Source organism: Lolium perenne, chromosome 3 (assembly GCF_019359855.2).
Source record: "Lolium perenne isolate Kyuss_39 chromosome 3, Kyuss_2.0, whole genome shotgun sequence".
Classification (NCBI taxonomy): Eukaryota; Viridiplantae; Streptophyta; class Magnoliopsida; order Poales; family Poaceae; genus Lolium; species Lolium perenne.
This window is the reverse complement of record NC_067246.2, coordinates 56,135,690-56,207,778: the sequence shown is the minus strand read 5'-3', so window position 1 is coordinate 56,207,778 and position 72,089 is coordinate 56,135,690. Positions and strand designations below refer to the sequence as shown.

The window sequence follows — 72,089 nt, the reverse complement described above, 5'->3', positions numbered from 1 at the left end:
GGGTGGGATGCTTCGGATGCAGGGAAGCATGAACGAGGCAGATGCATAAGATACCGCGCCTTAACATTTATACTAAAGTGTTATACCTTTTACATTTTTTGCATGGTAAGTACTAACTATTGCAATATTATATTATGTGTCTGACATGGTTAGATGTTGCTGAGTGCTAGTTATTGTGTTCCTTATCATAAAAATATAATTGATATGTCTAAACAAACTTATGTTGTGCTCAATTTCAACTGTATTTTCTATCAAAAGTTTTCTCTTGAGTTATTCTTTAAATAATTGCATAAATTTTAAGGTGCATAGATATTTATAGTATAGATCTCTAAAGTGTATGCGAATTAACAAAAATCTGAATGATGGTTTCTAGTATATAGTTATGTAATCATACTTTTTTAAATTTCTCATGGTTAAAAACGCGACCCGACCTGAGTTTAAGCGAGTCAAGCCACTAAACGATAGGAGAGCACCCAACGTTTAAGCGTATAGGCTGTGCACTTAAGCGTGCCTACGAGAGCACGCATGTGAGATGGGAGTTTGTCATATGCAAAACCAGGAATTTATTCCTAATGCTCATGATTAAATATGTCTTGCAAGTTACAATGAGTTCGATAATAAGTTGACAATGCATACATGGTTTGTACTTATAATGTTATAATAATCAACAATTAACATAAAATGGCTATGGATTGTAATACATTTGCATGCATAATTCTTTGGTATGTTTGCATTGTCCTCGTGAAAGTTTCTTCAATAAAAAATCTTATATGTAATTAAACATGATAGTCTAGTTCACATGTATTTCATTATAACCTAACTGAACTCACTTACATGGTGTGGACGAGTTGCACCGATGATTCATTCGGTTAAAGAAAGGAAGTCAATATGGATACTAAATTACTATTTTGTCTTCCCATTTCTTTACACTGGGTTGTGGTTTCCACCTGATAAGGCATCATTGTCAACCGGAGACACATGATCACACTAACACATGTAAGAGAGAGAGAGAGAGAGTAAGTAAGAAGATGAGTTTGTTTGTGTTGCGTACAATCACACGACTTTTTAGGCTCTTCTCTATTCATTTTATTACGAACTTACAAGCTAATCACATAGCACAATCGTAATGATCACTAACATCCCACGATTAAATTGTGCATCGGGTGGACTTCGCATGCAGTCGTAATATGCCCAATCCTTCTTCCATATCAGACCCAACGACTAAAACGACAACAACTATGTGGCTAAAAAATAATACCAACACTAACTGAAACTGACACCCTTGCAACAGTGCAGGTTTTATCTGCTAACTCTGAAACAAAGCGACGAATTCTAAAACTAACTAAAGAATGCACATAATTTATTCAACAATCATCCACCCAAGTTGGTCATCGTCAGATTCTGTGAGCCACGCATAGTGAACCCCTCTCTCATATGTCGCTAAGATGGATCTCTGAGCTGGTAGCTCCTAGTTGGACTTGCACATTTTCTCATTGTAGCCACTAGGCAAGCATAAAATTTTAGCCAGGGTGTGTTGCGTCTAATGGTTGTATGCAACACCCAAGATATAGATTCTACCTTATCCTTTGGTCTTCCGTGCAAGGCTCGTAGACATGTAATTCTTTCTTTTGCTACAATTGCATAATCTAATTCCGTTGTTGTGATGATGGCTGCAATTTCTGACGTGATAATGATATGGACGATGGAGATGTATCGAACTTACCGGTAGAATAAACTCTAAGCACATTCTAGCGTATGTCGCATCTTGGTCTTGTTAAAATAGTTGTTGTTCATCAAGCAAATATGGCAAGTGTACTTGCTCCAATACTTTGGCACACAAACTTCCGGATGTAGCATTCGTTCTACAAAGAGGAACACCATGTAGCACCGTGACGTGGCCGGTTCAATGTCGCGCAATGAAACACAACCTCGTGATTCAGCTGTGGCTTCTCCAATGGGCATGATAAGAGAAGGCATCTTACAATCGTCCTCTCAAACCGTACGCAGGAGGAGGATGAGGCCGTTGAAGTGGTTCACCCGAAAGGCTCAGTTGTATCGGAAGAGAGGATGACAGAACATGGGTACGTCATCGTCGTCTTCACGGCGTCGCGACAAAGATAGATTTCCTCGTAGAAAAAGACAGATCTACCCCTTCATGTTTTTTTCTGTTATTCTCGAATCATGGCACAAGGTAGGAATCCAAAGCACACACCCTAGCAAGCAAGCAAAAGAAAAACACACGAGAGGTTCTAGCTTTCTTTTGCGTGGGAGTATTTTTGCTTGAATTGGCATAGAGTCTCTGGCTAGGAGGTCCGGGCCTAAAACCGGCAAGCGGGCAAGCCTGGCTAGGCCCTGGGCCAGGGCGGGCCTCTTACCTTTTGAGCTCCCCGATCCCACCACCACTTGTCCCCGGCTGCTGCGCAGTGCCCACCTGTCCTGTTTCCATTCTGAGGCAGCTCGGCTCGGCGCTCGCTGATACGTCTCCAACGTATCCATAATTTCTGATGTTCCATGCTTGTTTTATGACAATACTTACATGTTTTGCTTGCACTTTATGATGATTTCATGCGTTTTCCGGAACTAACCTATTAACAAGATGCCACAGTGCCAGTTCCTGTTTTCAGCTGTTTTTGGTTCCAGAAAGGCTGTTCGGGCAATATTCTCGAAATTGGACGAAATCAACGCCAAACATCCTATTTTTCCCCGGAAGCATCCAGAACACCGAAGGAGAGTCGGAGGAGAGCCAGGGGCCACCAGGAGGGTGGGCCGCGCGGGCTAGACCCTGGCCGCGCCCCCCTATGGGGAGGCCACCCTGTCGACCCTCCTGCGCCACCTCTTCGCCTATATAATCCCTTTCGACCTAAAAACGCAGTACCAATTGACGAAACTCTAGATAGACTCCAGGGGCGCCGCCGCCATCGCGAAACTCCAATTCGGGGGACAGAACTCTCTGTTCCGGCACCCTGCCGGGACGGGGAAGTGCCCCCAGAAGCCATCTCCATCGACGCCACCGCCTCCATCATGCTCCGTGAGTAGTTCCCCCATGGACTACGAGTTCTAGCAGTAGCTAGTTGGTATTCTCTCCTCCATGTACTTCAATACAATGATCTCATGAGCTGCCTTACATGATTGAGATTCATCTGATGTAATCGGTGTTGTGTTTGTTGGGATCCGATGGATGATACATTATGATTAGTCTATCTATAAAGTTTGTGAAGTTATTGTTGCTGCAATCTTGTTATGCTTAATGCTTGTCACTAGGGCCCGAGTGGCATGATCTTAGATTTAAGCTCTATACTTATTGCTTAGATTGTATCTACAAGTTGTATGCACATGTCGCTGTCCGGAACCAAATGCCCCGAAGTGACAGAAATCGGGACAACCGGAGGGGATGGCGGTGATGTGAGGGACACATGTTTTCACGGAGTGTTAATGCTTTGCTCCGGTACTCTATTAAAAGGAGTACCTTAATATCCAGTAGATTCCCTTGAGGCCCGGCTGCCACCGGCTGGTAGGACAAAAGATGTTGTACAAGTTTCTCATTGCGAGCACGTATGACTATATATGGAAAACATGCCTACATGATTAATGAATTGATGTTCTTTCTTAATGCTTTATCAATCCTATCAATTGCCCAACTGTAATTTGTTCACCCAACACTTGTCACTTGTTATTGGAGAGTTGCCACTAGTGTAGATCGCTGGGAACCCCGGTCCATCTCTCATCATCATATACTTGTTCTACATGTCATTGGAAGTAGTATCAACTATTTTCTGGTGCCATTGCTCTCATATTGCTATTCTTTATTTGTATTCTTGTTATTATTGCTCTCATATTATTGCTACTTTCACATCACCCCTGTTACTAGTGCTTTTCCAGGTGCAGCTGAATTGACAACTCAGTTGTTAAGGCTTATAAGTATTCTTTACCTCCCCTTGTGTCGAATCAATAAATTTGGGTTTTACTTCCCTCGAAGACTATCGCGATCCCCTATACTTGTGGGTCATCAAGACTGTTTTCTGGCGCCGTTGCCGGGGAGGCATAGCTCTACTCATAAGTTCACCTGGGGAGTACACTCTACCTCTCTCTCTGTTTTTATTTTCTTTTATTTCGTTTCGCTTAGTTTACTTTTGTCTAGTTTATTTGTGCTTGGTTTATTTCTGTCTAGTATTATTTTGCTTAGTTTACTTTTGTCTAGTTTCTTTTTGTCTTGTTTTACTTTTCTCATATACCCAAAAATCCATAAAAATTTGAAAAACCTAAAAATTAAAAACTGCTGTTATGGGAGAACCTACAACCTACTTGGAGCTCATAGAATGTTATAATAATTATAGAGAATCAAGAACTGGTAAAATAATGAGTGCTATGATAGAAAAAATGAATACGATGGCTAAAATCTTGCTTAAACGCCATGATATGAACTGTTGCTCTCAACAGGATACTAAACATCTTAAATTTCAATGTGGCTTTAGTGAGGAATTTTTAATTAAGAACTATAATCGGAATTGCTATATTCATTATGGGTTCGAAGAGGTAGAACAATTTGTCTTATTTATGGGAGCCTCCGAGATAGAATCCTTCATGGTTAAAAATTATGAAACTTGTGTTGCTTGTAAGGACCTTAAAGATTATGTCTCTTGTATCCTTAATTCTTGCATAGAATGCTACAGTGGTAATCCTTATATCATTGATTATAAAGAGAGACTCATTAATGCACAAGAATGCACTCACAATTTGCAGGAACCGGTGGAAGAAGAAACTGATGAACCTAAAAGCTCATTGGATGAAAAAGAGGAGGAAATTGATGAACCTGAAAGCTCATTGGATGAAAAAGAAGAGAAGAGTGATGAACAAAAGGAGGAAGAGTGGATTAGCTACCCATGCCAACCTTCTAATGAGAGTAACTCTTTATCTCTTACACTATTTGATTGTCCTCCATGCTTACCGAAAGAGGTTGAATGTTATGTTCCTGTGGATTCTCTTGAAATATTCCCTATGAGTAAAACTTGTGAAAATAATTATGCTACTGTTATTTATGATAATCCATGCTACTTTGATAAATCTTATGATAATGCTTTGTTTGTGCCTGATGTCGAAATGCATGGTACTAAAGAATTTTGCTTAGCAAATGTTTATGATAAATCTTTAGATGATGGTCCTATGTTACTTGATACTATTAATTGTACTACTAATGAAAATGGGATTGGAGAGTTCTTGACTTTATCTATGAGTCCCATATCTCTTGAGATTGATCAATCATCTTGTCATATTATTGATAAAAGTGAGTTTGAAAGTTTTAATTCCACTATTTTTGAGCTTGATAAAAATTATGTGTTTGGAAATCATGAAAAGTATGCTGCATGTGATAGTTATATTGTTGAGTTTATTCATGAAGCTACTGAAAATTATTATGAGAGAGGAAAATATGGTTGTAGAAATTTGCATGGTACTAAAACACCTCTCTATGTGCTTAAAATTTTGAAGTTACTCTTGTTTTATCTTCTTATGCTTGTCACTTTGTTCTTCATGAATTTATTTGTGCACAAGATTCCTATGCATAGGAAGTGGGTGAGACTTAAATGTGTTTTGAATTTGCTTTTTGATGCTCTCTTTTGCCTCAATTCTTATTTCTTATGCGAACATCATTAAAACTGCTGAGCCCATCTTAATGGCTGTAAAGAAAGAACTTCTTGGGAGATAACCCATGTGTTATTTTGCTACAGTACTTTGTTTTATATTTGTGTATTGGAAGTTGTTTACTACTGTAGCAACCTCTCCTTATCTTAGTTTTGTGTTTTGTTGTGCCAAGTGAAGCCTCTAATCGAAGGTTGATACTAGATTTGGATTTCTGCGCAGAAACAGATTTCTATCTGTCACGAATCTGGGCTGTTTTCTCTGTAGGTAACTCAGAAAAATATGCCAATTTACGTGCGTGTTGCTCAGATATGTACGCAACTTTCATTAGTTTTGAGTTTTCTGATTTGAGCAACGGAAGTATTTATTAAAAATTCGTCTTTACTGGTTGTTCTGTTTTGGCAGATTCTGTCTCTGTTTTTTGCATTGTCTCTTGTGGACTTTAAGCGAGGTTTTCTAGACATGGAGAGCTGTAGCTAATCTTTTATTGAGTATTTTCAATGTGTCACTACATGACTAAAAGTGGATTCAAGTTTTTTGAGTACTAACCCCTCTAATGAAGTTTATGAGAAGTTTGGTGTGAAGGAAGTTTTCAAGGGTCAAGAGAGGAGGATGATATATGATCAAGAAGAGTGAAAAGTCTAAGCTTGGGGATGCCCCCGTGGTTCATCCCTGCATATTTCAAGAAGACTCAAGCGTCTAAGCTTGGGGATGCCCAAGGCATCCCCTTCTTCATCAACTTATCAGGTTTCTTCTGTTGAAACTATATTTTTATTCGGTCACATCATATGTGCTTTACTTGGAGCGTCTGTATGTTTTATTTTTGTTTGTGTTTGAATAAATCCGGATCCTAGCAATCCTTGATTGGGAGAGAGACACGCTCCGCTTTTTCATATGAACACTTGTTCTTCGTTTTACTTTTAATGTTCAATGATAAAAGTTGGAAGCTACAGTACTTATGGTTATTTGGTTGGAAACAGAAAATGCCTCATAATGTCTTGGATAATTTGATACTTGGCAATTGTTTTGAGCTCTCAAGTAGATCATGATTAAGTTTTTTTCATGTAGTTTAAACCTATTAGTGGAGAACTACTGTAGAGCTTGTTGAAATTGGTTTGCAAGATTGGTCTCTCTTAAGGTCTAGATATTTTCTGGTAAAAGTGTTTGAGCAACAAGGAAGACAGTGTAGAGTATTATAATGCTTGACATGTGTGTTTATGTAAGTTTTGCTGAACTGGTTCATACTTGTGTTTGCTTCAAACAACCTTGCTAGCCTAAACCTTGTACTGAGAGGGAATACTTCTCATGCATCCAAATACTTGAGCCAACCACTATGCCATTTGTGTCCACCAAACCTGCCTACTATGTGGTATTTCCTGCCATTTCCAAGTAAATTGCTTGAGTGCTACTGATACGTCTCCGACGTATCGATAATTTCTTATGTTCCATGCCACATTATTGATGATATCTACATGTTTTATGCACATTTTATGTCATATTTATGCATTTTCTGGAACTAACCTATTGACGAGATGCCGAAAGGCCAGTTGCTGTTTTCTGCTGTTTTTGGTTCCAGAAAGGCTGTTCGGGCAATATTCTCGGAATTGGACGAAATCAACGCCAAACCTCCTATTTTTCCCGGAAGGCTCCAGAACACCGAAGAAGAGTCGGAGAGGGGGCACAGGCCCACCAAACCCTAGGCCGGCGCGGCCAAGGGGGGGCCCGCGCCCCCCTATAGTGTGGCCACCCTGTCAGCCCTCCTGCGCCGCCTCTTCGCCTATAAAACTCCTTTCGACCTAAACGCATCACCAATTGACGAAACTCGGAAAGACTCCGGGCGCCGCCACCGTCGCGAAACTCCAATTCGGGGACAGAACTCTCTCATTCCGGCACCTGCCGGACGAGGGGTGCCCCGGAGCCATCTCCACCGCCATCTTCACCGCCATCTTCACCGCCATCGCTGCCTCCATGATGAGGAGGGAGTAATCCACCCCCGAGGCTGAGGGCTCCGCTGTAGCTATGTGGTTCATCTCTCTCCCATGTACGTCAATACAATAATCTCATGAGCTGCTTTACATGATTGAGATTCATATGAGTTTTGTATCACTATTTATCTATGTGCTACTCTAGTGATGTTATTAAAGTAGTCTTATTCCTCCTGCACGGTGTAATGGTGACAGTGTGTGCATCCGTGTTAGTACTTGGCGTAGGCTATAATTATGATCTCTTGTAGATTATGAAGTTAACTATTGCTATGATGGTATTGATGTGATCTATGCCTCCTTTCGTAGCGTGAAGGTGACAGTGTGCATGCTACGTTAGTACTTGGTTTAGTTGTGTTGATCTATCTTGCACTCTAAGGTTATTTAAACATGAATATCGAATATTGTGGAGCTTGTTAACTCCGGCATTGAGGGTTCTTGTAGCCCTACGCAATTAGTGGTGTTCATCATCCAACAAGAGAGTGTAGAGTCTAGCATCTATCTATTTATTCTATTATGTGATCAATGTTGACAGTGTCCACTAGTGAAAGTATGATCCCTAGGCCTTGTTCCTAAATACTGCTATCGCTGCTTGTTTACTGTTTTACTACGTTTCTACTGCCTGCAATATTACCACCATCAAACTACACGCCAGCAAGCACTTTTCTGGTGCCGTTACTACTGCTCATATATATTCATACCACCTGTATTTCACTATCTCTTCGCCGAACTAGTGCACCTATTAGGTGTGTTGGGGACACAAGAGACTTCTTGCTTTGTGGTTGCAGGGTTGCATGAGAGGGATATCTTTGACCTCTTCCTCCCTGAGATCGATAAACCTTGGGTGATCCACTTAAGGGAAACTTGCTGCTGTTCTACAAACCTCTGCTCTTGGAGGCCCAACACTGTCTACAAGAATAGAAGCACCCATAGACATCAAGCTATTTTCTGGCGCCGTTGCCGGGGAGGAAAGGTAAAAGGTACTCACACTCCGGATCTCGGCTACTAAGCTATTTTCCGGCGCCGTAAGTACTCGAAGCTATTTCCTTTAGATCCTGCAATTGCAACTTTTTGTTTCTTGTTTACACTAGTTAGGCATAATGGAAAACAACAAAAATATGAGAGATCTTTATGAACTTTATCTTGAATTAGGACATGATGTGTTTGAAGAGAGAATTAAAAAACCCATGGAACTTTATATGCATACTAATGGGAATGTTATTAATATGAATGCTTTGAACACTATTGTTGCTAATGCTATGGAAAATTCTAAGCTTGGGGAAGCTGGTTTTGATGAGCTTGATCTTTTTAGTCCCCCAAGAATTGAGGAGAAAATTTACTTTGATGATACTTTGCCTCCTATTTATGATGATTATAATGATAGTAGTCTTTTGTTACCACCTGTTATGGAGGATGAATTTGATTATGATTACAATATGCCTCCTATATTTGATGATGAGAATAATAATGATAGCTACTTTGTTGAATTTGCTCCCACTACAACTAATAAAATTGATTATGCTTATGTGGAGAGTAATGATACTTTTATGCATGTGAATAAGAATGCTTTATGTGATACTTATATTGTTGAGTTTGTTCATGATGCCTCTGAAAGTTATTATGAGAGAGGGAAACATGGTTATATGCATCTTAATAATATTAAGTTTCCCCTCTTTATGTTGAGAATTTTGAAGTTACTCGTGTTTTATCCTCTTATGCTTGTCACCTTGTTCTTCATGAATTCATTTGTGTACAAGATTCCTCTTCATAGGAAGCATGTTAGACTTAAATTTGATTTGAATTTGCCTCTTGAAGCTCTCTTTTTGCTTCAAATACTATTTCCTGCGAGTGGATCATTAAAACTGCTGAGCCCATCTTAATGGCTATAAAGAAAGAACTTCTTGGGAGATAACCCATGTGTTATTTTGCTACAGTACTTTGTTTTATATTTGTGTCTTGGAAGTTGTTTACTACTGTAAAAACCTCTCCTTATCTTAGTTTTGTGTTTTGTTGTGCCAAGTAAAGTCTTTGATAGCAAGGTTCATACTAGATTTGGATTACTGCGCAGAAACAGATTTCTTTGCTGTCACGAATCTGGGCAAAATTCTCTGTAGGTAACTCAGAAAATTATGCCAATTTACGTGAGTGATCCTAAGATATGTACGCAACTTTCATTCAATTTGAGAATTTTCATTTGAGCAAGTCTGGTGCCTCAATAAAATTTGTCTTTACGGACTGTTCTGTTTTGACAGATTCTGCCTTTTATTTCGCATTGCTTCTTTTGCTATGTGGGATGGATTTCTTTGTTCCATTAACTTCCAGTAGCTTTGAGCAATGTCTAGAAGTGTTAAGAATGATTGTGTCACCTCTGAACATGTGAGTTTTTGATTATGCACTAACCCTCTAATGAGTTGTTTTGAGTTTGGTGTGGAGGAAGTTTTCAAGGGTCAAGAGAGGAGGATGATATACTACGATCAAGAAGAGTGAAAAGCTCTAAGCTTGGGGATGCCCCGGTGGTTCACCCCTGCATATATCAAGAAGACTCAAGCGTCAAAGCTTGGGGATGCCCAAGGCATCCCCTTCTTCATCGACAACATTATCAGGTTCCTCCCCTGAAACTATATTTTTATTCCATCACAGCTTATGTACTTTGCTTGGAGCGTTAGTTTGTTTTTGTTTTTGTTTTGTTTGAATAAAATGGATCCTAGCATTCACTTTGTGGGAGAGAGACACGCTCCGCTGTAGCATATGGACAAGTATGTCCTTAGGCTTTACTCATAGTATTCATGGCGAAGTTTCTTCTTCGTTAAATTGTTATATGGTTGGAATTGGAAAATGATACATGTAGTAATTGCTAAAATGTCTTGGATAATGTGATACTTGGCAATTGTTGTGCTCATGTTTAAGCTCTTGCATCATATACTTTGCACCTATTAATGAAGAAATACATAGAGCATGCTAAAATTTGGTTTGCATATTTGGTCTCTCTAAGGTCTAGATAATTTCTAGTATTGAGTTTGAACAACAAGGAAGACGGTGTAGAGTCTTATAATGTTTTCAATATGTCTTTTATGTGAGTTTTGCTGCACCAGTTCATCCTTGTGTTTGTTTCAAATAAACCTTGCTAGCCTAAACCTTGTATCGAGAGGGAATACTTCTCATGCATCCAAATACTTGAGCCAACCACTATGCCATTTGTGTCCACCATACCTACCTACTACATGGTATTTCTCCGCCATTCCAAAGTAAATTGCTTGAGTGCTACCTTTAAACAATTCAAAATTTATTACCTCTGATTTGTGTCAATGTTTTATAGCTCATGAGGAAGTATGTGGTTTTTATCTTTCAATCTTGTTGGGCAACTTTCACCAATGGACTAGTGGCTTCATCCGCTTATCCAATAATTTTGCAAAAAGAGCTGGCAATGGGATTCCCAGTCCCAAATTAATTAACAAAAAAATAGACACTCCTCCATGGTATGTGATTGTTGGACGGCACCCGAAGGATTCGGTTAGCCATGGCTTGTGTAAGCAAAGGTTGGGAGCAGTGTCATCATAATAAAACTAAAATAAAAAGGCACTCCTTCATGGTATGAGATTGTTGGCAGGCACCCGAGGATTCGGTTAGCCATGATTTGTGAAAGAAAGGTTGGAAGGAGTGCCACCCAAAAATAAAATGGGAGCCGCTCTTTGAAGGTTTGTCTGGCAAGGGGGTTAGAGTACCCGCTACCATTCGTTGACAACAACATACACCTCTCAAAACTTTATTTTTATGCTCTCTATATGTTTTCAAAACCAAAGCTCTAGCACAAATATAGCAATCGATGCTTTCCTCTTTGAAGGGCCATTCTTTTACTTTTATTGTTGAGTCAGTTCACCTATTTCTCTCCACCTCAAGAAGCAAACACTTGTGTGAACTGTGCATTGATTCCTACATACTTGCATATTGCATTTGTTATATTACTCTATGTTGACAACTATCCATGAGATATACATGTTATAAGTTGAAAGCAACCGCTGAAACTTAATCTTCCATTGTGTTGCTTCAATACCTTTACTTTGAATTATTGCTTTATGAGTTAACTCTTATGCAAGACTTATTGATGCTTGTCTTGAAGTACTATTCATGAAAAGTCTTTGCTATATGATTCATTTGTTTACTCATGTCATTACCATTGTTTTGATCGCTGCATTCACTACATATGCTTACAAATAGTATGATCAAGGTTATGATGGCATGTCACTCCAGAAATTATCTTTGTTTATCGTTTACACCTGGACGAGCAGAAACTAAGCTTGGGGATGCTGATACGTCTCCGACGTATCGATAATTTCTTATGTTCCATGCCACATTATTGATGATATCTACATGTTTTATGCACATTTTATGTCATATTTATGCATTTTCTGGAACTAACCTATTGACGAGATCTTTGAAAGGCCGATTCTTTGTTTTCTGCTGTTTTTGGTTCCAGAAAGGCTGTTCGGGCAATATTCTCGGAATTGGACGAAATCAACGCCAAACCTCCTATTTTTCCCGGAAGGCTCCAGAACACCGAAGAAGAGTCGGAGAGGGGGCACATGCCCACCAAACCCTAGGCCGGCGCGGCCAAGGGGGGCCCGCGCCCCCCTATAGTGTGGCCACCCTGTCAGCCCTCCTACGCCGCCTCTTCGCCTATAAAACTCCTTTCGACCTAAAAACGCAGCACCAATTGTGAAACTCCGAGAGAAAAAGACTCCGGGCGCCGCCACCGTCACGAAACTCCAATTCGGGGGACAGAACTCTCTGTTCCGGCACCCTGCCGGGACGGGGAATTGCCCCCGGAGCCATCTCCACCGCCGTCTTCACCGCCATCTTCACCGCCATCGCTGCCTCCATGATGAGGAGGGAGTAATCCACCCCCGAGGCTGAGGGCTCCGCTGTAGCTATGTGGTTCATCTCTCTCCCATGTACCTCAATACAATAATCTCATGAGCTGCTTTACATGATTGAGATTCATATGAGTTTTGTATCACTATTTATCTATGTGCTATGATACGTCTCCGACGTATCGATAATTTCTTATGTTCCATGCCACATTATTGATGTTATCTACATGTTTTATGCACACTTTATGTCATATTCGTGCATTTTCTGGAACTAACCTATTAACAAGATGCCGAAGTGCCGATTCTTTGTTTTGCTGATTTTGGTTTCAGAAATCCTAGTAAGGAAATGTTCTTGGAATTGGACGAAATCAAAGCCCAGGGGCCTATTTTCTCACGAAGCTTCCAGAAGTCCGAAGGAGAGACGAAGAGGGGCCACGGAGGGGCCACACCCTAGGGCGGCGCGGCCCCCCCTTGGCCGCGCGGCCCTGTGGTGTGGGGCCCCCGTGCCGCCTCTTGACCTGCCCTTCCGCCTACAAATAGCCTCCGTGACGAAACCCCCAGTACCGAGAGCCACGATACGGAAAACCTTCCAGAGACGCCGCCGTCGCCGATCCCATCTCGGGGGATCAAGGAGATCGCCTCCGGCACCCTGCCGGAGAGGGGAATCATCTCCCGGAGGACTCTACGCCGCCATGGTCGCCTCCGGTGTGATGTGTGAGTAGTCTACCCCTGGACTATGGGTCCATAGCAGTAGCTAGATGGTTGTCTTCTCCCCATTGTGCTTCATTGTCGGATCTTGTGAGCTGCCTAACATGATCAAGATCATCTATCTGTAATTCTATATGTTGCGTTTGTTGGGATCCGATGAATAGAGAATACTTGTTATGTTGATTATCAAAGTTATGCTTATGTGTTGTTTATGATCTTGCATGCTCTCTGTTACTAGTAGATGCTCTGGCCAAGTAGATGCTTGTAACTCCAAGAGGGAGTACTTATGCTCGATAGTGGGTTCATGCCTGCATTGACACAGGACGGTGACGAGAAAGTTCTAAGGTTGTGTTGTCTTGTTGCCACTAGGGATAAAACATTAGTGCTATGTTCAAGGATGTAGTCACTAGTTACATTACGCACCATACTTAATGCAATTGTCTGTTGTTAGCAACTTAATACTGGAGGGGGTTCGGATGATAACCTGAAGGTGGACTTTTTAAGCATAGATGCAGTTGGATGACGGTCTATGTACTTTGTCGTAATGCCCAATTAAATCTCACTATACTCATCATGATATGTATGTGCATGGTCATGCTCTCTTTATTTGTCAATTGCCCAACTGTAATTTGTTCACCCAACATGCTGTTTGTCTTATGGGAGAGACACCTCTAGTGAACTGTGGACCCCGGTCCAATTCTCTTTACTGAAATACAATCTACTGCAATACTTGTTCTACTGTTTTCTGCAAACAATCATCTTCCACACAATACGGTTAATCCTTTGTTACAGCAAGCCGGTGAGATTGACAACCTCACTGTTTCATTGGGGCAAAGTACTTTGGTTGTGTTGTGCAGGTTCCACGTTGGCGCCGGAATCCCTGGTGTTGCGCCGCACTACATCCCGCCGCCATCAACCTTCAACGTGCTTCTTGGCTCCTCCTGGTTCGATAAACCTTGGTTTCTTTCTGAGGGAAAACTTGCTGCTGTGCGCATCATACCTTCCTCTTGGGGTTGCCCAACGAACGTGTGAAATACACGCCATCAAGCACATTTTCTGGCGCCGTTGCCGGGGAGATCAAGACACGCTGCAAGGGGAGTCTCCACTTCTCAATCTCTTTACTTTGTTTTTGTCTTGCTTAGTTTTATTTACTACTTTGTTTGCTGCACTAAATCAAAATACAAAAAAAAAATTAGTTGCTAGTTTTACTTTATTTGCTATCTTGTTTACTATATCAAAAACACAAAAAAAATTAGTTTACTTGCATTTACTTTACTTTATTCATCACGTTTCCTTTTAATTTTACCACAAAAGACATACCGGTAGGACGTGGGTCTATAGTTGGGAGAAATAATATAGAAGAATTCTTCAACCATGTTAGTACTATTGAAAATTTTGAAGATAGACACTTGGTAGACCTTGCGCCTACTTATGAAATTGCTGCTGCACATTTAGTTTGCCTGTTGGAAACTAAATTTGTTAATCTTAATCCTATAATCCAACACATGTTTTTCACACTTGGTGATATGGAAGAAGGGGAAAAGAAAGATTTTGTATTAGAAACCCTTCTTAGAGAATTTGGTGGTCTAGCAAGAGAAGCTAGAAAGGTGTTTGCTAAATTTAATATGCTTGGTTCTCCTACTAATTTTGTTAGTCTCCTTGAAAAGATGGATATGGATAGAATAAGATACACTAATAATATTGATGATGGAGGGGAGATCAAAGCACCAATACCATGTAAGCTCCTAGCTATGAATGACGCACTAGAAAATAACTATGCTTGGCTTGTTCCTGAAAATTTGTTTGATGAGAGTAGCACGCCTAAGACTAATGAAAAGGGAGATGCTAAAACTTATGTATCTAATATACTATGCCTGGTTGAGAAAAGCCCACACCCCGCTGTAGAAGTACCACCCTTCGATAATACTTGATACACACTTTCTGCGCCTAGCTGAAAGGCGTTAAAGAAAAGCGCTTATGGGAGACAACCCATGTTTTTACCTACAGTACTTTGTTTTTATTTTGTGTCTTGGAAGTTGTTTACTACTGTAGCAACCTCTCCTTATCTTAGTTTTTTGTTTTGTTGTGCCAAGTTAAGCCGTTGATAGAAAAGTAAGTACTAGATTTGGATTACTGCACAGTTCCAGATTTCTTTTCTGTCACGAATCTGGGTCCACCTCCCTGTAGGTAGCTCAGAAAATTAAGCCAATTTACGTGCATGATCCTCAGATATGTACGCAACTTTCATTCAATTTGAGCATTTTCATTTGAGCAAGTCTGGTGCCATTTTAAAATTCGTCAATACGAACTGTTCTGTTTTGACAGATTCTGCCTTTTATTTCGCATTGCCTCTTTTGCTATGTTGGATGAATTTCTTTGATCCACTAATGTCCAGTAGCATTATGCAATGTCCAGAAGTGTTAAGAATGATTGTGTCACCTCTGAATATGTCAATTTATATTGTGCACTAACCCTCTAATGAGTTGTTTCGAGTTTAGTGTGGAGGAAGTTTTCAAGGATCAAGAGAGGAGTATGATGCAACATGATCAAGGAGAGTGAAAGCTCTAAGCTTGGGGATGCCCCGGTGGTTCACCCCTGCATATATCAAGAAGACTCAAGCGTCTAAGCTTGGGGATGCCCAAGGCATCCCCTTCTTCATCGACAACATTATCAGGTTCCTCCCCTGAAACTATATTTTTATTCCATCACATCTTATGTGCTTTTTCTTGGAGCGTCGGTTTGTTTTTGTTTTTGTTTTGTTTGAATAAAATGGATCCTAGCATTCACTTTATGGGAGAGAGACACGCTCCGCTGTAGCATATGGACAAGTATGTCCTTGGTTTCTACTCATAGTATTCATGGCGAAGTTTCTCCTTCGTTAAATTGTTATATGGTTGGAATTGGAAAATGATACATGTAGTAATTGCTATTAATGTTTTGGGTAATGTGATACTTGGCAATTGTTGTGCTCATGATTAAGCTTTTGCATCATATGCTTTGCACCCATTAATGAAGAAATACATAGAGCATGCTAAAATTTGGTTTGCATATTTGGTTTCTCTAAGGTCTAGATAATTTCTAGTATTGAGTTTGAACAACAAGGAAGACGGTGTAGAGTCTTATAATGTTTTCAATATGTCTTTTATGTGAGTTTTGCTGCACCGGTTCATCCTTGTGTTTGTTTCAAATAAGCCTTGCTAGCCTAAACCTTGTATCGAGAGGGAATACTTCTCATGCATCCAAATACTTGAGCCAACCACTATGCCATTTGTGTCCACCATACCTACCTATACTGCATGGTATTTTCCCGCCATTCCAAAGTAAATTGCTTGAGTGCTACCTTTAAAATTCCATCATTCACCTTTGCAATATATAGCTCATGGGACAAATAGCTTAAAAACTATTGTGGTATTGAATATGTAATTATGCACTCTATCTCTTATTAAGTTGCTTGTTGCGCGATAACCATGTTCACTGGGGACGCCATCAACTATTCATTGTTGAATTTCATGTGAGTTGCTATGCATGTCCGTCTTGTCTGAAGTAAGAGAGATCTACCACCATATGGTTAAGCATGCATATGTTAGAGAAGAACATTGGGCCGCTAACTAAAGCCATGCTCCATGGTGGAAGTTTCAGTTTTGGACAACAATCCTCAAATCTCAAATGAGAAAATTATTAATTGTTGTTATATGCTTATGCATAAAAGAGGAGTCCATTATCTGTTGTCTATGTTGTCCCGGTATGGATGTCTAAGTTGAAGAATAATCAATAGCGAGAAATCCAATGCGAGCTTTCTCCTTAGACCTTTGTACAGGCGGCATAGAGGTACCCCTTTGTGACACTTGGTAAAAACAATGCATTGTGATGATCCGGTAGTCCAAGCTAATTAGGACAAGGTGCGGGCACTATTAGTACACTATGCATGAGGCTTGCAACTTATAAGATATAATTTACATGATGCATATGCTTTATTACTACCGTTGACAAAATTGTTTCATGTTTTCAAAATCAAAGCTCTAGCACAAATTTAGCAATCGATGCTTTTCCTCTATGGAGGACCATTCTTTTACTTTCAATGTTGAGTCAGTTCACCTATTTCTCTCCACCTCAAGAAGCAAACACTTGTGTGAACTGTGCATTGATTCCTACATATTTGCTTATTGCACTTATTATATTACTCTATGTTGACAATATCCATGAGATATACATGTTACAAGTTGAAAGCAATCGCTGAAACTTAATCTTCTTTTGTGTTGCTTCAATGCCTTTACTTTGAATTATTGCTTTATGAGTTAACTCTTATGCAAGACTTATTGATGCTTGTCTTGAAGTGCTATTCATGAAAAGTCTTTGCTTTATGATTCACTTGTTTACTCATGTCATATACATTGTTTTGATCGCTGCATTCACTACATATGCTTTACAAATAGTATGATCAAGATTATGATGGCATGTCACTCCAGAAATTATCTGTGTTATCGTTTTACCTGCTCGGGACGACGAGCAGAACTAAGCTTGGGGATGCTGATACTTCTCCGACGTATCGATAATTTTTTATGTTCCATGCCACATTATTGATGTTATCTACATGTTTTATGCACACTTTATGTCATATTCGTGCATTTTCTGGAACTAACCTATTAACAAGATGCCGAAGTGCCAGTTGCTGTTTTCTGCTGTTTTTGGTTTCAGAAATCCTAGTAAGGAAATATTCTCGGAATTGGACGAAATCAAAGCCCAGGGGCCTATTTTCTCACGAAGCTTCCAGAAGTCCAAAGGAGAGACGAAGAGGGGCCACGGAGGGGCCACGCCCTAGGGCGGCGCGGCCCCCCCTTGGCCACGCGGCCCTGTGGTGTGGGGCCCCCGTGCCGCCTCTTGACCTGCCCTTCCGCCTACAAATAGCCTCCGTGACGAAACCCCCAGTACCGAGAGCCACGATACGGAAAACCTTACTGAGACGCCGCCACCGCCGATCCCATCTCGGGGGATCCAGGAGATCGCCTCCGGCACCCTGCCGGAGAGGGGAATCATCTCCCGGAGGACTCTACGCCGCCATGGTCGCCTCCGGTGTGATGTGTGAGTAGTCTACCCCTGGACTATGGGTCCATAGCAGTAGCTAGATGGTTGTCTTCTCCCCATTGTGCTTCATTGTCGGATCTTGTGAGCTGCCTAACATGATCAAGATCATCTATCTGTAATTCTATATGTTGCGTTTGTTGGGATCCGATGAATAGAGAATACTTGTTATGTTGATTATCAAAGTTATGCTTATGTGTTGTTTATGATCTTGCATGCTCTCCGTTACTAGTAGATGCTCTGGCCAAGTAGATGCTTGTAACTCCAAGAGGGAGTACTTATGCTCGATAGTGGGTTCATGCCTGCATTGACACCACAGGACGATGTGAGAAAGTTCTAAGGTTGTGTTGTGCTGTTGCCACTAGGGATAAAACATTAGTGCTATGTTCAAGGATGTAGTCACTAGTTACATTACGCACCATACTTAATGCAATTGTCTGTTGTTAGCAACTTAATACTGGAGGGGGTTCGGATGATAACCTGAAGGTGGACTTTTTAGGCATAGATGCAGTTGGATGACGGTCTATGTACTTTGTCGTAATGCCCAATTAAATCTCACTATACTCATCATGATATGTATGTGCATGGTCATGCTCTCTTTATTTGTCAATTGCCCAACTGTAATTTGTTCACCCAACATGCTGTTTGTCTTATGGGAGAGACACCTCTAGTGAACTGTGGACCCCGGTCCAATTCTCTTTACTGAAATACAATCTCTTTGCAATACTTGTTCTCTTGTTTTACGCAAACAATCATCTTCCACACAATACGGTTAATCCTTTGTTACAGCAAGCCGGTGAGATTGACAACCTCACTGTTTCGTTGGGGCAAAGTACTTTGGTTGTGTTGTGCAGGTTCCACGTTGGCGCCGGAATCCCTGGTGTTGCGCCGCACTACATCCCGCCGCCATCAACCTTCAACGTGCTTCTTGGCTCCTCCTGGTTCGATAAACCTTGGTTTCTTTCTGAGGGAAAACTTGCTGCTGTGCGCATCATACCTTCCTCTTGGGGTTGCCCAACGAACGTGTGAAATACACGCCATCATGCTACTCTAGTGATGTTATTAAAGTAGTCTTATTCCTCCTGCACGGTGTAATGGTGACAGTGTGTGCATCCGTGTTAGTACTTGGCGTAGGCTATAATTATGATCTCTTGTAGATTATGAAGTTAACTATTGCTATGATGGTATTGATGTGATCTATGCCTCCTTTCGTAGCGTGAAGGTGACATTGTGCATGCTACGTTAGTACTTGGTTTAGTTGTGTTGATCTATCTTGCACTCTAAGGTTATTTAAACATGAATATCGAATATTGTGGACCTTGTTAACTCCGGCATTGAGGGTTCTTGTAGCCCTACGCAATTAGTGGTGTTCATCATCCAACAAGAGAGTGTAGAGTCTAGCATCTATCTATTTATTCTGTTATGTGATCAATGTTGAGAGTGTCCACTAGTGAAAGTATGATCCCTAGGCCTTGTTCCTAAATACTGCTATCGCTGCTTGTTTACTGTTTTACTGCGTTTCTACTGCCTGCAATATTACCACCATCAAACTACACGCCAGCAAGCACTTTTCTGGTGCCGTTACTACTGCTCATATATATTCATACCACCTGTATTTCACTATCTCTTCGCCGAACTAGTGCACCTATTAGGTGTGTTGGGGACACAAGAGACTTCTTGCTTTGTGGTTGGAGGGTTGCATGAGAGGGATATCTTTGACCTCTTCCTCCCTGAGATCGATAAACCTTGGGTGATCCACTTAAGGGAAACTTGCTGCTGTTCTACAAACCTCTGCTCTTGGAGGCCCAACACTGTCTACAAGAATAGAAGCACCCGTAGACATCAGCTACCTTTAAACAATTCAAAATGCTTCTCAATTTGTGTTAATGTTTTATAGCTCATGAGGAAGTATGTGGTGTTTATCTTTCAATCTTGTTGGGCAACTTTCACCAATGGACTAGTGGCTTCATCCGCTTATCCAATAATTTTGCAAAAAGAGCTGGCAATGGGATTCCCAGTCCCAAATTAATTAACAAAAATAGACACTCCTCCATGGTATGTGATTGTTGGACGGCACCCGAAGGATTCGGTTAGCCATGGCTTGAGAAAGCAAAGGTGGGGAGGAGTGTCATCATAATAAAACTAAAATAAAAAGGCACTCCTTCATGGTATGAGATTGTTGGCAGGCACCCGAGGATTCGGTTAGCCATGGTTTGTGAAAGAAAGGTTGGAAGGAGTGCCACCCAAAAATAAAATAAAATGGGAGCCGCTCTTTGAAGGTTTGTCTGGCAAGGGGGTTAGAGTGCCCACTACCATTCGTTGACAACAACAAACACCTCTCAAAACTTTACTTTTATGCTCTCTTTATGTTTTCAAAACCAAAGCTCTAGCACAAATATATCAATCAATGCTTCCCTCTGCGAAGGGCCTTTCTTTTACTTTATGTTGAGTCAGTTTACCTACTTCCTTCCATCTTAGAAGCAAACACTTGTGTTAACTGTGCATTGATTCTTACATACTTGCATATTTGCATTCATCATATTACTTTATGTTGACAATTATCCATGAGATATGCATGTTGAAAGTTGAAAGCAACCGCTGAAACTTATATCTTCCTTTGTGTTGCTTCGATGCTTTTACTTTGAATCTATTGCTTTATGAGTTAATTCTTATGCAAGACTTTTGATGCTTGTCTTGAAAGTACTCTTCATGAAAAGTTTTGCTATATGTTATCTATTTGTTAGCAACTATAGATCATTGCCTTGAGTCACTTCATTCATTTCATATGCTTTGTAATAGTATGATCAAGGTTATGTAAGTAGCATGTCACTACAGAAATTATTCTTTTTATCGTTTACCTGCTCGGGACGAGCAGGAACTAAGATTGGGGATGCTGATACGTCTCCAACGTATCCATAATTTCTGATGTTCCATGCTTGTTTTATGACAATACTTACATGTTTTGCTTGCACTTTATGATGATTTCATGCGTTTTCCGGAACTAACCTATTAACAAGATGCCACAGTGCCAGTTCCTGTTTTCAGCTGTTTTTGGTTCCAGAAAGGCTGTTCGGGCAATATTCTCGGAATTGGACGAAATCAACGCCAAACATCCTATTTTTCCCGGAAGCATCCAGAACACCGAAGGAGAGTCGGAGGAGAGCCAGGGGGCCACCAGGAGGGTGGGCCGTGCGGGCCAGACCCTGGCCGCGCCCCCCTATGGGGAGGCCACCCTGTCGACCCTCCTGCGCCGCCTCTTCGCCTATATAATCCCTTTCGACCTAAAAATGCAATACCAATTGACGAAACTCCAGAAAGACTCCAGGGGCGTCGCCGCCATCGTGAAACTCCAATTCGGGGGACAGAACTCTCTGTTCCGGCACCCTGCCAGGACGGGGAAGTGCCCCCGGAAGCCATCTCCATCGACGCCACCACCTCCATCATGCTCCGTGAGTAGTTCCCCCATGGACTACGGGTTCTAGCAGTAGCTAGTTGGTATTCTCTCCTCCATGTACTTCAATACAATGATCTCATGAGCTGCCTTACATGATTGAGATTCATCTGATGTAATCGGTGTTGTGTTTGTTGGGATCCGATGGATGATACATTATGATTAGTCTATCTATAAAATTTGTGAAGTTATTGTTGCTGCAATCTTGTTATGCTTAATGCTTGTCACTAGGGCCCGAGTGGCATGATCTTAGATTTAAGCTCTATACTTATTGCTTAGATTGTATCTACAAGTTGTATGCACATGTCGCTGTCCGGAACCAAAGGCCCCGAAGTGACAGAAATCGGGACAACCGGAGGGGATGGCTGTGATGTGAGGGACACATGTTTTCACGGAGTGTTAATGCTTTGCTCCGGTACTCTATTAAAAGGAGTACCTTAATATCCAGTAGATTCCCTTGAGGCCCGGCTGCCACCGGCTGGTAGGACAAAAGATGTTGTACAAGTTTCTCATTGCGAGCACGTATGACTATATATGGAAAACATGCCTACATGATTAATGAATTGATGTTCTTTCTTAATGCTTTATCAATCCTATCAATTGCCCAACTGTAATTTGTTCACCCAACACTTGTCACTTGTTATTGGAGAGTTGCCACTAGTGTAGATCGCTGGGAACCCCGGTCCATCTCTCGTCATCATATACTTGTTCTACATGTCATTGGAAGTAGTATCAACTATTTTCTGGTGCCATTGCTCTCATATTGCTATTACTGCTGCTGTGTTACTGTTATTATTGCTCTCATATTATTGCTACTTTCACATCACCCCTGTTACTAGTGCTTTTCCAGGTGCAGCTGAATTGACAACTCAGTTGTTAAGGCTTATAAGTATTCTTTACCTCCCCTTGTGTCGAATCAATAAATTTGGGTTTTACTTCCCTCGAAGACTATCGTGATCCCCTATACTTGTGGGTCATCACTCGCTCCTCCCCTCCCTTCCCGCATCGAGGCCTCCGCTTCTGACTTTTCAATCCGTCTACTTAACCACGCCAGCGGAGGCCGCCTCAACGACAGAGGAAGGCGAGAGGGTTCCCCAACCAACCCTTTCCTCCGTCCGATGCCACCGCCACCGCTGCAACCCGCCGTTCAATCTCTAGGGTTCGTTCCGTCTGTGCCCCTCCCCGATCTCTTTTCCCACCCCGCCCCGCCTTCGCATTGCTGCCTGATCTGATTCGCGATCGGTCATGGTTTTTTTCTTTTCTTTCTCGCCTATGGTTGGGAGAAGGAATGGCGACGTCGGGACCCTGCTACGCGCCGCCAGATCCAACGCTTACCAAGCCCTGGAAGGGCCTCATCGACGGCACCACCGGCTACCTCTACTTCTGGAACCCGGAGACTAAGGTCACCCAATACGACCGCCCCATGGGCCCACCACCCCCCTCCGCGCCCGCCCCCACCCCCGTCGTGCAGCCCCAGTACCACGACGAGAGGCCCAGGAACAAGGACCACCCACCGGAGGTAACCAAATGATCTCCCTTTTTGGGGTTTTTTTCTTCCCCTTTCCCCCGGTTGCTTCCGTAGCCAGTGGACTTGTGTGTGAAATGTGCGAGATTCCTTTTTTTTTTATTCGTGCCCTCTATCGATTTCTCAGCAGGCGCAGGCTGCGCCGAGCCGCTCGCAGAATGCGCCTCCTGACCAATTCGAGTGTGGTTATCTTATCATTGTTTATCATCATTTTAGGCAGTGGGTAATGTTCCTTTTTGCATTGCATTTTGCCTTGTCATGAACGTGGTTTAGGACATGAATGCTACGGACAAGGAAGCAGAAAGTTTAGCGTTTTGGCCTATATTTTGCGTTGTATTTGTCTCAGCATGTGCCTGAGCATCGTTTATAACAAGATTGTCGCTAAACGTGGAGTGAAAAGTTCATTCTTTTGGCATGTTTAACTGTCTCAACTCCTGAAGAGGGGATTGCATCTTTACTATTATATTCGAGTTGGTACGTCGTCAAACATGTTTGATGTTAAAGATTGGAGACATCTTGACCATCCAATCTTACTAAACATCTCCCACTTGCCATCCAGCCATCGGTTCAATCTACCATCCTCAAAATCTTCTAAGCTGATCACTTCCCAAAATTAATGATAGGCGCATAAAAACATCATGCCATATAAGGTAGTAAACAAGGAGTATTAATCCGGTATCACCACAATCAAAGGATTACCAGATCAGGAAATCGCCACAATCAATCACGTGACAGCAATGGTTTCGTTTGATGGTTTGTCACTCAATCTCACGATCATAGTATCCTCAATCACAGCCATCAATTAATTAGGAAATATATATATTCTTGCCTCGAAAAAAAATAGTGGTATCATCATTCACGCTATAAATTAAATACGGTGTCATCAATCACGGCTATTAGGTGGAAACAATCTCAAGCCATTTGCGTTCACCATAATGATAGTATCAATCAACCAGTCTACAAATTGGCAAACTAGGAAAGATACATTTCTTTCTTATCCCACGGTTTCATTTCTCTTTTATTTGATATGGATATGGATCCCATTATACTCGTAATCAGGATGCAATCTCTCGCGGACCATGCCTTCTCCCCTCTTGTAGCTTCACACGGATTTATCCCCCTCTCAAGCGGCCGCACACCTAATCCCCGACGTTCCTAGGCTCCACCAGCGCAGCCCCATCTTCAAGGCATCCGCACTCGGCGCCAACGCCGGTGTGGTGCGGCGTGCTCTTCCGCTGCTCCAAAGCCACATCAGTGATCGAGGTTCGAGGACGGAGGCTTCAACGCCGCCATTGCCAATAACAACAACAACGGGGGCTCCTTGTCCTTCTATGAGTCCTTCTCCGAGAGCAGCCACGCGTGGTCGGTGTCATACCATCATCCAAACAACGCTTTGGAACCTCCAGTACTCATCATCTGGTGCATGTGTGCAACAAGCAGCAAGCCATCGCGCACCAGGTCGATCGTCTCTTCCTCGTAAAATTCTCCTTCAAACACACCGGCAATTCTCTCTACCTCCTCCGAAGGTGCCAATTGTGGACCCTGCACCATGAGGAACTTCTAGCGTTGGTAATGCCATCTTCTTCCCAAGATGTCTTTGTCTGGTAATATTGTTAATTATCGTTGCCTCCTTCTATACAAACACCAACAACATATGTATGATGAAATACTCCTACGAGTTGTAGTTAAAAGCAAATCTGAGAACACTCTTTCATAATAGGTTAGGACCAATGTCAGGTTTGATCTACTTCGGTGGAGCTAAAAAAAGTGGTTATTTTTAGTTTGCAAGTTCTATTCTAATTTTTTAGTTTGACTTTGTCACGAAATGGTAGCTTCTTAGCGGGCTAATCTTGCATTAATCTTCTCTGAACTTTCAGATGATAATTTATTTAAAATAATTTTCCTTTGTATTGTTGTATTGCAGGTGTCAACCACACATCAGTATACATTCAAATCAACATTTGGCCACTGAATGTTTTTTACTTTATGCTACATAGGCTTAAGCTAACCTTCTCTGGTCAACACAGCAAAACAAACAAAAATGAGAGCGATATAAAAGTTTCCCATCAGATCAATTGTGTAGTGTCATATCTATTTATAACTATCTAAATATAGTTATCATTTGAATCAAGAAGCTTTCCTCCCAATCAAGGCTTATGTATCTTCTATCTGGTAAAAAGTATGTATCAATCAAGGTTTGCATCATGTCTGACCTAAATATATCATGTTTCCTATGTTGTAGGAAATAATCGAGGCCTCCGTGATAAGATCTCGTGGGATGGAAACTATTCTTGTTTTTGGACTGATAATAATATTCAGAGCAGTATTGTGAACTCTCTTAGTCCTGACATTGTCGCCATTGCCGGAAGAAGGTAGTCGAACCCCACTAAGTCAAGACACCTTGCAGGAAACTACGTATTTCAAGATATAAAGGTGATCTCACCATACATGCTCTTGAACAATTTTTTATTCTTAATTCTTGAAGTCTCTTTGTCTACTGAAGTCTCTTTGAGATAAGTACTAATTGCATATTTGAATATTTCATCATTATTCTAATAGTTATGTATGTTAAGATCCCACCGTGTCAATAAGGATTTTATTTTGCAGATCTAGGAGATTAGAACACTCTTATTTGTGGTAGTAATGCTTTAGAAATGATTCAATATCCTAATAAATGGGTCTCACAAATGTCATATGTGCGAATAGGTCGTTGACGCTTATAATTTTAGTGAGCTGAGGATTCAATTGATGTCGTTTACCTAAACAAAACAACATGCCTTGTCAGGCTGAGAATGTGATACATTTCATAATTTAGCAAGAGGAACCAAGCTGAGTATGATTTCCTTCTAAAAATCATATGTTATATGCAATATCATGGTTCTTTGGTATATTATTTAAGATTGAGTGCATTTTTAAATTGGATGGGTTCTGGCATTCATTTGAGAGTACATTTGGTTTTTTAGTACTTTTGGACTTTTTGTCTTATTCTATATTCAGCCTGGTCTAAAAAAATAGATAAAGGACTGAGGACCGTGTACATTTAGAGTAAGAAATGACTGAATGCAGAAATAGCTTACATATATGTGCACAGTATATTTGCTGGATTTTAAAGTCTCACCGGTAGTGCTCATGTTAGGGAAGCTTCCTGGAAAATGTCACATTCAGAAATGATAGATTCAAGTAAGTGTCAGAACAGTATTTACAGTACTGGGTACCATTCGATATTAACCCAACACCATATATGTTTATTTATATGTGTGATTTATTGGATAGCCCAAATTGTCCCATGCTCAATCTCCTGAGATATTAACATGGTAAATATTTCTTAACATTTTTTTCCTGCAATATGGAAGGTGCAAAATGATGGCCAAATATATTCTACTTTGTGTCACTAACATCCTTGACTTTACAGTGATCATTGCGACCTTTATTCCATGAATTACAAGTTCTTGTTCTCTCTGTATTTGACTGTTTGAGCATTGTTGTCACCATCTGCTATATTTTAAAGATTGTTTCATGTGCCATATTTCAATTGGAAAAATCCAGTTGAATCGATTGATTCTTGTATCAAAGTAGTTTGCCTTCTAGGTAGCTACAAATCACCAATCGTGCCACCGCTGACTCCAGGTAGGTCCCATGAGAGCGAAATCTCGCTCAACCACAACTCTTCACAACCCTGGGAGCTAAGAGCTCTTAGGGATAGAGTCATAAGAAGTTTACAAGCTATTTAACTACTACTTGTTTCCATTAGTAACTTGTTTTACATCCTTGCATATACGAGGTCTCATGCTTTAATTTATGATGTACTCCACCACTTTGCATTAGAAACTAGCAATCGTGAAAAAGATGGATTCCTCATTCACTTATCCGTCATACATTCAGTTTTATTATACTATGTTTGGGAGACTTCAAGCTGTTGCTTGTACAGGCAGGGCATATACACGTGTATCTTATATGTTTTTTAATATTTTAAGTAGGAGATGTGTTTTTCTTTTTCTTCTTTGCACTGCTTTATGATAATGAAGACATATTAAGATTTGCATAATTTCTAGCCCAAATGCATCGAAGCAGAATTTGACCTAATAGATGGTTAAGCGTTGTACATGAAGATTTATTTATATATTGTAAATTAAGATATGTTGGAAGCTGATTATTTAAAACTTGTCGATACATTCTTTTTGAAGGCTAGGTGAAACATGGAATATTTATCTTTGAGTCAACAGGGTAGCGCATTGATCCATTGGTTTCAAAGGAGAGGGTGAAGCATCTGATCTATTGCTTGTTTCAAGATCAAGACGAATGATGGTGTAACAGATCGATGGGGGCAACGATAGTGGGGGAATAATAGAGAAGAGTTTGGCACCTTTTCTTCTTGCTAGATTGTTTGGAGATGAGAAACAAAATTGTATGGCTTTGTGACGGTCAAGATAAAGGGGGTGAAGGTTGTTGATATTATTGCTTGTGCCTCGTGTTATCAGTATTAAGGAAAAAATCTCATTTTAATAAAGATATTGATTTTTATCTATATCCATGGAGTTCAAGGATAGAGGATCAAGGGAGGAGGAAACGACACTCAAGGGTAAGAGGGTGACAAATGAGACCCCTAGAGAGGGAAGGGGTGAATGTTGGTCACCATATAGCAATAATTCAGGGTAAACACATGGTTAATTTGGGATATAGTAAGACATCACACGTATATATAAAACCATCTAATATAAAACCATCAAATAAATATTTTTAGATTTTTATTTATTATTATTCCGTAGCAACGCACGGGCACTCAACTAGTTTCATTAACTACGTAGAAGGTGTGTTTGTCCTATCCATGTTTATTACGGTCATTTTAGGCAGTGGGTAATGTTTCTTTTTTTGCATTGTATTTTGCCTTGTCATGAACATGGTTTAGGACATGAATGCCACGGAAGTTTTAGCCTATAGCTTGGTGGTGTTACATTATATGTGCTTTTGCATTGTACTACCTCTGTTCGGTTTTAGGGATATAAGACAAGCGAACTAGATGTGGTTCTAATCAGAGTCAATTAAATACAGACGTAGCAAATATTTGTCGCATCATGTGCGTGAGCATCGTTTAGAACAAGAGCGCTGCTAACCGTGGAGCGAAAAGTTCTTTCTTTGGCATGTTTCGCTGTCTTGGATCCTGAAAAGGGGACTGCATTTCATTAACTGCGCAGTATCATGACACCGATGTTCCTGTTTTCAGCAGCGCCAGCACGCCATATGCTGACCACAAGGCGAGGAGCGATCCTTCTTTGGAGGTAACACATCTATCATGTTCTCCTACTTCTTATTGCGTTGCTCCATTAATGCACTAAGGGCGCCACGTAAACAACGATACATTTGGCACGCTCCTAGTTGATGTACATTTCTTGTTAACACCCTATCCTTTTCTTTTTCAGCAGCGCTATTAAGATGGAGCAAACCCTGCTCCTAGATATGTTGCTGATGTAGAGGTTTTGCTTCTGTTGGTGATGTTGCTGTTGATCCTGCCCTTGTCCTCCTGGCTAGCTATTGCTTGCAAGCTTTTCTAGCTTCCCATTGTTACTGGCTTTGTCTAGGGTTTGTTCTTGAGGATGAACAACTATGCTGTTTTGGTTGAACTGTCGATGGATCAGCTGGTTTCCTATAACTCTTCCTTTTATATGGCTGGGCAAAGCATGGCTTGGTCGACAGGAAGGTTTTGGCTGTGATGACTAGCTGTTGTTGTTGTGTGGTGTTGCGCATGCATGCATCCTAGTGAGATGTGTGCTTGCTTCTGTTGGGACTTGCTCCCTTCTATGGATCAGCTCAGTTGATTTGGTACTTATCTACCTTTTGAGCATTATTTCTAATAGCCAAGTGGCTTGGTTCAATGCCATGCTTGTGTTTTTGTTGATGTGCAGGTTCAAGAAGATCAAGATGATCCAGATGATCAAGTGAAAATGAACAGTATCTAGGATTTTAGTATAATTACTTGTAATTTTTCTTTTTCTTGTTTAATTCAATTTCACATTGTTGAAATATAATTGAATTATGTAATGACATTTATATGTGTGTGATTATCAATTAAGCTCAAGTTTCTCTCTATTGAGCTTGTATTGCTTTAATTCCCTTGTCTTATATTTTGAATTGTATTGATATAATATTATTGTTTGAATTACATAATGCCTTATTGTTTGAGTTGAATTTGAATTAAAACTCATTTCATTACTCAAGTTTCAAATCAAAATCAAATGATGATCAACCACTTTGCAAAACCCTAAATCAAAAGAGGTCATGTCAAAGTTTATCGCACTCTCGAAACCCTAAACCCTAGATGGTGTCGAGAGAGAAACTTGACCCCCCTTAGGTTTTTTATGCAATGAAGCACGAAATTTTCCCAGATTTTATGATGAGATGCACACCCCTTTCCTAAATCTACCCTGTAACTGTCTAGAATCCTGGGATGTTACAGTATGTTCCAAGGTTAATTTGGAAAATTTACTAGCTAGATGTGGGTACTTTAGTGCAAATGTAGATAGGATTTGGCAGCCACACATAATTTAGACCAGTCGGTTGGGATGCTTCGGATGCAAGGAAGCAGGAACGAGGTGGATACCGCGCCTTCAAATTTATACTAAAGTTTTATACCTTTTAGATTTTTTTTTGCATGCTAAGTACTAACTATTGCAATATTATATTATGTGTCTGACATGGTTAACCATAACGATGTTGTTGAATGCTAGTCATGGTGTTCTTTATCATACAAATATAATTTATATGTTTAAACAAACTTACGTCGTGCTCAGTTTGACCTGTATTTTCTATCAAAAGTTTTCTCTTGAGTTATTCTTTAAACAATTGCATAAATTTTAAGGTGTTTAGATATTTGTAGTATATATATCTAAAGTGTATGCGATTTAACAAAAATCTGAATGATGGTTTCTAGTATATGGTTATGTAATCATACTTTTTCAAATTTCTCATGGTTAAAAACGCGACTCGACTTAAGTTTAAGCGCGCCAAGCCACTAAACGATAGCAGTGCACCCAACGCTTAAACGTACATGCCGTGCACTTAAGTGTGCCTAGGCGAGCACTCATGTGAGAAGGGAGTTTGTCATATGCACTATTCAAAAAATCTGCCGAGATACCGATTTATCGTGAATCGGGTGGTAACCGATAAGATTTTAGCATCTCGGCTAATTTATCGCTACACCGATATTTTGGCCGATTTTCAGTCCGATGACCGATATTTTGGCCGATTTTCAATGAAATTTCGCTGAAATTCGGTCTGGTAGTCGTTATTTTTGTTCTATTGTCTTGTAGAACTATACATTAGCTCAAAATTTTCATTTTTATTGATTCAAATGCAAGAAATCAAGGTAATACTTATGTTCAATGCTTCAATATTATCTATGCATAGCATATTATATAAAATTTAGTGCTGAAAATTAGAATTTACAAAAAATTAAGCCGATAAATGGCCGATCGATAAAATCGATTAATCGTCCGATAAGCGATTAATCTCCATTTTAAGGCTGACCGATAAGTTAGCGATTCACGATTTCTTGAACATTGGTCATATGCAAAACTAGGAATTTATTCCCAATGCTCATGATTAAATATGTCTTGTAAGTTACAATGGGTTCAACAATAAGTTGACAATGCATACATGATTTGTACTTGCAATCTCTACTACTTAAAAAAGACTAAACGTATTCCTTACGTCAATTCCTTTGTCCGTTCGTCGTCGTCCATCCCACATCCCACCGACCGCACGACGACCACATGGGCCAGGCCCATCTTATCCCACCATCTCCTCACCACGTCGATTAAATCGTTCGTTCCCAGGCCAGTATGCTAGGGTTCCGCCCCGCCGCCGCTGCTCATTCCTATTGCTGTCCGCCGCATCCTGCAGATTGTATCCTTCACCGGCGGAGAAATCGCTGACCACGCCTTTTCTAGAACCAACCATGGACTCATGAGTCCCGTATGTGGACGTGCGGATGCACCTGCGGGCCACCTGCCCGCCGCGCACGCCTCGGACAGGAGCACCACCGCCCTCACTTCCCTCCGGTCCCTTGCCAGCGCTGGGCAACCGCATGTCGAGCCTTGGACTGGGTCGAGAACATCTCGCGCCGGCGATGGAACATGATGTCGCAGCCCCCAAGACACATACACGGGTCCGCTACTGAAGCGTACGAGCGCGGCTGCAACTCTCGAGCACGCGAGCGGGGGAATACGCAGGCGATCGCACCAGCTGGTGCCTCCTCCCTGCTTGTTGGCCGGCCGTGGGCGACCAGCGGCGTCGGCTTGCTCATCAAAATTGTATCCTGAGCACCTGTTGCCGACAAATCCTCCGCCCAAGACCTGCGCGGCTCCGCATCGGCAGCCTTGCTGCGTGCGATTTCGACGTCTCGCCTAGCCTAGCCGGCATTCACCTCCATCTTCGGGGAGAGGAGTCTGAGGGGTACTGTCCCGCCCCGATTTGCCTGCGTCGGGGAGATAGATGGGGTGGAGAAATGAGAGGAGTGAGTAGGAGCAGTGGTGATGGGCAGGGAAGCTGTCGCTGGTGGTCACATGATCCTCTTCGCCGTGACTTGCCCCTCTCCTTTGCATGTCGTCTTGGTTTTCAGACTTTCATACAGGATGCAATCCATTCGATCAAAAGACCACGACCCAGTCCAGCATCTTCCCAATTCATTTCCTTCTTCTTTCCATGTCCTCGTGAATCAAGTCTGCAATTGATCTGAAAAAAGTTCACCAGCCCATTCTCCTCAGATTTAAGGTTCTGAACTCACAACAATTTAGCATCTCCTTTCTATCAGTCTCACCAGGAAGGATCGGGTATATTGACGGCAGAGCTAGCTGCCATCGTTGCACAGAGGCTGTGGAATGGAGGATCTGCAACGGTCTGGTGGTGCACGGTAAATCTGCATATTCTTTTGAAGTATCTCCAGATTCACACTATTCTGCTCACATGTTATTGACTTTTTTTTTTACTGTTGGGTCTCAAAAGGAAAATACCCTTTTCTAAATGAGCAACCAAATACCACCTACCATATATTTTTTTACTCTATAAAGGCATATGTCCAGCTTAATTTCTTGAACATTAGAAATAAATGACTAGCTTCATTTTGTGTGGGACAATCAATTTTTTTCTACAACTGAAAGGGAAAGAAAAACAATTTTAGTGAGATGCATACATAGTTCATTTTGATGGTCTTCTTTTTGTCAGGTTACTATCGAGCTCTTCTGAGCGTGAACAGATGAAGACATATCTAGATGACTTGCTTCCCTGGATTCCAGTGGAGTTAAAATTTGATTAGCCGAGTTGTTCATACATTCCGGGTGGAAGAAAAATCCTAGAAGCCAAATTGTGCATCATCATAGATAATTCTGCATATTATTTTGAAGCATCTCCAGATTCACACTATTCTGCTCACATGATCGTCGCATTTTTGTGTACAAATGGCTATTTGCACTTTGATACGTCTCCAACGTATCGATAATTTTTTATGTTCCATGCCATATTATTGATGTTATCTACATGTTTTATGCACACTTTATGTCATATTCGTGCATTTTCTGGAACTAACCTATTAACAAGATGCCGAAGTGCCAGTTGCTGTTTTCTGCTGTTTTTGGTTTCAGAAATCCTAGTAAGGAAATATTCTCGAAATTGGACGAAATCAAAGCCCAGGGGCCTATTTTTCCACGAAGCTTCCAGAAGTCCGAAGGAGAGACGAAGAGGGGCCACGAGGGGGCCACACCCTAGGGCGGCGCGGCCCCCCCCCCCTTGGCCGCGCGGCCCTGTGGTGTGGGGCCCCCGTGCCGCCTCTTGACCTGCCCTTCCGCCTACAAATAGCCTCCGTGACGAAACCCCCAGTACCGAGAGCCACGATACGGAAAACCTTCCAGAGACGCCGCCAACGCCGATCCCATCTCGGGGGATCCAGGAGATCGCCTCCGGCACCCTGCCGGAGAGGGGAATCATCTCCCGGAGGACTCTACGCCGCCATGGTCGCCTCCGGTGTGATGTGTGAGTAGTCTACCCCTGGACTATGGGTCCATAGCAGTAGCTAGATGGTTGTCTTCTCCCCATTGTGCTATCATTGTCGGATCTTGTGAGCTGCCTAACATGATCAAGATCATCTATCTGTAATTCTATATGTTGCGTTTGTTGGGATCCGATGAATAGAGAATACTTGTTATGTTGATTATCAAAGTTATATCTATGTGTTGTTTATGATCTTGCATGCTCTCCGTTATTAGTAGATGCTCTGGCCAAGTTGATGCTAGTAACTCCAAGAGGGAGTATTTATGCTCGATAGTGGGTTCATGTCTCCGTGAATCTGGAGGGGTGACAAGAACCTCTAAGGTTATGGATGTGCTGTTGCCACTAGGGATAAAACATTAGTGCTATGTTCAAGGATGTAGTCACTAGTTACATTACGCACAATACTTAATGCAATTGTATGTTGTTAGCAACTTAATACTGGAGGGGGTTCGGATGATAACCTGAAGGTGGATTTTTTAGGCATAGATGCAGTTGGATGGCGGTCTATGTACTTTGTCGTAATGCCCAATTAAATCTCACTATACTCATCATGATATGTATGTGCATGGTCATGCTCTCTTTATTTGTCAATTGCCCAACTGTAATTTGTTCACCCAACATGCTGTTTCTCTTATGGGAGAGACACCTCTAGTGAACTGTGGACCCCGGTCCAATTCTCTTTACTGAAATACAATCTACTGCAATACTTGTTCTACTGTTTTCTGCAAACAATCATCTTCCACACAATACGGTTAATCCTTTGTTACAGCAAGCCGGTGAGATTGACAACCTCACTGTTTCGTTGGGGCAAAGTACTTTGGTTGTGTTGTGCAGGTTCCACGTTGGCACCGGAATCCCTGGTGTTGCGCCGCACTACATCTCGCCGCCATCAACCTTCAACGTGCTTCTTGACTCCTACTGGTTCGATAAACCTTGGTTTCTTACTGAGGGAAACTTGCTGCTGTACGCATCACACCTTCCACTTGGGGTTCCCAACGAGCGTGTGCTTTACGCGTCATCAAGCTAAATTTCTGGCGCCGTTCTTGCAGTGAGATCAAGACACGCTACAAGGGGAGTCTCCACTTCTCAATCTCTTTACTTTGTTTTTTTGTCTTGCTTAGTTTTATTTACTACTTTGTTTGCTGCACTAAATCAAAATACAAAAAAATTAGTTGCTAGTTTTACTTTATTTGCTATCTTGTTTGCTATATCAAAAACACAAAAAAAATTAGTTTACTTGCATTTACTTTATCTAGTTTGCTTTATTTACTGTTGCTAAAATGGCCAACGCTGAAAATACTAAGTTGTGTGACTTCACAACCACAAATAATAATGATTTCTTATGCACACCTATTGCTCCACCTGCTACTACAGCAGAATTCTTTGAAATTAAACCTGCTTTACTGAATCTTGTTATGCGAGAGCAATTTTCTGGTGTTAGTTCTGATGATGCTGCTGCCCATCTTAATAATTTTGTTGAACTATGTGAAATGCAAAAATATAAAGATGTAGATGGTGATATTATTAAACTAAAATTGTTCCCTTTCTCATTAAGAGGAAGAGCTAAAGATTGGTTGCTATCTCTGCCTAAGAATAGTATTGATTCATGGACTAAATGCAAGGATGCTTTTATTGGTAGATATTATCCCCCTGCTAAAATTATATCTTTGAGGAGTAGCATAATGAATTTTAAACAATTAGATACTGAACATGTTGCTCAAGCTTGGGAAAGAATGAAATCTTTGGTTAAAAATTGCCCAACCCATGGACTGACTACTTGGATGATCATCCAAACCTTCTATGCAGGACTAAATTTTTCTTCACGGAATTTATTGGATTCAGCTGCTGGAGGTATCTTTATGTCCATCACTCTTGGTGAAGCAACAAAGCTTCTTGATAATATGATGATCAACTACTCTGAATAGCACACGGAAAGAGCTCCACAAGGTAAGAAGGTAAATTATCGAAGAAACCTCTTCCTTGAGTGATAAGATTGATGCTATTATGTCTATGCTTGTGAATGATAGGACTAATATTGATCCTAATAATGTTCCGTTAGCTTCATTGGTTGCACAAGAAGAACATGTTGATATAAACTTCATTAAAAATAGTAATTTCAACAACAATGCTTACCGGAACAATTCTAGTAACAACTATAGGCCATATCCTTATAATAATAGCAACGGCTATGGTAATTCTTATGGGAATTCTTACAACAATAATAGGAGTTCACCCCCTGGACTTGAAGCCATGCTTAAAGAATTTATTAGTACACAAACTGCTTTTAACAAATCTGTTGAAGAAAAGCTTGGGAAAATTGATATACTTGCTTCTAAAGTCGATAGTCTTGCTGCTGATGTTGATCTTTTGAAATCAAAAGTTTTGCCTAATGAGAATCATCATAATAAAATTGTTACCACAGCAAATGCCATTCAAGTTAGAATTAATGAGAATATAAGATTAATGGCTGAACTGCGTGCTAGGTGGGATAGAGAAGAAAATGAAAAACTAGCTAAAGAGAAGAATGCAGCTAAAGTTTGGACTATTACCACCACTAGTAATGCTAATGCTACACATGTTGCTGCACCTCCTACTAATACTAATAAAAGAATTGGTGTTAGCAATGTTTCCACTTCTAATGCAAAGCGCGAAAAACTGCCTGAAACTGCTAAAACTGCTGAAACTGCCTGTGATAAAGCTGCTGAAATTTTTTCCAACATTGGGGATGATGATCCCATTGCTTTAGATTATAATGGTTTGAATTTTGATGATTGCCACATCTCTGAAGTTATAAAGTTCTTGCAAAAACTTGCTAAAAGTCCTAATGCTAGTGCTATAAATTTGGCTTTTACACATCATATTACAAATGCTCTCATAAAAGCTAGAGAAGAGAAACTAGAGCATGAAGCCTCTATTCCTAAAAAGCTAGAGGATGGTTGGGAGCCCATCATTAAGATGAAGGTTAAAGATTTTGATTGTAATGCTTTATGTGATCTTGGTGCAAGTATTTCTGTTATGCCTAAGAAAATTTATAATATGCTTGACTTGCCACCGATGCAAAATTGTTATTTGGATGTTAATCTTGCTGATCATTCTACAAAGAAACCTTTGGGTAAGGTTGATAATGTTCGTATTACCATTAACAATAACCTTGTTCCCGTTGATTTTGTTGTCTTGGATATTGAATGCAATGCATCTTGTCCCACTATATTGGGAAGACCTTTTCTTCGAACTGTGGGTGCTATCATTGATATGAAGGAAGGTAATATAAAATATCAATTTCCTCTCAAGAAAGGTATGGAACACTTCCCTAGAAAGAGAATGATGTACCCTTTTGATTCCATTATGAGAACAAATTATGATGTTGACACTTCGTCTCTTGATAATACTTGATACACACTTTCTGCGCCTAGCTGAAAGGCGTTAAAGAAAAGCGCTTATGGGAGACAACCCATGTTTTTACCTACAGAACTTTGTTTTTATTTTGTGTCTTGGAAGTTGTTTACTACTGTAGCAACCTCTCCTTATCTTAGTTTTGTGTTTTGTTGTGCCAAGTTAAGCCGTTGATAGAAAAGTAAGTACTAGATTTGGATTACTGCACAGTTCCAGATTTCTTTGCTGTCACGAATCTGAGTCCACCTCCCTGTAGGTAGCTCAGAAAATTAAGACAATTTACGTGCATGATCCTCAGATATGTACGCAACTTTCATTCAATTTGAGCATTTTCATTTGAGCAAGTCTGGTGCCATTTTAAAATTCGTCAATACGAACTGTTCTGTTTTGACAGATTCTGCCTTTTATTTCGCATTGCCTCTTTTGCTATGTTGGATGAATTTCTTTGATCCACTAATGTCCAGTAGCATTATGCAATGTCCAGAAGTGTTAAGAATGATTGTGTCACCTCTGAATATGTCAATTTATATTGTGCATTAACCCTCTAATGAGTTGTTTCGAGTTTGGTGTGGAGGAAGTTTTCAAGGATCAAGAGAGGAGTATGATGCAACATGATCAAGGAGAGTGAAAGCTCTAAGCTTGGGGATGCCCCGGTGGTTCAACCCTGCATATATCAAGAAGACTCAAGCGTCTAAGCTTGGGGATGCCCAAGGCATCCCCTTCTTCATCGACAACATTATCAGGTTCCTCCCCTGAAACTATATTTTTATTCCATCACATCTTATGTGCTTTTTCTTGGAGCGTCGGTTTGTTTTTGTTTTTTGTTTTGTTTGAATAAAATGGATCCTAGCATTCACTTTATGGGAGAGAGACACGCTCCGCTGTAGCATATGGACAAGTATGTCCTTGGTTTCTACTCATAGTATTCATGGCGAAGTTTCTCCTTCGTTAAATTGTTATATGGTTGGAATTGGAAAATGATACATGTAGTAATTGCTATTAATGTCTTGGGTAATGTGATACTTGGCAATTGTTGTGCTCATGATTAAGCTCTTGCATCATATGCTTTGCACCCATTAATGAAGAAATACATAGAGCATGCTAAAATTTGGTTTGCATATTTGGTTTCTCTAAGGTCTAGATAATTTCTAGTATTGAGTTTGAACAACAAGGAAGACGGTGTAGAGTCTTATAATGTTTTCAATATGTCTTTTATGTGAGTTTTGCTGCACCGGTTCATCCTTGTGTTTGTTTCAAATAAGCCATGCTAGCCTAAACCTTGTATCGAGAGGGAATACTTCTCATGCATCCAAAATACTTGAGCCAACCACTATGCCATTTGTGTCCACCATACCTACCTACTACATGGTATTTTCCGCCATTCCAAAGTAAATTGCTTGAGTGCTACCTTTAAAATTCCATCATTCACCTTTGCAATATATAGCTCATGGGACAAATAGCTTAAAAACTATTGTGGTATTGAATATGTAATTATGCACTTTATCTCTTATTAAGTTGCTTGTTGTGCGATAACCATGTTTATCGGGGACGCCATCAACTTTTCATTGTTGAATTTCATGTGAGTTGCTATGCATGTTCGTCTTGTCTGAAGTAAGGGCGATCTACACTGAGTTGAATGGTTTGAGCATGCATATTGTTAGAGAAGAACATTGGGCCGCTAACTAAAGCCATGATCCATGGTGGAAGTTTCAGTTTTGGACAAACATCCTCAAATCTCTAATGAGAAAAGAATTAATTGTTGTTGAATGCTTAAGCATTAAAAGAGGAGTCCATTATCTGTTGTCTATGTTGTCCCGGTATGGATGTCTAAGTTGAGAATAATCAAAAGCGAGAAATCCAAATGCGAGCTTTCTCCTTAGACCTTTGTACAGGCGACATAGAGGTACCTTTGTGATACTTGGTTAAAGCATATGTATTGCGGTGATAATCCAGGTAGTCCAAGCTAATTAGGACAAGGTGCGGGCACTATTAGTACACTATGCATGAGGCTTACAACTTATAAGATATAATTTACATGATGCATATGCTTTATTACTACCGTTGACAAAATTGTTTCATGTTTTCAAAATCAAAGCTCTAGCACAAATATAGCAATCGATGCTTTTCCTCTATGAGGACCATTCTTTTACTTTCAATGTTGAGTCAGTTCACCTATTTCTCTCCACCTCAAGAAGCAAACACTTGTGTGAACTGTGCATTGATTCCTACATATTTGCCTATTGCATTTATTATATTACTCTATGTTGACAATATCCATGAGATATACATGTTACAAGTTGAAAGCAACCGCTGAAACTTAATCTTCTTTTGTGTTGCTTCAATGCCTTTACTTTGAATTATTGCTTTATGAGTTAACTCTTATGCAAGACTTATTGATGCTTGTCTTGAAGTGCTATTCATGAAAAGTCTTTGCTTTATGATTCACTTGTTTACTCATGTCATATACATTGTTTTGATCGCTGCATTCACTACATATGCTTTACAAATAGTATGATCAAGATTATGATGGCATGTCACTCCAGAAATTATACGTGTTATCGTTTTACCTGCTCGGGACGAAAGCAGAACTAAGCAGGGATGCTGATACGTCTCCAACGTATCGATAATTTCTTATGTTCCATGCCACATTATTGATGTTATCTACATGTTTTATGCACACTTTATGTCATATTCGTGCATTTTACGGAACTAACCTATTAACAAGATGCCGAAGTGCCGATTCTTTGTTTTTCTGCTGTTTTTGGTTTCAGAAATCCTAGTAAGGAAATATTCTCGAAATTGGACGAAATCAAAGCCCGGGGGCCTATTTTTCCACGAAGCTTCCGGAAGTCCGAAGGAGAGACGAAGAGGGGCCACGAGGGGGCCACACCCTAGGCGGCGCGGCCCCCCTTGGCGGCGCGGCCCTATGGTGTGGGGCCCCGTGCCGCCTCTTGACCTGCCCTTCCGCCTATAAATAGCCTCCGTGACGAAACCCCCGGTACCGAGAGCCACGATACGGAAAACCTTCCAGAGACGCCGCCAACGCCGATCCCATCTCGGGGGATCCGAGGAGATCGCTTCTCCGGCACCCTGCCGGAGAGGGGAATCATCTCCCGGAGGACTCTACGCCGCCATGGTCGCCTCCGGTGTGATGTGTGAGTAGTCTACCCCTGGACTATGGGTCCATAGCAGTAGCTAGATGGTTGTCTTCTCCCCATTGTGCTATCATTGTCGGATCTTGTGAGCTGCCTAACATGATCAAGATCATCTATCTGTAATTCTATATGTTGCGTTTGTTGGGATCCGATGAATAGAGAATACTTGTTATGTTGATTATCAAAGTTATATCTATGTGTTGTTTATGATCTTGCATGCTCTCCGTTATTAGTAGATGCTCTGGCCAAGTTGATGCTAGTAACTCCAAGAGGGAGTATTTATGCTCGATAGTGGGTTCATGTCTCCGTGAATCTGGAGGGGTGACAAGAACCTCTAAGGTTATGGATGTGCTGTTGCCACTAGGGATAAAACATTAGTGCTATGTTCAAGGATGTAGTCACTAGTTACATTACGCACAATACTTAATGCAATTGTCTGTTGTTAGCAACTTAATACTGGAGGGGGTTCGGATGATAACCTGAAGGTGGATTTTTTAGGCATAGATGCAGTTGGATGGCGGTCTATGTACTTTGTCGTAATGCCCAATTAAATCTCACTATACTCATCATGATATGTATGTGCATGGTCATGCTCTCTTTATTTGTCAATTGCCCAACTGTAATTTGTTCACCCAACATGCTGTTTGTCTTATGGGAGAGACACCTCTAGTGAACTGTGGACCCCGGTCCAATTCTCTTTACTGAAATACAATCTACTGCAATACTTGTTCTACTGTTTTCTGCAAACAATCATCTTCCACACAATACGGTTAATCCTTTGTTACAGCAAGCCGGTGAGATTGACAACCTCACTGTTTCATTGGGGCAAAGTACTTTGGTTGTGTTGTGCAGGTTCCACGTTGGCGCCGGAATCCCTGGTGTTGCGCCGCACTACATCTCGCCGCCATCAACCTTCAACGTGCTTCTTGACTCCTACTGGTTCGATAAACCTTGGTTTCTTACTGAGGGAAACTTGCTGCTGTACGCATCACACCTTCCACTTGGGGTTCCCAACGAGCGTGTGCTTTACGCGTCATCACACTTGCGTTCAATAGCTATTATAATTTGTTCTATTCACGATATGATCTTCCTTAGCTAGATTTCCTTGTAGTTATTATTTCTGTACATGGACTAAATTCTTAGTTATAAGTGTTGTCCTTTTTGCTCTTTTGCTTATACAATGATGCCAATTTTGGGTAGGTACAGTAAACTTTCATGCCATTTATCCCTTGCACTCTTATGCTTATTTCAAGTGTGTTTTATGTTCCTTTGTAACATAATAAAAATTTGAGTCTGGGACACATCTGTGTTTGGTATGCCAAGGAAGACAACCCCACTTGATACACATCTGAGTCTTGTATGCCAAGGAAGACAACTGTGTTGACAAGCCGAAGTTTGCCCCCAGATCAGTGCCTCTCCCTGATGCCCACTTCGACGGAATCCTATCATCTTCATCTTTACTATGTGTCCTATACTTATATATGTTTTGAGGACATTTACTGTTTTGAGGATGCCGTGTGTAACACCCCAAATTTCAATAAAAAGAAAGTTAGAGAAATCCAGAAACCCAAAATTTCAAACCAACAAAAACTTTTCTTTTGCATATAGTACCATGCATAGGACTTGTGCATTTGAGTGATATGCCATGATGATTGCTTTTACTTGTATTTGATATGCTCTAAAACCCTAGTGTGATCCAATGAAGATCACCAACCAAATAAATCAAAGAGGAAGAAATTCCAATATTTGCAAAACCCTAAAAACCCTCACATATGCTCTATGGCATTTTTATAAATCTTGACCCTAGACCTATTTGGTCTTCACCATTAGTTGGATAATGTTATTAAACACTTATTACAACTTTTGGAACCAAGGTTGCACAATTCAAATGAAATCCAAACACAATTCCCCCTCACATAGGATAATGGTCCATTTTGACAATTATAGTCTGATCACCACTTTGAGCCCCTGCAATTCAATGTTCCCAAACCAATTCTTGCTAACTCTTTGCACCATTTCAAAGTCAACATCAAGGTGAACAACTTTGATGAAGATCACCCTGCCAAATTCACCTTGGATCAATAGCTATGCTCGTCCAAAGTCTTAACTTTTTAACAAGTGCAACAATCTCCACTTAGCCATTTTGGCCAATCTTTGAATTCAAATTTTTCCACCACCACCTCCAATCGCCTCTGGTCTTTTACAACTTATCTCAACACTCACATTTCAAAAACTTTCACCTTTTGAATTATTTCAAATTTGGACAATTTTGTAATTTCCAAAATATGGCACTATTTGCACACTATTGCAAATAGTGATTCTACTCTAACTAACCTACCCCAACCTATTCTAAATGGTCCCCTGGTTCCCTCTCTCACTAACCCCAGCATAGAAACCCTAGGGAGGGAGAGAGAACAAGCAAGACATGGCCATGCCGGCCCATGCCGGCCATGTTCTTCTCCCCCTCTCATCCTTGCTCGCCACCCCTGGCCCTGGCGCCCACACTCGCCACCGCACACTCCTACACCACCTAGCACCGGCCATCGTCGAGATAGACGCCGTAGCTCGCCGGAGATCGCGCGCCCAGAACGCGCCCTGGACGCCGCTCGCGTCGCGCGTGTGCACACCGCGGGCACCCACTGGCCACGCGCCGCGCCACCATCTCGCGTTCGCCCTGGCCCCGCTGACTAGCCGTTGAGCATCACCACGCCACCACGACACCGCCAGACATGGCCACGACAAGACCCTGGACCGCCGCTGCCGTAGACGGGGAAGAAGATCCCGCCACCGCCGCGGCCATCGTGGAAACAACGCGACCCAACCAAGCCTCCCCCGACCAAGCTGTCGCTGCTGTTAGACTCGCCAGGAACCGCAGAACAGCGCCACGCCCTCGCCTAGCTCACTAGCTCGCCGGAGACGCCGCGCCCATGTCGCCCGCATCACTGCCCCGCACCCCTTGCTCAATCCTATAAATAGAGCGTTCCCTGGACCAAACCAAGCACACCAGCTCACTCCCCACCTCTCACTGCTTCGCCACCACCGCTCCACCCACTCGATCGTTGCCGGAGCTGCTCCAATTTGAAGATCGGAGCCGCCCGTACCCGGAGGTCGCCGCCGTCGATTGGAGCTCTTCCAGGAGGAGCCGCCGGTACCAGGAGCTCCGCCGTCGTCCACAACTTCACCACGCACACTGCCATCCCTCGCTGGAGCACTGGTTAGCCCTCCGACCCCCTAGGTCCGCCGCCAGAACGTCGGGTTCTCGTCGGAGAAGACGATGAACCTCGACCGTCGGATTCACTTCTAATCCAACGCCTCACTTTAAAACGTACCGATTCGGGTTAGATGAGCCACTGACAGGCGAACCCCACCCTGTCAGGCAGCCCGCGCGGCACTGGACCGTGGTGGGCTGGCTCGGGCCGTTTTCAAACCGTTTGGCCCAATTAGCTTTTCCCGCCGGCCTGTTAAATTCAAAACCAGTTTAATTATTTCAAATAAATTCCAATACTGCCCAAACTTTGAAATTCAACCATTTCAAATTGGCTAAACCAAATTTAGTGAATTTTATATTGTTAGAAAGCCACTGAAATTCTCTACAACATGCCCCTGGCCTCATGGTCAATTTCTTTGTAGAATTAATGTGACAAAAATAACAAGGCAGGGACTTTTCCCTATTCAAATAATTCTCAAAAATCAACCAAAATAGATATTAAGTTAATTCCAACTCTAATAGCTCACATTTGACTTACACTAATTGTTTATGCAATAAAATGGTGTGGTCACTTTGCATGGTCATGCCATGGTTTAATGAATGGATATTTTGACTAGTTTAACTAGTTGATATTGTCCAAAAATATTAAAGTTAATTTGTGTGAAGTCTTACACTTCACTTAAACTTGTCTCACATGGATTCATGGGATGTTTGGACCCCTGGTTCCAAACTCCCTTATATGAATTTCTTGAGATTTAAATCAAAGGTAGTGTTATTTAAATGGTATGAGGTGATCCACCTCATTTAAATCATTTTCCCAAATGATGATGATGATGAACATTTGACTTGGGTCAATATGAGTTCATCCATGATTGTTGGAGAAATTAAATCTTAAGAAGATTTCAATGAGAGGAAATTATTTCTCAAGAACCCTATGGAAACTATCATTTACATATGGAATACAAATTCTATTTAAACCCCACAACCCATGCACCCTAGTTTATTTATTTTGTGTGCATAGAGTAGTTTGTGTGTTTATTTGCGATGTGTGGAATAGCCATTGAATTAGTGAGTAATTATACTCGTATTCCAATTTAGATGGTAGCACCGGAGAGTATGCCGAAGAAGAAGGTTGCTACCAGGAGGAAGAGGAGGAACAGTTTGAGAACTACCAAGGCAAGCTAAATTACTATGCAAGCTACTACCAATGCAAGCTATTATTCTTGCAAAGTGCAAAGCCCCTTGGGGCAAGGCCCCATGTTCTTACCTTTTCTTATATGAACCCATCCCAAGTTTTTACTTTACAAGTTGTTACTTGTTTTCTAAATGAGTTACTTTTATAGTTAACTTTGGTCAAAGTACAAGTTGAGTCCTAGAGTAGTGGGTTAGTCTTCCCAAAGCAAAGCAAGTTAGCACCCCTCATGAATTAGAGCTAGTGCTAAAGAATTAAAACTTGACTACTCTAGATGGGAACCATGTGAATTTTGAAAGGATTTTTAAACCTTGGAATGAAGATGCATTCCATTGAATGATTTTTGAAGGTGAATATGACCAAGAGAAGATGGTGATTTTTGATAAAACATGATGTTGGTTTGAATGCGATACCTTTCCAATTATCAAGTACCCCCACAATACCTGATTATGGGTAGGGCTTAACTGGAAGTTTATGCGTCTTAGTATGGGTTCCCTCTAAACAAGCGTCATCGGGGTTATGCCGAAAGCTGCCTCTACCACAAAAGAAACGATACGATATGATGCGAAATGAGGTGAATGTCCGGCCCAAGCCCTGTGCAGTTCCTGTGCCGATCATCTGTCTTCACTTTGGGAGGCCAAGCTCATGGGGAGAGGTGCTCATACTAGGATTCGTAAGTGAAAGGTTATGGTTGATGATCCGCGTACTGTGTTACGATGATTCGGGGAAATCCCGACAGATGAAATCAAATGTTGTGGCACAAGTGTGCAACCTCTGCAGAGTGTAAACCTATTCGAATAGCCGCGTCCACGGTTACGGACGGTTGGAAGGGCCATACAGTTTCCGATGTCATATCTTTGAAAATGATGTTGAAAGATGATGGTGAAATGACTTGTGGTGGATTGAATTGAAATCACCACTTGAATGGTGGGAATGACACTAATGTTCCCACTTGAGTTAGTTAGCACTTGAGTAAGCTTTTCTCAAAACTTTGTGAACTAAAACTAGCTTTATGCAAATAAACTAGAGCTTAGCCAACCTTACTAGAATGTTTAGCACTTACATTAGTATTAGTTTGCGAGTACTCAACATACTCACGGCTTTGTCCCTGGCTATTCAAATGGCCAGAGTATGAAGATGAACAAGGAGATGACCAGCAGGACGCCTACGACAACTAAGCGCCTTCCGACGTCAAGCGTTGGCCTGTGGACTAGAGAGTCCTTGTATCTTACGCTTCCGCTATGTTGAACTATGAACTTGTGTTTGTTCGTTGATCAATAGATCAACTATTCGTGTAATATGGATCATGTGATTCCAATTTGTAAGACTTATGGTTTGTAATGAATGATGACTGTGATACTTAACTATTATGCCTCGCAACAACAATATTCTTGGGATTGCGATGTATGACATAATAGGCATTCGGACTTAAAAATCCGGGTGTTGACAAGTTGGTATCAGAGCCATTGTTTGACCTTAGAAGACCTTAGTTAGAATGGGCGTTCTGAAAAATTTAACTTGGAAATCAAATGAAAGAAACTATTTGTGAAAATTTACTACACTCTTGTCTTTGAGACTTTGCCAAAATTGGATGAATCATGTTTTGAATCAACTTAAAATTTTGCCACACTTTGCACTCTCTAACTTACTCATCCAATTCTCTTTCAGATGGAGCCGAATGAACCCCTCAACACCAAGTTTTACCAACTTGGGAACGGAGGAAGCTTGATCTTCGAGCATGACCTCGACTCCCTGTCGGATCACCTTGGCCGCCCACACCCCGAGTTTCACGGGATTCAGGTGGACGACCAGCCGGGAGGGGAACTGAAGTGGGTTATCACCACTGACTTGAGGGGCAAGCTGGAGCCTCCCACCTCGGAGAGGATCCTTTTCTCTTTCAGGGAAAGCAACTGGCTCGACGGGCTTGCACGTGCTCTCCAGGAAGCACTTGCTCGTCTGTGCGGACAGAATGCGGAAGCACTTCGTGAGGAACGCTTTGCGCATCTCGCGAGGCGTAACTCTGACAGAAGACCCATGGATGTGCCACTGCACCCCCAGTTGAGGCACCATGTGGATCACTTGGACTTCATGCTCTACCAGACTCAGAGGGACCTCGACGCCTCTCGCGCTTACGCGAACCAGACCCATGCTCACATCACCGAGCAGGGTGAGGCGATCAAGCTACTCAACAACGACCGCAGGAACCTTCGCCAGCAGCGTGCCAAGAAGGACGCTACGATTCGCCGCCTTCGCGCCCGGATCGCGTCACTTGAGGCCACTGCCAAGGCCCAGGAGGATCAGATTCGTCAGCTGGAGGATGACGATGGAGGCATCGATATTCAGGGAGGAGACGCCTTTCTGAGCGATGACGACAACTTTGAGGAGGACGAGAACACCGAGGAGGAGGACTACGAGTTCCTAGAGGCAGGACTTGATGACTACGTTCCGATCGATATCGATGATGAGGAGTAGTTGCACTAGTTCACTTATAGTAGGTGTGAGTTGTATCCCGTCCTTTGTATCGTAGCATGAGAATGGTTCTTAAAACCATTGGAGTATGTGTGTAGTTTGTACTATGTGTTGCATGAATGAATGTTATGTTTGTCATGAAAAGATTACCAGTTTTTCAAATGCTTTTCAAACTTAACCAAAATGAACCATAGAATGTTCCCTCTCATCTCATAATCTGCTACATCTTCAGATGGCCCCTCCGAATCGCACCAACGACGCGATGCTGCAACTTCTGCAAACCCTGCTTGCCGACCGGGAAACTGAAAGAGCCGAGCGCCAAGCCAACCTCATCGCCTTGCAGAACATCGCCAACCAAGGCCATGGAAATCATGACCACCCCGGATCCAAGCTCAAGAACTTCCAAAACACCAATCCTCCGGTGTTTAGCAAGACCGAGGAGCCCCTCGACGCCGACGATTGGCTCCAGACTATGGAGAACAATCTGGAAGTAGCTGGAGTGGAAGCCAACGAGAAGGTGTTGTTCGCCACTCACTATCTCGCTGGACCAGCTCGCGCTTGGTGGACAAGCACCCGTGCCATGAACGGAGGTCAATTCATGACTTGGGAGGATTTCAAACTCAAGTTCAGCAAGTACCATGTACCCCCGGGTCTTATCAAGAAGATGAGGGATGAATTCCGTGAACTGAAACAAGGTCGCATGACGGTGGTTGAATACCGCGACAAGTTTCTCACCTTGTCAAGGTATGCCCCTGATGAGGCCCGACACCGTTGAGAAGAGGAAGGAGAGATTCCTGAACGGACTGCATGATGAGATGCAGACTGTCCTCGTCAACATCCCCTTCGCCGACCTCGAAGCCCTTGTTGACTCCGCCATCCAGATGGAGGGCAAGTTAAACCAAGCCAATGAGAACCGCAAGCGCCGCATGGCCAATCAGAGTGGATCAAGCCACCCCCAAAAGTTTCGCCCTAGCTCAAGCGGAGGTTTCACTCCGAGACACAACAAACCCCCGATGCAGAACTCTCGCCCCGGTTATCAGAACCGGAGTGGAGGAAACTCCAAGCCGGGAGGCTACAACAACAACTACAACCGCGCTCCACCCCGAGCCCCTAACAACACCAACCCCAACACCAACCCCAGAACCGGAAGCAATGCCATTCCCGTTGCGAACAAGAAGGACAAGAGCACTATCACTTGTTATGAGTGTGGTGTAGTGGGGCACTACTCCAACGAGTGTCCCAAGCGTCTTGCCAAGCTCGCCGGCAACACCGCTGCCCCTGCTCAGCAGCAACGCCGTGTCTCCACCGGCAAGAAGTTCGTCCCCAACAACCCAACAACCGCAACGGCCGTCTCTACCACATGAACGCCGAAGAAGCCCAGGAAGCACCAGATGTTGTGCTGGGTATGTTTTCTGTCAACCACACCCCTGCTAGAGTGTTGTTTGATTCTGGTGCATCTCATTCCTTTGTCACCGAAGATTTTACATCAACAAGTAAAATTCAACCCCTCAGTTTGAAGCATGTTATGATAGTTCAAATCCCCGGATCAACCACCAAAGCCAGAAAATTTTGCAAAAATGTGCCAATCAAAATCCATGATGTAGATTTCTTTGCAAATCTAATCATACTTGGAACCAAAGGTCTGGAAGTTGTCCTAGGAATGGACTGGATGTCCAAGCACAATGGATTGATAGACTGTGCCAAGAAAGCCATAACCATGACTAGCAGCACCGGTATCGTAGTTGAGCACGTTTCTGAAAAACTACCCAGGAAATTCACCTGCAACCAAAGTGTATCCAAGCCAACTCTGGATCAAATCAGGGTCGTTTGTCGCTACCCTGATGTGTTTCCAGATGATCTACCCGGTATGCCCCCGGATCGGGATATCGAGTTTATCATCGAGTTAATCCCCGGAACTGGACCCATCGCCCAGAGAGCCTACAGCATGAACGCAGCCGAACTTGTGGAGCTGAAGAAGCAAATAGATGACATGTTAGCCAAAGGTTTGATTAGACCAAGTGCATCCCCCTGAAGATCCCCCGTCTTGTTTGTCGACAAGAAGGATGGTGCAAATCGTTTATGCACGGACTATCGTAAGCTTAACGATGTCACCATCAAAAACAAATATCCCTTACCCAAGATCGAAGACTTGTTTGACCAACTCACCGGATCCCGAGTTTTCTCCAAGATTGACCTTAGAACTGGATACCACCAACTGAAGATCCGAGCCACTGACATTCCAAAAACTGCCTTCACCACCAGATATGGGTTGTATGAGTACAACGTCATGTCGTTTGGACTGACCAATGCCCCCGCTTATTTCATGAATCTCACGAATAAGATCTTCATGAACTTTTTGGACAAGTTTGTCGTTGTTTTCATCGACGACATTCTCGTCTACTCCAAGTCCGAAGAGGAACATGAACAGCATTTGGAGATTGTCCTTGAAACCCTTAGACAGCACCAGTTGTATGCTAAGTTTAGCAAGTGTGAGTTTTGGCTGGAAGAAGTGGGATTCCTCGGACACATCTTGTCTGCAGGAGGAATTGCCGTAGATCCTGCCAAGATCAAAACTGTTATGGAATGGAAAGCCCCAACCACACAAACCGAGGTCCGCTCTTTTCTTGGATTAGCCGGATACTACCGCAGATTTGTAGAAGGTTTTTCGAGCATCGCTCGACCAATGACCCAACTGCTGAAAAAGGACAGAAAGTTTGAGTGGACCGACAAATGCGAAGAGAGCTTTCAACAGCTCAAGAGTAGACTGACAACAGCCCCAATCCTGATCATGCCAGATATCGCAAAGCCCTTTGACGTATATTGCGACGCCTCCAAGACTGGACTTGGATGCGTGCTTATGCAAGAAGGAAAGGTTGTATCCTATCTTTCAAGACAACTCAAGCAACATGAACAGAATTACCCAACCCATGACCTCGAGCTTGCAGCCGTGGTCTTAGCCTTGAAGGTTTGGCGTCATTACCTCATGGGTAATCGATGCGAGATCTACTCCGACCACAAAAGCCTCAAATCTATTTTCACCCAGAAAGAGTTGAACATGAGACAACGCTGATAGATCGAATTGATCAAGGATTACGACATGGAGATTCACTACCACCCCGGCAAGGCCAATGTGGTAGCGGATGCTTTGAGTCGACTGCCGTGTCAGTTGAACTCCATGCTCGCAACCGAACAGCCCAGTTTGCACCAAGAGTTTGAACAGTTCAGACTTGAACTTGTGAGTGAAGGATTCCTAGCCAGCATAGAACTGCAACCCACCTTGGTTGGTCAGATCAAGGAAGCCCAGAAGGACAACGCTAGCATTGACGGAATCAAGAAACAGATAGCCGAAGGAAAAGCCCCCGGATTCACTGTAGACGAAGCCGGAGTGCTTTGGTACAAAGAACGTCTCTGCGTACCATCGGACTCTGACTTGAAACAAGTCATTCTGCAAGAAGCCCATGACACCCTTTATTCAATCCACCCCGGAGGTACCAAGATGTACCAGGACCTGAAAGAACAATTTTGGTGGCACGGAATGAAGAGAGAGATCGGTAGCTATATCGCTAAGTGTGACATCTGTCAGAGAGTCAAAGCAGAACACCAACGACCCGCCGGACTGTTGCAACCCCTTCAGATTCCGGAATGGAAATGGGACTCCGTAGGACTGGACTTTATCACCGGACTGCCCAAATCCAGCAAAGGCAATGATTCCATATGGGTAGTGGTCGATAGATTGACCAAAGTCGCCCATTTCATCGTCGTCAAAACCACCTATCAAGGCCCCAAGTTAGCTGAACTTTACATCTCCAGGATAGTCGCTCTACACGGAACCCCCAAATCGATAGTGTCAGATAGAGGATCCCAGTTCACCTCAAGGTTCTGGCAGAAAGTGCATGAAGGACTAGGCACTCGCCTAAATTTCAGCACCGCCTATCACCCTCAGACCGACGGACAGACTGAGAGAGTAAATCAGATACTGGAAGACATGCTTAGAGCGTGCGTACTGGAATACGGATCCAAGTGGGAAGACTGCCTACCTTACGCAGAATTCTCTTACAACAATAGTTACCAAGCCAGCCTACAGATGGCCCCCTTTGAAGCCTTGTACGGAAGGAAGTGCCGTACCCCCCTGAACTGGTCAGAAGTCGGAGAGAGCCAAGTTTTCGGCCCAGATGTTCTTCGTGAAGCCGAAGAGAAAGTCCACAAGATCCGCGAGTACCTCAAGACTGCGCAATCTAGACAGAAGAGCTACGCCGACAAGAGACGTCGGGAGATGACCTTTGAGATCGGAGATTTCGTCTATCTCAAAGTATCCCCCTTGAAAGGAATGCAAAGGTTCCAATTGAAAGGAAAGCTTGCACCTCGCTATGTTGGACCTTTCTAAGTCCTTAGCCGCCGAGGTGAAGTATCTTATCAACTAGAGTTGCCTGAAGAGATGTCGGCTGTGCACGACGTGTTTCACATCTCACTTCTCCGGAAATGCCTGGAAGTCCCAGAGAAAACCGAAGTGTTCAAGAACATCGATCACAGATCGGTAGATATCAACAAGGATCTGACTTATCGCGAAGTGCCGATTCGCATATTGGAAGAAGCTTACCGAACCACCCGCACCCGAAGCATCAAGTTTCTGAAGATCCAATGGAGCAATCATACCGAGGATGAAGCCACCTGGGAACGCGAAGACTTCATGAAGAAGGAGTACCCAGATCTCTTTAGTACCTAACTTTCTTTTCGATCTCGGGACGAGATCTTTTGTAAGGGGGAAGGGTTTGTAACACCCCAAATTTCAATAAAAAGAAAGTTAGAGAAATCCAGAAACCCAAAATTTCAAACCAACAAAAACTTTTCTTTTGCATATAGTACCATGCATAGGACTTGTGCATTTGAGTGATATGCCATGATGATTGCTTTTACTTGTATTTGATATGCTCTAAAACCCTAGTGTGATCCAATGAAGATCACCAACCAAATAAATCAAAGAGGAAGAAATTCCAATATTTGCAAAACCCTAAAAACCCTCACATATGCTCTATGGCATTTTTATAAATCTTGACCCTAGACCTATTTGGTCTTCACCATTAGTTGGATAATGTTATTAAACACTTATTACAACTTTTGGAACCAAGGTTGCACAATTCAAATGAAATCCAAACACAATTCCCCCTCACATAGGATAATGGTCCATTTTGACAATTATAGTCTGATCACCACTTTGAGCCCCTGCAATTCAATGTTCCCAAACCAATTCTTGCTAACTCTTTGCACCATTTCAAAGTCAACATCAAGGTGAACAACTTTGATGAAGATCACCCTGCCAAATTCACCTTGGATCAATAGCTATGCTCGTCCAAAGTCTTAACTTTTTAACAAGTGCAACAATCTCCACTTAGCCATTTTGGCCAATCTTTGAATTCAAATTTTTCCACCACCACCTCCAATCGCCTCTGGTCTTTTACAACTTATCTCAACACTCACATTTCAAAAACTTTCACCTTTTGAATTATTTCAAATTTGGACAATTTTGTAATTTCCAAAATATGGCACTATTTGCACACTATTGCAAATAGTGATTCTACTCTAACTAACCTACCCCAACCTATTCTAAATGGTCCCCTGGTTCCCTCTCTCACTAACCCCAGCATAGAAACCCTAGGGAGGGAGAGAGAACAAGCAAGACATGGCCATGCCGGCCCATGCCGGCCATGTTCTTCTCCCCCTCTCATCCTTGCTCGCCACCCCTGGCCCTGGCGCCCACACTCGCCACCGCACACTCCTACACCACCTAGCACCGGCCATCGTTGAGATAGACGCCGTAGCTCGCCGGAGATCGCGCGCCCAGAACGCGCCCTGGACGCCGCTCGCGTCGCGCGTGTGCACACCGCGGGCACCCACTGGCCACGCGCCGCGCCACCATCTCGCGTTCGCCCTGGCCCCGCTGACTAGCCGTTGAGCATCACCACGCCACCACGACATCGCCAGACATGGCCACGACAAGACCCTGGACCGCCGCCGCCGTAGACGGGGAAGAAGATCCCGCCACCGCCGCGGCCATCGTGGAAACAACGCGACCCAACCAAGCCTCCCCCGACCAAGCTGTCGCTGCCGTTAGACTCGCCAGGAACCGCAGAACAGCGCCACGCCCTCGCCTAGCTCACTAGCTCGCCGGAGACACCGCGCCCATGTCGCCCGCATCACTGCCCGCACCCCTTGCTCAATCCTATAAATAGAGCGTTCCCTGGACCAAACCAAGCACACCAGCTCACTCCCCACCTCTCACTGCTTCGCCACCACCGCTCCACCCACTCGATCGTTGCCGGAGCTGCTCCAATTTGAAGATCGGAGCCGCCCGTACCCGGAGGTCGCCGCCGTCGATTGGAGCTGTTCCAGGAGGAGCCGCTGGTACCAGGAGCTCCGCCGTCGTCCACAACTTCACCACGCACACTGCCATCCCTCGCTGGAGCACTGGTTAGCCCTCCGACCCCCTAGGTCCGCCGCCAGAGCATCGGGTTCTCGTCGGAGAAGACGATGAACCTCGACCGTCGGATTCACTTCTAATCCAACGCCTCACTTTAAAACGTACCGATTCGGGTTAGATGAGCCGCTGACAGGCGGACCCCACCCTGTCAGGCAGCCCGCGCGGCACTGGACCGTGGTGGGCTGGCTCGGGCCGTTTTCAAACCGTTTGGCCCAATTAGCTTTTCCCGCCGGCCTGTTAAATTCAAAACCAGTTTAATTATTTCAAATAAATTCCAATACTGCCCAAACTTTGAAATTCAACCATTTCAAATTGGCTAAACCAAATTTAGTGAATTTTATATTGTTAGAAAGCCACTGAAATTCTCTACAACATGCCCCTGGCCTCATGGTCAATTTCTTTGTAGAATTAATGTGACAAAAATAACAAGGCAGGGACTTTTCCCTATTCAAATAATTCTCAAAAATCAACCAAAATAGATATTAAGTTAATTCCAACTCTAATAGCTCAAATTTGACTTACACTAATTGTTTATGCAATAAAATGGTGTGGTCACTTTGCATGATCATGCCATGGTTTAATGAATGGATATTTTGACTAGTTTAACTAGTTGATATTGTCCAAAAATATTAAAGTTAATTTGTGTGAAGTCTTACACTTCACTTAAACTTGTCTCACATGGATTCATGGGATGTTTGGACCCCTGGTTCCAAACTCCCTTATATGAATTTCTTGAGATTTAAATCAAAGGTAGTGTTATTTAAATGGTATGAGGTGATCCACCTCATTTAAATCATTTTCCCAAATGATGATGATGATGAACATTTGACTTGGGTCAATATGAGTTCATCCATGATTGTTGGAGAAATTAAATCTTAAGAAGATTTCAATGAGAGGAAATTATTTCTCAAGAACCCTATGGAAACTATCATTTACATATGGAATACAAATTCTATTTAAACCCCACAACCCATGCACCCTAGTTTATTTATTTTGTGTGCATAGAGTAGTTTGTGTGTTTATTTGCGATGTGTGGAATAGCCATTGAATTAGTGAGTAATTATACTCGTATTCCAATTTAGACGGTAGCACCGGAGAGTACGCCGAAGAAGAAGGTTGCTACCAGGAGGAAGAGGAGGAACAGTTTGAGAACTACCAAGGCAAGCTAAATTACTATGCAAGCTACTACCAATGCAAGCTATTATTCTTGCAAAGTGCAAAGCCCCTTGGGGCAAGGCCCCATGTTCTTACCTTTTCTTATATGAACCCATCCCAAGTTTTTACTTTACAAGTTGTTACTTGTTTTCTAAATGAGTTACTTTTATAGTTAACTTTGGTCAAAGTACAAGTTGAGTCCTAGAGTAGTGGGTTAGTCTTCCCAAAGCAAAGCAAGTTAGCACCCCTCATGAATTAGAGCTAGTGCTAAAGAATTAAAACTTGACTACTCTAGATGGGAACCATGTGAATTTTGAAAGGATTTTTAAACCTTGGAATGAAGATGCATTCCATTGAATGATTTTTGAAGGTGAATATGACCAAGAGAAGATGATGATTTTTGATAAAACATGATGTTGGTTTGAATGCGATACCTTTCCAATTATCAAGTACCCCCACAATACCTGATTATGGGTAGGGCTTAACTGGAAGTTTATGCGTCTTAGTATGGGTTCCCTCTAAACAAGCGTCATCGGGGTTATGCCGAAAGCTGCCTCTACCACAAAAGAAACGATACGATATGATGCGAAATGAGGTGAATGTCCGGCCCAAGCCCTGTGCAGTTTCCAGGCCGACTGTCTGTCTTCACTGGGAGGCCAAGCTCATGGGGAGAGGTGCTCATACTAGGATTCGTAAGTGAAAGGTTATGGTTGATGATCCGCGTACTGTGTTACGATGATTCGGGGAAATCCCGACGGATGAAATCAAATGTTGTGGCACAAGTGTGCAACCTCTGCAGAGTGTAAATCTATTCGAATAGCCGCGTCCACGATTACGGACGGTTGGAAGGGCCATACAGTTTTCGATGTCATATCTTTGAAAATGATGTTGAAAGATGATGGTGAAATGACTTGTGGTGGATTGAATTGAAATCACCACTTGAATGGTGGGAATGACACTAATGTTCCCACTTGAGTTAGTTAGCACTTGAGTAAGCTTTTCTCAAAACTTTGTGAACTAAAACTAGCTTTATGCAAATAAACTAGAGCTTAGCCAACCTTACTAGAATGTTTAGCACTTACATTAGTATTAGTTTGCGAGTACTCAACGTACTCACGGCTTTGTCCCTGGCTATTCAAATGGCCAGAGTATGAAGATGAACAAGGAGATGACCAGCAGGACGCCTACGACAACTAAGCGCCTTCCGACGTCAAGCGTTGGCCTGTGGACTAGAGAGTCCTTGTATCTTACGCTTCCGCTATGTTGAACTATGAACTTGTGTTTGTTCGTTGATCAATAGATCAACTATTCGTGTAATATGGATCATGTGATTCCAATTTGTAAGACTTATGGTTTGTAATGAATGATGACTATGATACTTAACTATTATGCCTCGCAACAACAATATTCCTGGGATTGCGATGTATGACATAATAGGCATTCGGACTTAAAAATCCGGGTGTTGACACCGTGGCCATGGGTTTGTGTGATGGCCACTAGCGGGTTGCCATGTGTGAAGGAGACGCGGAGGTCTTTCACCTCTTACTTGTGTTAGGTAATTTTTTACCCTTCTGAAGTTTAAGAGGTGCTACAAAATATAGTGAGAGCATTCATGTCCACATTGAAACCAGTGAAAGGTGCGATTTTGGTGTGAAGCTAAGATAGCTTGTTTAAAATCCTTAGATCTGGTGGAGATGGTTGTGCTTGTGTTAGATGGTATATAACCTGAATGCATGATTTTTCCCTATTTGGTAGAAATTTCTTGCATTTTCCTAGAGCTTGTAATTTGTACTCATGTTCATTTCACATAATTCGGTGCTTGTGTTAAAATTTGTGTCTGATTATGATCTTAATATCCAGATAACAAACCAATAATCAATGTGGCTGCTACCTGTGATGAGCATGATGGCTTAGCCGTACGGCGCGATGATCAGACCGTTTCACTACAACAAGACATTTAATTCTCATGCTTCTTTTATTGTTGCTTTATTTCTTGGCTCTGTCGACTGCTTTATTTCTTGGCCGTTGGTGCGATTTTGTCTGAGCTTTTCAACTTGTCTGCACTATTCCGTGGTGAAACGTATATATTGACCAATATTTTTTTGTAGCATAAACCTTTACGTTTTTTGAGCTTATTGCTTTGTTCAAGTTTATTTACCTTTACATTTAAGTTGTCAACCTCTATCCTAAATTTAAATGTGATCATTGTTTTTTAGCAATGAATATGATGTATCATGACATTGTAGGCATATACAACATATTTGCTCAGGGGTCTCGATGCTACTATGTTAGGGTTTTTCTTTCATGGTGAGAAATGTGTACAGGTGTTAGTCCCTCTGATCCATAATACATTTCGTGGTTTCAGTTAAAATTTGAACTAAAACACGACAAATATTATGGAGGGGTAGTTTTTCTTTTTAATGACATGTCATTAAGTTTACATGTATCCTTTTTTTAGCTGAGTTTACATGTATCCTTGACAAAAATGATTATGTTGCACATTCTTACATTGAAGTGCGCGTTGTTTTAGGTCACTCACGAGTTGCTGGAGGAGATGTTGGCGACTCTGGTTCCGTTGGATAAAGACCAGGGTTGTGCTATACTGATATTTAGCTAGGCGACCATGGATGGGGTGACCATAGTACTGGTGTTAGCTGCAAGTGCTATACATCAGATCTTGTTCACGATAGAAGTGTGGACATGTGTTGACATGTGTTTTTATATTTCTTTCTAATGTTATTCTCTTTCTGTTATGAAATTTTATCATCTCAGGACTCCAGCTTATTTTGTTTTGGCGTTGATATTCCTGTGAACTATTAATAGATTTCGAAATGTAAAGTTAATTAATTGATGTATATCTGAGTCTGCTTCCAGAAGTACAAGATTATATGCTTTACTAGAAATAGTAGACATTTAGTTCATGTGCATTTTTCAATCACAGATTTCCTATGCAGATTTTCTTTTGATGATTAATCATCACTAAGGGTTTTCTGTTGCAAATGTTACATGATCGCTAAAGAATTTCCACAACGTATACTGTTTTATGCAGGTGCCAGTGTCACAAGTACACCCACCACCGTTTTAGTGGGAAGTAGTTTTCACATCAACAATTGTGTTGTATGGACATACAAAGTTAATTGGTTGGTAATTCAGCGATTGTATGTCCAGTCAAGAGAACATGAAGCTGTAGCTTTTTTGTGTAGTAAATTAATGATTGGCCCATGTTGTTTCAGTTTTTATAGGAGATTAGGAGCCAGGGTTCTTTGGTAGAGTCCACCGCAACAGAGCTCCTAAGGGGGCGAACGCATTTCGGACGCCGTCACGTCCGTTTGCGTCAGTCAAAATGGTCAAAATCGTCCGCGCGTCCGTTTGCGTCGGGGTGGCTTCAGCGGCACGACGCATAATTTTTTTCATTCATAAAATTATAATTTACAATAATAAAAAACATAAAAAAGCCATAAAGGCGTGGTAAAAGTAGGGACTGCTGGTCGTCGATGCTGACGAGGTCGATGAACTCCGGCGTCGGCCATGAAAACTGGTACGCCGACAGTGGAGGAGGTAGGGCAGGCTGCGGCAACTGCGGCCGGCCGTCGCCTGCGCAGGAGGCTGTGGTGAAGGTGGCCAGGGATCCCAGGCCGGAGCGCGGTCCTTGGAACGCGTCGGCGTGGCCAGAGGAGTCGTCGGTCTCCCATGCGCGAGCGCGGACTCGTAGAGCTGGATTGTGAGCCCGTCCCACAAAGCGAGCTCGTTGAGCTCGTCGAGCTCGCTGTTGGCCAGTGCCATGGCAATGGCCTCCTCCTCGGTATTGTCCGGTGGCTGGCTCTCCGGATCCCACGTCAGCCCACCGTCGTCGTGGTCGTACTCTGCCATGCTCGCGTCCTCGTCCGCGTCCTCCTGGTCGTTCTCTTCTTCTTCCGCGGTGATCTCGCGGTCGAAGTAGGCGACGTCGCCGAGGTAGCCAGCGCGGCGGCGCGCGTCGAACTCCCAAGTCCTGAAAGAGATCCAGTTGTAGGTGTTGAGCGCGTACGCCTGATCTTCCCGGAGATCCGGCGGCAAGATCGCTCGACGGCGGCACACGTCGTCCCGCCGCTCTCGGCCCTCGCGCGGCATGGGGGGGGGGGACCGGCATGCGCCTCGAGTTGAGGTACCAGCCCCCTCCAGGAAGGTTTGCGTCCGGCCATGGTACCGGCCATTTTTCCTCCGAAAGCCGGTGCGCGAGCTCGATGCGGACGTACCGCCCGACCCGTGGCTTCTTGCCGGACCGCGAGCCGCTAGCCTCGTGGTCGTTCTTGGTCTTGCGGAACGGCCAGCATTTCTTCCCCATGGCGTCGGTCGGGTGGATAGTGTGGGCTCTGGCAATGGTGTGGTCGAGTAAATGGGCGCCAGCATCGTCCCTTTAAGAGGCTCGAACGCCATCTTGCCTTCAATGTCCTGCCACTGGGACGCCGCCCAGCTACGCACGCTCGCAGAAGACGAGGCGCGCCATTTACGTGGCCCTAGAAAGAGTACAGCATGCCGCCCGTAACAAAAATCGCAGAAGTCGAAGAAGTTGTGCCCCCGCCAGGCGGGCCCGTGCGAGGATCGGGCGGACGATATGATGAAAAATATCGATGGACACGTTTGGGCCACGTTTGCGTCGCCGCGGATGGCCGGTCACTATGCGTCGTCCCGCTGGAGGTGGTACCAGACGTATTTTCGGCCCAAGCGGACGCAAACGGTCGCTCAGCGTCCGTTTGCGTTGCCCCTTGGAGAGGCCCTAACCAGTTAGTTATTTTGGTTCAGAATTATAACCATGGTATGTAAGGAAATTTCATATTTGGTGAAATTTATGCTATTTCATTTCAGATGAATATGTGTGTATAAACTATTGTGACAGCAAACAGATAATAATTCCCTAATTTAATTTAAGCTGAAGTAAATTTATGGAGTTTGTACAAATAAGTTTTTAAACAATGTACAATTATGTGGAACGTGCATGTGCACATGCTTGATGCATGTGCTTTTGACACATAAGGCTAGGATTTAGGGTCGTCTCTATATATATATTTATGAATATTAAAATGTTGTTTGGACTAATTAGAAAAGAAGTATTTCTTTATTTATACCTATGTTTGCGGCACCCTCGTTTTATGAGAGAATAATACATTCAAAAGAAGATGTTGTTGAGTTAGCAGTTAGAAAGACCTAGAACATAGGTGTAGGATTTACCGCAGAAGAGTAACAAGAAGACCACGTTGATGCACAACAATATTGTTTTATTATGTTCGGTATTATCATGCTGTAGTACATTATGATATGATATTTCTGATTTATTTTAAATTTTTATAATGAGTGTACATTGTAAAATGAAATTTGTGGACCGTAGCAACGCACGGGCAATTGTACTAGTGTTATAATAATCAACAATTAACATAATGGCTACACAGTGAACCCCTCTCTCATATGTCGCTAAGATGGGTCTCTCACCTAGTTGAACTTTTTACCTTTTCTCATTGTAGGCATTAGGTGAGCACAAAGTTTGAGTTGTGGTGTTGGGCATAGCCATTAGTTGCAACGCACCGGCTCAAACTTCGTGCTCGCCTAATGGCTAGTTTGTGATAAGAACACTAATATAGATTCCACCTCATCTTTTGGTCTTCCATGCAAGGCTTGTAGACATGCAATTCTTGCTTTTGCTCCAATGGCAGAATCTAACTCCGTCTGTGATGATGGTTGTAGTTTCTCGTGTGACAAGCACATGGACGACGAAGACGTATCAAACTTACTGGTAGAAGAAAAGGCACATTGCGGTGTACGTCGGCACCATGGTCTTGTTCAAATAGTTGATGTTCATCAAGCAAATCTGGTAAGTGTGCTTGGTCCAATACTTTGGCACACAAACCTCCGGATGTTGCATTCGTTTTACAAAGAGGAGCACCATGTAAAGCCGTGATGCGGCCGGTTCGATGGCGCGCGATGAAACACGACCTCGTGATTCAGCTGTGGCTTCTCCAACGGGCACGATGAGAGAACGCATCTTGCAATCGTCCTCTCAAACCGTAAGTAGGAGGAGGATGATGAGGCCATGAGGGTGTTGAAGTGGTTCGCCCAGAAGGCTCAATTGTATCGTCGTCTTCGCCACGTCGCGACAAAGATAGATTTCCCGGCAGAAAAAGACAGGTTTGCCCCTTCATGTTTCTTCTGCTGCTCTCCAATCATGGCATAATTAGGAATCCAAAGCACACACACCCTAGCAAACAAGCAAATGGAGAACACAAGAAGAGGTTCTCACTTTTTTTTGGCGTGGGAATATTTTGCTTGAATTGGCAAGGAGTGGCCGCAGGCGTCCAAGCCCGGGCCCTGGGCCTGGGCGGGCCCTGCACCTTTTGAGCTCCCCGATCCCACCACCACTTGTCCCACCCCGGCTGCGCACTGCCCACCTGTCTCGTTCCATTCCCAGGCAGCTCGGCTCCTCCACCATCGAGGCCTCCGCTTCCTTCCGCCCCCTTTTCAATCTGGGCGTCTACTTAACCACGCCAGCGGAGGCGAGGAAGGCGAGAGGGTTCCCCACCCAACCCTTTCCTCCGTCCGCCGCCGCCGCCGCCAGCCGCCCGCAACCCGCCGTTCAATCTCTAGGGTTCGTTCCGTCCGCCCCCCTCCCCCCGATCTCTTTCCCCCGCATTGCTGCCTGATCTGATTCGCGGTTTCTTTCTTTCTTTCTCGCGTAGGGTTCGGAGGAGGAATGGCGACGCCGGGGCCCCGCTACGCGCCGCCAGATCCGACGCTGCCCAAGCCCTGGAAGGGCCTCATCGACGGCACCACCGGCTACCTCTACTTCTGGAACCCGGAGACCAAGGTCACCCAGTACGACCGACCCATGGGCCCGCCCCCCGCCCCCGTCGCGCCCGCCCCCGCACCCGCCCCCGTCGCGCAGCCCCAGTACCACCACGAGGAGAGGCCCAGGAACAGAGACCACCCGCCGGAGGTAACACGCCCATCCAAATGATCTCCCTTTCATGGGGTTTTTTGGTCCCCCTCCCCTCCGTAGCCTGTCTGTGTGTGAAATGTGCGAGATTCCCCCTTGTTTATATATGTGCCCTCTGTCGATTGCTTAGCAGGCGCAGGCTGCGGCCAGCCGCCCGCAGAATGCGCCTCCTGACCAGTTCGAGCTGTGCTTGTCTTACCCTTGTCTATTACCATCATTCTAGGCGGCGGATGTCACGTTATGTTGCTCTTTGCATTGTATTTTGCCTAGTCATATTGAACGCGCAGCATGGTTTAGGTCTTTAGGGCATGAATGCCGCGGACTAGGGAGCAGCAAGTCTTGTGTTTTGGCCTATAGCTTGGTGGTTATGTGTTTCTGCATTGTGCTACTATACCTCTGTCCGGTTTTAATAGACGCGGGGATATACGACAAGCGAAAACTAGCTGCGGTTCTAATCAAAGTCAATTAAATACGGACGGATCGAGTATTTGTCGCATCATGTGCGTGTGCATCATTTAGAACAAGAGCGCCGCTAACCGTGGAGCGAAAAGCTCGTTCTTTTGGCATGTTTCGCCGTCTCGACTCCTCAAAAGGGGAGATTGCATTTCATTAACTGCGCGATGTCGTTTCTGTTTTCAGCAGCGCCACAGCGAATCTGCAGGAAGCCGCGCGCCATATGCTGACCACAAGCCCAGGAGCGATCCTTCTTTGGAGGTAACACATCTTTCCGTCACGAATCATGTACTCCGTACTTCTTATCACATTGCTACATTAATGCACTAAGAGAGCCACGTAAACTGCGATCATTGGGCACACTCGTAGTTGATGTACATTTCTTGTTAACACCCTGTACTTTTCTTTTTCAGCAGCGCTATTCAGCTGGAGCAAACCCTGCAACTATGGCTCCCACTAACCCAGCTCCGCAGGCTACCAATGGAAGCAGCATGTCGGTGGACGCCTACCGTGCTAAGCACGAGATTACTGTTATCGTACGTGTCCAGCCTCTTTATACATCCCAATTACTCCTTGTCGTTATGCGCAATCTTGCTGACCAAATTCATATCTTTCTATTTACCAGGGAAATGAAAAGCCAGCTCCATTCATGTCGTTTCAGTCCACGGGCTTCCCTGCAGAGATTCTAAGGGAGGTAGGTGCACATACTGCATACAAATGGCACTTCGCCTTGCATGCTCTTTGAACTAGTCAACAATTCTATTCAGAGATTGAGTTGTTTGTTGCCGTGCCCAGCCTTTTCACCTTTTTTCTGCAATATATGCTAGATTTGGTTTCTATGTAGCTATAAAATGTTATGTCACATGACATATGGAGCCTTTTCTTCTTTGTCCTATTGTACGTCCGGGCTTGAATATATATGCTATTATCAGATATAGTATTCAGTTATTCACATATTACTCGTGTCTACAGGTCCAACAGGCAGGATTCTCTGCACCAAGTCCTATCCAAGCTCAGTCATGGCCTATTTCTCTAAAAGGTCGTGATATTGTAGCTGTGGCGAAGACAGGTTCTGGAAAAACCCTGGGTTATCTACTTCCAGGATTTATTCTTTGTAAGAGCCTGCGAAACAATTCACGCGATGGACCAACGGTGCTGGTTCTCTCTCCAACCAGGGAACTAGCAACACAGATTCAAGATGAAGCAATCAAGTTTGGCAGATCTTCAAGAATCTCATCTACTGTATGTCCCTTATATCTCTTTACTCACATCTGTCATGTGCGCTTGTGTATCCACGCTGCTAGATGTTAGTAATATGCATGCTCATACCTAAGAACTGAAATTTCTGTTTTATGTAAAGTGCATATAGTTGTTCTAATAGGATATTATTTAATCATAACGTTTCTTTCGCAGTGTCTATATGGCGGTGCTCCAAAAGGCCCTCAGATAAGAGATATAGAGCGTGGCGTTGATATTGTTGTTGCAACTCCTGGAAGATTGAATGACATTCTAGAAATGGGAAAAGTGAGCCTTCGTCAAGTAGCATATCTTGTTCTTGATGAAGCTGACCGTATGCTTGATATGGGATTTGAGCCACAGATAAGGAAAATTGTGAAACAAGTACAACCTAAGAGGCAAACTCTTATGTTCACTGCCACTTGGCCAAAAGAGGTGAGAAGAATAGCGTCAGATTTGCTGACTAACCCTATCCAGGTTAACATTGGGAACACTGATGAGCTGGTTGCAAATAAGTCAATCACTCAGGTAATACGAGATGCAATTCTTAGGTGCTTCTATTACCAAGATATATTTTGTTTCATTGTTTTGATGAAGTGGTTTGTTACACTTTGCAGCATGTGGAAGTTACCACAAGTATGGAGAAACAGAGACGCCTTGAGCAGATCTTGAGATCACAGGAGCCTGGATCCAAAGTCATAATATTTTGCTCCACAAAAAGGATGTGTGATACTCTGTCAAGAAATCTATCACGGCAGTACCGTGCATCTGCCATACATGGTGATAAATCACAGGCTGAGAGGGATTCAGTGTTGAGTGAATTTCGAAGTGGCAGGTGCCCAGTTCTTGTAGCTACTGATGTCGCTGCTCGAGGCTTAGACGTAAAGGACATCAGGTTTGAACTATCTTTGCAACTTATAACTTTGAAGCCTCTTTGTAAATAGGTTACGTAGTATAGTTTGCAATAGTGATGGGTGAATACACATTTTACTACTCTGTATGTTTTAAAAATTGTTTCACTGACAATCCTCCCTAAATCTTTTGGCACAGAGTTGTGGTTAACTATGATTTCCCAACGGGGGTTGAGGACTATGTCCATAGAATCGGGAGAACAGGTAGAGCCGGTGCGACTGGAATCGCATATACATTCTTCTGTGACAACGATGCAAAGTATGCTTCAGATCTTGTGAAGATTTTGGAGGGTGCAAACCAAACTGTCTCACAACAGTTACGAGATATGGTTGGCCGCGGAGGGTATGGTGGCAGGCCGCGGGGGCGCTGGGCATCTTCTAATGATTCCTATGGTGGCCAGGGATCTTTTGGCGGCCACACTCGAGATAGTTCAAGCTTTCAGTCAAGGTGTGTATCATTTTCTATTTGGAACCTTCCTTTGAGTGCAGCACAAGCCTGATGTGGTCATTATTTGCAGTGCCTATAACAGCAGCAGTCAATACGGTGGCACTCCTAGCTTCAATGCCAGGTATGTCACCAATGTTTCTGTATTTCCTTTTCTGAACAATCAGTACTCGATGAACCATCACTTATATCATTCATAACAGCAGTAACAACAATCAGACCAGTGGCGTTTCAAGCTTACCTGCCAGGTTAGTGTATAACTTCCTTGTTTCCAGCTTATACCCAATACCTGATAATTAATGAATTGCCATCTGACATAACAGTGGCAGCAACAATCAGTCGGGTGAAGGCCTCAGCTTTCATGAAAGGTATCATTTAATAAAGACATGCTTCCACTTGATAACATCCATCTCATTCAACATAGGCACATGGTCACCAACAGTGGAGTTCACCTCTGCCCATAGTATAATGTGTCCTTTAAATTCTTGAAATAAACACGCAAATGTACCTATATATTTTTGGGTTGAATTATTTCATGGAAGGTACTGTGCCCAATAAAATGGGGTTCTAGCTCATAAAAATTAATCTCACTCCACAGTCACCAGCTTTGGAGTTCACCTGTAGCTGTGCATACCGCCTCCCTTAAGTTTATATAATAAGCAAAGACAATATCTTAATGGAGTTCACCTGTAGCCTTGCATACTGTCTCCTTTAAGTTCATGTAATAGGCAAGACAATCTCTTATTGGAGTTAACCAGATTTGGAGTTCACCTGTAGCCATGCATACTGTCTCCATTAAGTTCATGTAGTAAGCAAGATAACATCTTATTGGAGTTCATCTGTAGCCATGCATACCTTCTCCTTGAAGTTAATGTGATAAGCAAGATAATATCACATTGTATCGTTAACAAGCTACCTTGGTTGAAATATTGATCTAATGCCATTTCTTGGGTGGCATGCCTCTATCGCCTCCTGGTTGAACTATTGATCTAATGCCATTTCTTTACTCGAAGCAGAAAACAACTTATTGTATGTTTTGTTATATGTTTTATTTCTTTATAAACAGAAGTTCACAAAGCCTCTATTTAACGACTCTCTTTGTTCAATTTGCAGGTTCTACAGCTCTAGAGGTGGTGACCGTGCTAGGAGCAGGAGTCCTCCCAAGGCCATGGGGGTCTCCAACTGGTAAAATGTTGTCCGGAAGATGGTGACGAAATGGGGTAGACGGAGTTGGTTCCCTAACCAAATTATAGTGTTATCTCTTGTGGTCGTTTGAGCAAAGGTTGTCCTGAACTTTGCTGACTTAGGTTAAGTTGTGTCGGGTATTTTGTTATGTCGATGAGGTGCTGCCTCGCAGGCGCACTTGATACTGTGTCGGTTATGGTGGTGTCAAAAAGTACTCTCGTGGAACCTGGAACCTTGGGCTGGTTAGCTATCTATACCCTGGTGGTCGCAGTAGTGTTATAATCCTCGGAGTCGAACGGCTTGAGCCGTGAAGTTTGGACGGAACCATGTAAGTTAAGTCGGCTGTTGTAAATGCCCTCGGCATGGCATGATGTTGGACCGAATGCCCGTATGCTTTGCATGAGCTGAACTTCTAAGCCACATTTGTGCCTTGTCTCTGCTCAGACAATGTGTCTCACTATTTGAGACTTGTGCTGGCAAAGTTCACCTCTAGTGATTTTGCACTGGAGTACTCCAGCATCAAAGCATTTTTGGTTTTGATGCTAGGAGTATGTTACAAATTCCTGGACTGAAAGATTGATCTCATGATCATTCGAAGAAACTGGTGCCGTGGTACAAATGTACTACAGTACTTCCCTCTGTCCCATGAAATTCGTCTTGGATATAATTTTGACAAATCTAAGGCAACTTTTGTTGGACGGATAGAGCATTAGCGGTGGCTAGTGGAAAATTGAGCTTCACCCAATCTTTCTCATGGATTTATGTCTTGAGGAATGTACAGACCAACATCAAGTATTTCTCAGGACTGCGATTATTCAGGGATTATGTTACAATCTCTTCTAAGTACCAAAAGAAGACTGATCTTGCGATCATTCAAAGAAGAATCTGTGGCCCCGTAGTACAAGTGTACAACTGGGGCTGGCAGGTGTACATTTCCTCATCAACATATGCCTTCCTAATCTTGCTACCTCAAAAACACGTGTGTGAAAGAGAGAAGAAACAAAAAAAACGCTTTGGTGAAGAACTACTGTGACCAAAGGCTACTGCTACTCTTCATTGACTCTTGGGTTTACTCTTCTTCAGCCTGGAGTAGAGGTAAACACCGCCTAGTGCAGCACCAGTTCCTGCAATACGAAGAGCAGTCAGATTCTGCAGTAAAAGGGATAATCTGGTCGAGTAAAACGAGGTTCAGGCTGTTCTTGTTTACCCAGCGCATTGACAGGCGAGATGGGCGTCCTGAAGAAGAGGACGGAGGACACGATGACCACCACCCGCTTCACGCAGTTGGCGACGGAGTGGGTCACGGGGGACACCCTCGCCAGGATCATGTAGGAGATCTTCTGGTAGCCGTGGAAGCAGAGGCCCGCCAGCGCTGCCCTCACGCAGAGCTCCTGCAGGTTCACGCCCTACAGAAAGGACATCATTCGATTTGGTCAGTTCACGATTATTTTTTTGATCTGAAAGGCTGTTCATAGTTTTATTTTGAACAGGAGTTGTGATGCATGCAACAGTCGAGTGATGTGCGTGTCTGAACAATTTTAAGACGGTGACAGACTCACGGTGCTCTGGAGGTAAGCAGGGGAGAACTTGACCCCTTCCGCGAGCAGCATCAGCGGGCACGACAGCAGGAAGGACAGCACGGTGATGAGCGAGAAGAGGTTTATGTCATCCATGGATATGGATTCCTCCTGCATCATGAAGAGAGCATTTTTTTTATACGATCAGGGGACCAGATTTGGTGTAACGAATCAGCAGCAGGGGAAGAAGGAACATGCTGCAAAATTGTGCTGACAATGGTGACGGAGAAAGATAAATCACCTCTTCACCGCCGAGAAGCCGCTTGCTGAGCACATTCCTCGTCTGGTTGAGCAGGTTCGATGCCATGGCGCTCCAGAATCCAACCCTGCGTCGTCAACGGGAGAAAGTGACAGGATTCCTCCAATTATTCGGGTTCAGCGGCGAAAAGGGAATATAATCATCGGGGCATGATTAATTAAGGAAAAAAGGTATTATTCTCGGACGGCCGGGGAGACGGGACAAACCAGTTGAAGGAGACCTCGGTCAAGGATGCCAGCGCGACGCCGCCGACGATCGGCACCAGAGAGCCCAGAACCAGCATCGACGGCCACTGCAGGGGAGACAGGCAAATAGCTTGAGCGAGAAACATTCAGCAGTTTTGTTCTTCAGTTTCGTTTCGGTTCAGAAGAGGGCGGTTACCTCTCCGAGGAAGAATGCGGAGAGCAGGACGGTGAAGAAGGGCTCGGATGCCTTGATGGTGTGCGTGAAGGAGACTGCCACCGCGCCCAGGCTCATGTTTGTGAACACCGTGCCCAGCATGTGGCCGGCGGCGAGCGGCGCGATCTTGGCCAGCTGCAAGGAACCAAACGGGACCAGAAGCTTCAGTCAGTCTAACTTCTTGCGCAAATTCAGGCGAAGCAGACGATTCTTTGATTCATGGCTTCCGGCGGCTGACGCTGACCTGCGCGGCGGAGAGCCTGGGGAGCGGGTGCAGCCGGGCGGCCCACATGAGGAGGATTGCGAGGGAGCCGAAGCCGAGCTGGAAGGCGGTGATGGTGTAGGGGAGCGGGAAGGGCAGCGCCTGCAGGACCTGCTTGTTGTAGATGTTGAAGTAGATGTTGAGGAGGTACCATGCGACGATGAGGGCGCCGAGCTGCACCGCGCCCGCAATGCCGCCGCCGCTGTCCGACGCGGCGGCCGCGTCGGACACCGGGGGCAGCTCCGCCGTGGTCGCCGCGGCAGAAGCCAAGGCCGTTCGAGTTCTCGCAGAGAGCAGCGACAGAGACAGGGGAACGACGGGGACATGCCCCCGAACCCGGAGAGGCGCGACGGCGTGGCGCGAGGTGGAGCAGGATGCGGCGCCGGCATGGCGCGGGGTGGCGGAGGACGACGCCCACGCGGTGGCGCGGGAAGAGGAGATGGAAGCTGCCACGGCGCGCTGCATCTTGCCGGATTGTCGTGGTTTGTTCACGCTGGCTGGCGGCTGGCGCGGGCCGTGGCTTATATTGGTCCCGTCCCCGAGGCAAGTGTGGTTTGGTACAAGGACGTTACAGCGGGACTGGATTGAATCTCGCCGGGATCCCGTACAGATTCGTCCCCACTGAATATCGCCTTTTCAATGTACGTACACGTCGGAACATATAATATGTGGCCATCCGCCTCAGCACAAGAAAAAGAACGAATGTAGGTAATGGAGAGGGCAATAGCAGGCAAAGGCATAGAGTGCGAGGCAAATTTGAATACTCGTGGAACGGCGACAGATTCCATCGGGAAAGAAAAACCCGAGAAGAAACAGGCGTCACGAGTGGCGTGGGGATCCGCGAGCGACGCGAAGGGAAGGCGGGAGGAAGGGGAGCGCGAGATCGAATGCAACCGCGATCTCACAACACGGCCGCCGCCGGCGTCGTCTGGTGGGGTCGCTCCGTTTGAGCATCTCACTGCCGTATGAGGGCCGCCCCGTAGAACATGCTTCCACCCCAGCGTCTCCCATACGTTAGCCAGCCCCTGATATAATTTAAAATTTAAAACTTAAAATAAAAAATTTTAAACGATATTTATATGAAATTCAAACGAAATTTATACAAAATTAACTCGAATTTAAGCTAAAAACTAAAAAAAAAAACATCTAGCGACGCCGTGAGTCGACGGTGGTGAAGTCCAGGTCGTCGCCGTCGTCGCTGGTTGGCTCGAAGGACCAGTCGTCGCCGTCGTCGGTCTTCTCCTCCTTTGATGCCGACAGCTCGGAAGGCTCGGCGAGGTCGACGAAGTTGACGATGTGGTCCCTGGCAGACCACACTGCCGCATGTCGTGGGTCCATCGCGATCTGCCGGTAGTACTCGTCGACGGAGCGGCTGACGATGAAGTTCTAGCCGGGGAACTCCTCCGGGTCGTCGCCGCCACAGAGGGCCGCCTCCGCCTCCATCTTCCACCATTGCTTCTTCTTCGCCGGCGGAAGTGGTGGCGAGGTCGCGGCGTCCTCGTCCTTAAGGCGGTGGCGGTGGCCCGACTCTGTCGTCCGACGGGCCGGAGCAGAGGACGCGCGCCTCGCCCCGTCGCTGATGACGATGCATCCGGAAGGAGGCGCGGGCGCGGCCAAGCGCGTGTGGGCGACGGCTGATGACGATCCGGTGCGCGAGCTTCCGGACGTCGTGGTCCTTTCCGGCGCCCTCTGCAGAGTCGGTGCCGCCGGCGCCATGCACGCCGCCTGCGGGAAGTACAGTGGGTCGCGTGGCCTGTCGCTGCGGACGCGCTGGCGGAAGCCGTACTAGCGCAGCGTGGTGTCGACGTCGTGGCCGTACCACCAGACACGGCGGCCGACGGTGTTGAAGCGGCCGCGCGAGATCGTCGACGCGCTCATCTTCGAAACGTCGCTGCCACGCCGGGCTGTCGACTGTGTTGTCCGGCAAGTTCCTCTCCGCCAACGTCATCAGACTTCACTGTTCCCTCGTGAGGGCTCACGTCTGTGGTCCTGCCGGTGGCGACGGTTTCACGGCGAAGCCAGCGTTGGAGACGTGCTAGCCGTGCGGTAGTTTGTACTGTACTGGCACGAGGATATGGTGCCAGTACGTATAGTACATCGGCCTCATCGAGGCTGAGCTGCAACGAGAGGAGCACGCCTCCGCCGCTGCCGCCGGTCTCATCGTTGTGCGCCATCGTTGGCGGGTGCATGGGAGGTTTGCGCGGCGGTTGGACAGCGACATCTAGGGTTGGAAGGCGGGGAAGAAGAGAAGTGTGCGCCGGTGGGGTTTTAAGGGAGGCGGCGGATGCGCACAATGCGTGTGGGTAAGGCAGGTGGATGCCGCGTGGCCAGTTGCCGCTTGGGTTTCTGTCGTCGTGGCGAACGAGCAGATGCCATGGGATGGCTTAAGTTGGGGCCGAATGGACGCAAGAGGATTCGGGGGAGGGTTTGTGATTAGATGAGATGAACTTCCGGATGCTTTCCTCAAGAACTCAGCCAAAGGCAGTGATACAAGAAGAAACACACAAGGAAGAACTCTGCTCTAGATCACGATCTTCATTGATCTCAACATGGTACAAGTTTCTGGTTACAAGGTTCCTTTGTTCCTCTATCATCTAACCTCTGTGTATTCGTATGTGCAACCGTGCCCGTAAGGGCTATGCCCCCTCTCCTTATATAGGGGAGAGGGTGGCTTACAGGGCAAGAAACCCTAGTGGCATCTTTGACTGGACAAACTACTTTACAAAGCTACTTTAATCATGGACGACGCCGGGGTCTTCTTTAATCAGGGAAGCTGACGTCCTCCGGCTTCTTTCAGCGTCATCCCTCTCTTTGGCGCCAGGGCTTCGTTTAAAGCTACTTTGCTTAGCTCATCCTTGTCCTCTAGCTCTGAAGAGAATCTTTGACTAGTCTTGCCGACATGCTCTTCTTACCGGTAGCCCGGTGTCTTCTTCATCCGGTTCCGGTATACCCCTCTTGGGGATACCGGCCTGGCTTTACTTAACCAAACTCTTATCTTTGTGCTCCAGTATAAACATTAAACCGGTATCTTGATGGCCCAAACCATCCGGTTTGGCATGCCTTTGGCATACCGGGGGTCATCCCCCCAACATTAGTCCCCGAAGCTGGTATAGTCTGGTGGATTTTATCCAACAGACCATGCCAGGTTCTCATATCTTAGGATACCGGTTTAATCTTTCCGGCGGTTAGCTTGGATCCGACATCTTTGCCCGGACTCACGTTCTCTCTCTTTGCAGGGCATTCTCCGGTATCTTGTCCTCCGGCATCTTAGTCATTAAACATCTCCTCGGCGAAGTCGAGAATTTTTCGGGTCCCGCGCCTGTCAGTGACATGCGCACTGTAACTGACGCGCCAATGTCAGGGGTCACTTCCCTTCGGCTTCTGCGCCCGCAATAACTGCTGTACAGCGGATCCTGGCTGCCGTTCCGGATCCGTGTGGCCTTCCTGTGGCTTTCTCTTTTCTACGCGTGTACCGCTGCGCCATGTGGCGGCCCGCGGCGTGAACCGTCGCGGCCCAGCGGTTTTTGGCCCACTTCTTCCTCTTCCTTTATAAGGAGAAAACCGCCCCTTCTTCTTCCTTCTTCGCATTCCCCACTTCCTCGCGCACAGAGCTCTTTGCCCTCTGCGCCTCCGTCGCTCCCGTTCGTCGCTCGCACTTCGCCGCCCGGCGAACCTCCGCTGCTGCTCCGCCGGCCCTCGCCGAACTTCACCGCGCGGAGAATCTTCGTGGTGCTCCTCTCGCGGCCGCGACATTAGTGCTTCCTCAAGCTCTTCTCCACCTCGCCGTCGCCGGACCTCCTCGTCAACCGCTAGTTCGCCGCTCCACCGGCGAACTTCCTCCTCAACGACGCCGCTGCCTCAGGTTAGGCTCAATCTGCTTTTGCCCCTCTTTTGCTTGCTTTCTAGATCTTGGGTCGGTAGTATATTTACTTCCTCTTTTCTTTTGCTTTTTCTCTTACTCGTAGATCTTCGCGCGGGGGTAAATCTTGGGGATTATGTTTTTCCGCGTCGATTCTCATGTCTAGCGAAGAGTCCTCCTCCGCTTCATCTTAAAGTAGCCTCCATA

General features: G+C 44.0%; 2 protein-coding genes and 1 long non-coding RNA gene across 11 annotated transcripts; 2 read left to right on the top strand and 1 right to left on the bottom strand.

Annotated features, from left to right (window-relative positions):
* Nucleotides 1-28,482: 28,482 nt before the first annotated feature.
* On the top strand, nt 28,483-65,914 carry LOC127341190 (DEAD-box ATP-dependent RNA helicase 14). Of its 9 annotated transcripts, none has more exons than XM_051366980.2 (13): nt 60,816-60,948; nt 61,040-61,296; nt 61,939-62,010; nt 62,166-62,285; nt 62,375-62,443; nt 62,722-62,991; nt 63,163-63,513; nt 63,603-63,880; nt 64,036-64,344; nt 64,415-64,465; nt 64,545-64,589; nt 64,665-64,709; nt 65,455-65,914. In XM_051366980.2, exons 2-13 carry the CDS (start codon nt 61,054-61,056, stop codon nt 65,528-65,530), a joined length of 1,929 nt encoding a protein of 642 aa, XP_051222940.1. In that variant the 5' UTR covers nt 60,816-60,948; nt 61,040-61,053; the 3' UTR covers nt 65,531-65,914. The 9 variants fall into 9 exon arrangements, with proteins under 9 accessions (XP_051222943.1, XP_051222940.1, XP_051222944.1 ...); XM_051366984.2 differs by having other exon boundaries at nt 62,163-62,285; nt 64,548-64,589; XM_051366978.2 differs by having other exon boundaries at nt 62,163-62,285.
* Nucleotides 55,801-57,214, top strand: LOC139837522 (uncharacterized). Its single transcript, XR_011754012.1, has 2 exons — nt 55,801-55,887; nt 56,193-57,214. It is a non-coding gene; the product is annotated as an uncharacterized lncRNA (long non-coding RNA).
* Nucleotides 65,915-66,319: 405 nt separating the features above from the next.
* LOC127341192 (phosphoenolpyruvate/phosphate translocator 3, chloroplastic) lies at nt 66,320-68,540 on the bottom strand. Its single transcript, XM_051366985.2, has 7 exons — nt 68,006-68,540; nt 67,744-67,896; nt 67,569-67,654; nt 67,345-67,429; nt 67,086-67,214; nt 66,734-66,932; nt 66,320-66,650 (listed from the first exon to the last, which is right to left on the bottom strand). The coding sequence occupies exons 1-7, from the start codon at nt 68,486-68,488 to the stop codon at nt 66,580-66,582; spliced, it is 1,206 nt and encodes a 401-aa protein (XP_051222945.1). The 5' UTR covers nt 68,489-68,540; the 3' UTR covers nt 66,320-66,579.
* Between the last annotated feature and the right edge of the window lie 3,549 nt (nt 68,541-72,089).

Excerpts from the sequence above, each read along its gene's own strand:
- LOC127341192 (XM_051366985.2), bottom strand. The coding sequence starts at position 68,488 with ATGCAGCGCGCCGTGGCAGCTTCCATCTCCTCTTCCCGCGCCACCGCG. Across the intron at positions 67,655-67,743 it reads CCGCATTCTTCCTCGGAGAG|TGGCCGTCGATGCTGGTTCT; the intron begins GTAACCGCCCTC and ends TCTCCCCTGCAG. Across the intron at positions 67,430-67,568 it reads ACCGAGGTCTCCTTCAACTG|GGTTGGATTCTGGAGCGCCA; the intron begins GTTTGTCCCGTC and ends TTGACGACGCAG.
- LOC127341190 (XM_051366976.2), top strand. The coding sequence starts at position 61,054 with ATGGCGACGCCGGGGCCCCGCTACGCGCCGCCAGATCCGACGCTGCCC. Across the intron at positions 62,286-62,374 it reads AGCACGAGATTACTGTTATC|GGAAATGAAAAGCCAGCTCC; the intron begins GTACGTGTCCAG and ends TCTATTTACCAG. Across the intron at positions 62,992-63,162 it reads CTTCAAGAATCTCATCTACT|TGTCTATATGGCGGTGCTCC; the intron begins GTATGTCCCTTA and ends TTTCTTTCGCAG.